The sequence below is a fragment of the Nelusetta ayraudi genome, unplaced genomic scaffold, assembly GCF_046127955.1.
Source record: "Nelusetta ayraudi isolate G7.1 ecotype Tasmania unplaced genomic scaffold, CSIRO-AGI_Nayr_v1 ptg000050l, whole genome shotgun sequence".
NCBI classification, from domain to species: Eukaryota; Metazoa; Chordata; class Actinopteri; order Tetraodontiformes; family Monacanthidae; genus Nelusetta; species Nelusetta ayraudi.
The window spans coordinates 967899-1036624 of NW_027466100.1; the positions used below are offsets into that span (position 1 = coordinate 967899).

The following is a 68726-nucleotide window of genomic DNA, read 5'->3' on the forward strand; positions in this document are numbered from 1 at the left end:
CAAATAGGCACCCAGCGGTATTATACAGAGCTGAGATTCATTATGGGACTGCGTCACACCAATGCATGCGCTCATACCGACCTAAGTATTGAGATTGTGATACTAATGAGAAGGTTATTCAGAGGTGCAATTTGTGAGAGAAGCACGGGGCCAGTATATTACACAGCTTTAAAGGTCACTTCCACAAGTTTGTCGATGACTTTCACACTAGTACATTTATGACCTACTGTATGTGACTCAGCCAGAGCTCCTGAATCTGCTTAGAAAGTGGCATCATACATGAAGTCACTGATACCAGCCATGCTTATGCTGCAGCTTGGCAACGTTACAAAACGGTGTCTTTGACTTAAAGTTGACACGTTTAAATCAAGTTTTTCTTTCTTACAAAAAAAAAAAACAGTGTTGGCAAAGTCAAAATGAACGATATTGTTTCTTCTTTTGTTTTTAACAAATTGCACCTTAAAGTGCATAGACAAGCTAGTGCAGAGAACCATCAAGGACGGTGTGGTGATTTAATACCTAGACTGTGATACTGTGACACGATACCTTTGTATAAAAAAAAAATCCATTGGCCAATAATTTACTTTCAGAACTCATTTAGATTCCCATCCAAGGGAAATCTGTCAAACTAATGGTATCCTATATTTTACAAAATCTTCTTTTAAATAAGGACACCATGACGGAGGTCTTGTGTTACTCAAAGGTCTAAAATCGTCGGGCTAATAGAGAAAACACACACAAGTGACTTGTTTTACCTCTTGTTTAATGATACAAGTTCAAATGAAGAGCACAGTTTTCTTTCATTCTAGCTGATTGGGGCCTCCCAACTGCAAAGCAAAAACGTATAGTTGAGACTCGAAACACACTAGCCACTTATCCTGCCTTCTAAATGTAACCATAGATGATCTTCTGTTGTTTTTTTATTTACATATCTATCAAAGCCTGATAGTATCCTTTTCAAGGAAACATTCTAATTCCTAAAACCCGTACGAGAGCAGCGCTTCAGCAAGTAGCCCCATTCCACATCCCATCAATTGCAAACTGCATCACAGGGTTGGGCTGCATTTTGGATGCCTTTGATGGAGTAAAACACACACATCACAGCATACGGTATCTAGAGAATCAGTATTAGAGCACTGGACAAAATTCAGACCAAGTACAACTTTCAAACAATGTCTATTTTTTCTACGCTCTAAGTGGAATGGACCCCTACCTTGCCTAAGCCATCACTCTTTGTAAAGTACACTGTTTCCAGGGAATCGCGGAAATTAAAAAAAAAAAAAAAAAAGAAATTTGAATGACCTTAGCCAGCTCTTATACAATGTTGTTTGTAGGTCCTGAGGCTGTCTGTTTTGTTTAAAAAAAAAAAAAAGAAAGAAAGAAAAGAAAAAGAAAAAATAATTTTTACCTGTTGACTTTCTATGCTGTCGTTTCTGTATACTTGCTCTATTGTTCGGTGCATGTTGTAACTTGGCGTCGTGACTGGTTGTGATTCACACAGAGCCAGTACTTGTCATGTAAAAAAAAAAAAGAAAAGAAAAGAAAGAAAAGCGAAGTGTCTCAATGTCCCAAGATATTTGTATTTCTTAAGAAAAGCAACATTTCCCTTGAATGACTCAAAATGAAATAAATCCAATCACTTTACATTTTGAATGAGGTTCCCGCCTTTTATTTTGAAGTCCATCCGCTGCATTTGTGCAGAGGAGAAGCTAATTGTTTTTTTGTTTTTACCGATGAGGCTTGTGGTGTGAAGTCTAGTTTTCCTTTATTTTTAGGACCACGTTGTATCTTATCAGCGACACTGGTGCCCGTTTCTGGGGACGATAATGTCTGCAGTTAACAACAACAACAACAACAACGAAGGAACAGCAACAAAAACAAAAACAAAACAGCCTTCAATGCAGCACTGCGGTCTTGGAAAATGGTGTGCTAGATTTTTCTGGCTTGTTTGCAGTCATACATAAATCTGAGTAAATATGTCCAGGAGTGGGATGAACAGAAGTAAGGAGGATGCTAGATGAAGAGAAAGCTGTGGGCCGTTGGGCAGGAACAGGCCTCCAACCTTCCCACGCGCCTCCACATACCCTTGCATCGAGGATTTCCCACCGCCTGCCACCGGAGAGACGGGCTGCAGCGAGGAAGAACGGAGAGACGGAGGACCCGGTTATTTGTCCGAACTGTTGCAAATTGCGAGTGAAGAACAAGGTCGCCATCTAGTGTCTGTGCCTGCTGCCAACAGAGCTGTGCAAATCAGTTAGCAGGGCTTTAAAAAAAATAAATAAATAAAAAAAACTCTTTAAAAGGCCTAATGTGTCACATTCAAATGCATCTAGTATTTGTGTTAAATTCTTTCTTCTTTTTTTTTTTTGCCAATAAGAAGAACATTAACTTATAGAGATGATGTCTTGTACACAGCAGTACTGATCTGCTTGAGGTTTCATGACTTGTTTTCATGAAATGTAGTGGAAGATCGGACAACAGGGATTGTCACTAACATTTTTTTTTTGACATATATTCTTCCCATTCCAATATTCTGTGAATGTTTTGCCTTCAATTCCTTTTCCTCGCTCATGGGGAGCAGGTAGGAAAGGTCTGCCGCACGTGTGCCCCTGAAATGCAATACACTCTCCTACCAACGGTGGCACAGTATCCCCACTTTTCAGTGGCGCTTGAATAAATACACTCAATCACTTTTTAATAATAATATTTTTTTTTAAAAAAAGCCCTTTTCTCCCTCATTTATGCAAAATCTGCTTCTACTGTCTCCCACCTCCCCTCGTCGGTTCCCTCCCAGTCTCCGGCGCAGTGAGTCTGGCCGGCGGCGAGAGCAGGCGACTGGCACTCCACGCACACGTGGTGGCCCTCGCTCAGGTGCTGCATCCAGCGGGTGTGTGGGCCGGAGCTCTGCTGGCACCCCTTGGTCAAAGAGGTCAGCTGAAACTGGACACAATACCTGTCGCACAGACGGATGCACAAACGTCGGGTGGTACACAGAGGCGATGGAAGCAAAGCAACTTCGCATTTTTCTGACGTGAGTTACCCTGGCGCGTCGCTGCTGTCGGGAATGTGCCTCTTCTTCCTGGCGCTGCCGTAGCCACCCGTGGTGATTAACGCTGGGACTGCAGAGAAGAGGATTCAAGACAGGAACATCATTGGGGGGGAGGGGGGGGCTAAGATTACACACCAAACGCCATCTAATTGTTTATATTTAAATTGAATACAGTTTGCGCTGCAAAAACAATGAGTTAAAGTCCACGCAACACAGGGAAATATTGCACTTTTTTTTGCATCAATGACATTCAGCAAGTCAATTCAAGCTGGAAGGTAAATGTATTGTTGGCAGTCTATCATTATTTGTCAGTAGGTGTTATGTATACACCATATATATATATATATATATACATTATTTCAAATATTTCTGCCAATACACATCACTGAGCTCACAACTCTCTGTCTTCTATACCTGCCTCTCTCACACCAACTTAACTTCATGTCTTCTTTCACTGCAGCCATAAATCTTCTCCACTATCTCGCCTCCTGCCTGTCACTTCCAACGTCATCATCCCCTTACTGGTTACATCCCTTGCCCACCTCTGAACGTATCCAAACCACCTCACTGGACCTCGTAGGAAACATTTCAACAGACATTCCTGCAGAGGTGCTTTTGCTATTTCTTGACTCATAAAGATAAACGAGAGACTCACTGAGCGAATTGTGACAGTGGCCTTGCTGAGACCAGTACTCGGCACAGCCGGCCTGTTCCTCCACATGGGGACACGGTTGCGCTGCGTTCAGGGGCTCCTGCAGGACGGTCCTGTGCCGACTTCGGACCGTTGCCTTGCACGGCTCAGCGCAGCCTGACCACTCAGACCACTCACTCATCACACAGGACACAACTGAGGGCACAAACAGACAGCACACCAGTGTGTGTGTGTGTGTGTGTGTGATATGAATTGTGTATTTGTGTATTTATTTGTATTGTTTATCTATTCATCTGTATTATTGATTTATTTATTTATCCATTCATTCATTCATTTAATTAATTAATTAATTAATTTACGGTAGGTTAGGTGTGGATTAGTAGCGGGGACTCGGGAGTGTAAATCTACATGCAAAACAATGCAAACCTGTATATGACTGTGTTTGGGTTTTTTTTTTTTTTTTTTTTTTGCCTTCTTCCCAGTTTTTGTCTGCATCATTCTGCCTGCTTTCCCGTGGACGAGCTAACATTGCATCGGGGTTAAAAATAGACAAAGTTTTTTTTTTGCAGTCGACCAAGACTACGACGGAAGGACGCACGATGGAAACAAAGACAATCGGTCACGGAAAGAGGTGGGAGCTAAATTGGCGGAATGGCGGCGGCAGGGAATCGTAAACTAATTAACCGAAGGTAAAACCACCGACACAAACACACACAGCGGAAAGGAGTCGAGGAGAACAAAATCAAACAGGAAACGCACAATATGGAAATAAAATGCAGACATGACGGTATTAGGTTATTTTATGTATGTATGTATTTATTTATTTATTTCTGTATTTTTGTATTTTTGATGCCAACGCTGCTAAAAGTTACCCGTGCTTTTCTTGGAGCAGCTGTAGATCGTGGCTTGCTTGCAGATGAACAGTTAGTCTGAGTTGGTAAATTGCTAAGAACTATGCCTCACTAACAATTATTTTAGACCGTAGAATTACCTTTTCAACACTAATAACAATTCAATAAGAAAAAGATTGTGTGTTGAACAGAGTATACAGTGTGTTGCACATATAGTGTGCTATACATCACACTGGGTCAGGGGGGTGTTTGCCCGTTTTCCTGATTTATTTCGGTCTTTCTCTCTGTCTGTTGACCCCCTACACACCTCCCTCTTCTGTTTCAGCAGGTGAAACTGGAGAGTGGCTGCCACCTGCTTTGACAGATCTGTAGACAATTTTAAAGGTCCCTGTTTAACAATGTGCGCCCTCTGCTGACAACTTGCTAGAGGCTCCTTGTATGAGCTGCTGATTGAAGTTTGTGGTTGGAGGTTTTGTGCTAAGCTACTCTGCACATTCATGGGCTCAAATAGCTACTTTTTTTTTTTGTATCTTCCACTAGGTTATGTTTTCTTTTTTTCTTTTTGTTAAGACCCTGAGCCACCAGTTGCACAAAGCAGGTTTGTGGAAAACGGTGAGTTTGTTACCCTAGTAACAGCAGAAACTCCAGTATCAGAAAAGTAAATAATTTTGGCTCTGTTGCGACGGTAACAGAGCCTAAGAGCCGCCTTGGTTAACTGAAGGTTTTATCTTAAAAAGCTCGATTTTTTTCGCTCCTCCCTGAAACACCACCGTTACCTCAACCAGTGCTGCATTTAACATGCACTGTTGCTGTGTGTTGTTCACTGTCAGGGGGGAAAAAAATACCATGGTTTGATTGCGACGGACAAGCTGTGTCCTTTTTCTTGGAAAATCACGTCGATGATTCGTTCTGAAATTGTCCTTCGATCGGTCCTGGTTATAAATAACTACTTCATTGAACAATGATGTTTAATTCCTAGTGGATGATGTATCTTAATCTAAATATCAATGCTGAGTCTCTCCTGCAGAATACATTTGAGGCAACCATGGCCAACAAGAGTGTGCTTTGTTAATGTGTGCCTGTGAAATTGTACCAGAAGAGATGATGTTCAGTTTTATTTTCGGTATGATTTGAATTTGTTTTTTCTTACGTGTGTATCTAATTAAAAGCCATCAATGTTTACATTTAGCACATTTAAGTAATTTTATTCCAGGCCAGTTCTCTTTTCTTTACTGCAGCAGTTGGGTTTTTTCCCACTCTACACAATAACTGATTAAATTCACCGTACAAGCATATGAATATTTCTTGTTTAAACATCCTCTTCATGGAATTTGCATTAACGTGGGCTTTGTACCGTCGTGGTGCGTGCACATAACTCTGAATGAACAAACTCAGAATTCATTAACTCTACTCAAGTCAGCTGTGAAGAAACCGGAAACTTTCAGTTTCAGAACGCAGAGAATGTTAAGTAAGAGTTTATGGTCCTTTGTGAAATAGGCCACAGGGTTTTCAACCTTTAGCCCTGTTGTGTTGTATTTATTTCATTTATTTGGTGCAACCACTACTGCCAATTCCATTTATAGAAAGAAGAAAACCAACAAAAAGACCCAATTATAAAAATAAATAATGGAATGGAATTCACATGACTGTCAGTGCTGCTCCTTCAGTCACACCTATGAATGAACGGAGTAACCACAGAATGATGCAGTGAGATTATTACAGTTGCATGCGTCATCCTTGAGTTCTTTGGAGGTCAATTTTCTTTTTTCTTTTTTTAGTGCAGCTGCAGCAAATCATTGATACTATCAAAGTTGACTTCATGGCGCGCACAGGCTTACCTGGGCAGGCCGTCTCATAGTCGTGGCAGCAGTCCAGCGTGGACACGCAGGCCTGGTCGCAGTAGCAGGTGCCATAGGAGTGGTCGGGCTTCCATCCTTTGCTGACGCAGGACACGTTGCGGCCGCTGCAGCACAGACCCGCTTCCTGGCAGCCTGGGTGACCCGGAGCGGCCAGGAGGAACACAGATAGGGCCAGATAAACCAAAGGGAAGGGATTTCCGATGCTGCTGCTGTGTCTGCTGCCCTGCAGGGTCATCCTGAAGGAAGGAGGCAGCAAAACAACTCAACGGGTCCAGTCACTTCACTCTTCCACGATGGGGAGTGAGGGGTGTGGGAGTGTCCTGGTCACCTGTCAACAAGTTAGACAGAATCAGGAGTGAGGCTGATGACTGAGTTCCATGGAAGTCATTCATGTGTCAACTGTCTCTCTCTTAAAGGGACAGTTCCCCCCTGTGGAGCAGCAAAAACATTATAACGGACCTGAATGACATAAACACACTATTTTGTGCAGTATTTAAATGATTATAATCAAACATTTTCAAGTCTTGATGATTACGCCCCCTATTGTTTCCTAAGACATTAAAGAGTAATAAAGACAAACCATATAGATGCACTCTTGATAAGTTTTGATGGAAGTTTCACCAGATCTCAGGTCCCCCTTTGGCCTCAGATGCTCTGTGCAGGCATGCAAAACAGTGAGCTAATCCCGCGCTAAGACAGTAAAATAAACTGTGAAAAAAACAGTTTTTCTTTTAACAATAACAGCAACAAAAATTCTTTTGCTAAGTCTCTTGCAATCTGCTGGTGAAGCCGCCGCGCAGCTTCCCAGGCCTCATGTGTGCCTCCACATGTGAAAAGAGTGGATTATTGAGACTCTGCGACTGAGGTTATTCATGCAAAAAGAACAACAGCCGCGGACCGCGGCGGCCTCGCGAGCGAGCGTGCGCGCACACCAAGACTCCCAGTGTCCTTCGACTGCGTCCGCCGCGCGGCAGCTGGTTGGGCCGAGGCCAAAGGCGACAATGAAAAAACAGCCGCAAGTTCGGTAGACACAGCAACAAAATTATTACCAAGCAGTCGTGATTCCATTTCTGCGCGTTTGACCCTGTTTTTCAAGGCAGTCAAACCTGTGTTTGATGATAATAATAATGATAAAGGAAGCTTAGGCAGCTTAGGCAGGCTTTGTGCTGCGACTGTCAGATTGCGAAATAACAGCTATTGCCCAAGGTTGGCTGGCTGCGCACTGGCTCCCAGTCACATTGTGACTGGGAAAGGGGAATGGGGGAAGCAGCCTGGCAGTTCATAAGCCGCTCTGGATCCACACCAGTTGGTCTGTGCCAGTGCTCGTGTGCGCCGTGGTGAACGATGCAGTGCACCATTATTATTATTTTTTTTTTTGATGTGATGTCAGCTGCTGTTTCCAAGTGGCAGAACCTTTTTTTTCAGCGTTTTTTTTCCTCCCCCTTTCAGAAAGAGCGATGTTTATCTGTGTGCCACAGCGTAGTGACATTTCGCACTTCTATCTCCAACCTGGGAGACTCTGCTGGGGCTACATTGCTTGTGGCCCCCGCTCCAAAAGCAGCTCCATTAAAGCTTATGATCTGCGCTATAATGAACGGCTCAGAAATATGCAAATTCACAGCTCCTGGTTCACCAAATACGGCTCACGTGCCAAGACGGAGAGCAAACAAGGCTGGCAGTGTTCACCTTGAACAACAGGAACGTGATACAGAAACATGCAGCCCTCTTGGGAAATAAGTTTTTTAAAAAAATGCAGAGATTTACAGTCCGTATGTATAATCACCTTAGGTTTTCTAATTGTGACTGCTTGACACGGCCGGCGGAGTGAAAGACGCTGCTGCTGCTGCTGCTGCTGCTGCTGCTGCTGCTGCTGCTGCTGCTTGGACAGCTACCAGTCCGTCATCGATGCAAATATGTTGCGATAATGTGTCTATGCATGGAGGCGTGCAGTATTTAAATTCAGATCCTTTACAGTGCAAAGCTGAGGGCAGGACAATGTTTTTGTGTGTGATGGGCATGTTTGTTTGTTTTTTAGATGAATGAATGTATGATGGGATGTTTGCTGCTGCAACACTGGAGTTGCCAAAGTGTTTATATAAAAACAGTACATTTCTATTCTATTCTTCTGTTCAAATTAGAGAAATACATAAAGACACTGTGATGTCTTGCAATAAAATATATATATTCAAAGTTATGAAATTGTGTGAATTCTGCTTTCAGGGCTGATATTTTTCATAAAAGAAAGCTGTATTATTGTATTATTAAATACTATTAAATACCCCCCCCCCCCCCCCCCTGCCAACCCCCCTTCTAATCACAGTTTAACAGGTTGATTCGGTGTGCTTTAAACTTTGCACAATGTAGCATGTTAAGCGTGATGTGGCACTATCGGTCGTAAAAAAAAAAAAAAAATAGCTCACCATTCACAGCTTCCAACAAAAGTGGATTTATGAAAACCGTAAGGTATTTGCCCTAATCCGGCAGCAGAGTGTTTAAAAGGCCCGTGGCTGGAGGCCGAGTTGAACAGGAAGAGGGTCGGAAGCGTCCAGCTTGGCTGTCTGCTGCGTCCACAGCTCAACGGTTTCTCCACACAGACTGACTGAAGAAGCTGCAGTCGCTCTGTCACTTCTGTCAGCGAGCGGCAAACCGACCAACAGCAGTCCGCCGCCATGATTTTCCTGATGGACCTGCAGATGATGCTCCTGGACGTCATCTACTTCATCCTCCGCAACTCGGTGCGCGTGGTGCTGCGGCCCCGCACCAAGCCCATCGACGACGAGCTGGTGCTGATCACGGGGGCCGGCGGCGGCCTGGGCCGCCTCTTCGCCCAGGAGTTCACCAAGCACGGCTCCGAGGTGGTGCTGTGGGACATCAACAGCCAGTGCAACGAGCAGACAGCCAAGCTGGTGCGCGAGATGGGGGGCAAGGCGCACACGTACACGGTGGACGTGACCAACAGGGAGGAAGTGTACAGGTGCGCCGACCTGGTGAGGAAGGACCTGGGCCGCGACGTCACCATGCTGGTGAACAACGCCGGCGTGGTGGCCGGGAGGCGGCTGCTGGACTGTCCTGACGAGCTGATGGAGAGGACCATGAAGGTCAACTGCCACGCTCTGTTCTGGGTGAGATGAAAGAGCAGAGAGCGAGGACTAATAATAATAATAATAATAACAAAAAGATTATTATTATCATATTATTATTATTATTATTATTATCATTAATAACATTATTATTATTATTATTATGAATTTGAAGTTCCCTGCATCACACAATGTTCTTCTCACGCAACAACGATCCTGTCATTGAACTAACCAGAAAAGGAGAGAAAAAAGTCCACCTTGCTCAAGAAAGTGTGTCCCGTAAACCAACAATTCTGGAGCTCAGCATCAGCATGATGTCACAAAGGGCACTGGCAACTTTCCCAAACTAGCGACAGCACTTCCACGTAGCCAGTGTCTCTTCCTCCCCTTGTTATCGCCTTATTTTTTTGTCCCTTTTAAAACATGTGGAAGTTCCAAAAAAAAAAAAAAGCATCAAGTTTTTTTGCTGGAAGCTGTAAACAGCAGGCTAAGTATCTGAAAGTGCAGATAATATTGGTCTTTTAAAAATGAATTCAATTGTTTAACATTAGAGCAGAATTCATTGACCTTTTCACCTCATAGAATAGAATCTGAATAGAATTTAGCAAAGAGGAAAACAAAATTGGATAAAATGTCAGAAACTTTGATTATTTTTATATACTAAACATTATTTTCAGGTGTTTAAAGTCAAACAAACAGGGGCCAACCTGCTGTGAGGGCTGAGATTGTGAAATACACGGCAGATGAGGGAAGTCGGGCACAAATGACGCCGGCAGGCTGGCGGAGTCCCCAACTCCACCAGCCTGCCAGCCCTAGCTGCAGCACAGAGCGGGTTATTGTGCGCAGTGTGACGCGTGGCGCGTAAAAATATGAACCGCGCTAATATGTTTGATCCTCTTCACACTGCGGCCCGTAAGGAATCCTGCCAAAATCCTCTTATTGCTTGTGCAACGTAAGCTCCCTGCACAATGTGCAGCCTTTAAGTCCCCAAAGAGTTTGTTGCCTCACTAATCTGAAGCCTCTGTGTGTGTGTGTGTGTGTGTGTGTGTGTGTGTGTGTGTCCCAGACAGTGAAGGCCTTCCTCCCTCAGATGAAGGCCAACAATCACGGACACATCATAACCATCGCCAGTGTCCTCGGTCTCTTCAGCACCGCTTGTGTGGAGGTGACCCTGCGAGAGGACGGCAGCTTTATCTATTCATTTATTATTCGTATCATCTTTGGTTGCTTGTTCCAGTGGTCATTTGATACTTAAAATCCGCAGGGTGAATGAATGACTGTTGATTTTTTTTTTTTTTTTAATGGGCCAGGATTACTGCGCCAGTAAGTTTGCGGCGGTGGGCTTCCACGAGTCCCTGGCCCACGAGCTGCTGGCTGAGGAGGTGGAGGGAGTGAAGACCACCCTCGTGTGTCCCTACATTGTGGACACGGGCATGTTTGAAGGCTGCAAAATCCGGTACGTCCGGGGGGGGGGGGGAGCAAAACTCAGTACTTGAAATTTTACCTCAACTCCAACAGCACAAACATCTGGTAACTCGTCCAAGAAGGGTTTATCTGAAAAAGGGAAAAAAATCAATTGAAATCAGAAGCCAACATGGTGTAATTTTGTAGTTTTTGTTATTTTTATTTCAACACATTTGTCGACTTTGTTTTGCCCACCCCTCAAAATTGCAAGAAACATGAGTAGCAGAATTCACAAGAATCATTATAAGTGTGCAGTTAAAAACAAAAACAAAACAAAACAAAAACACAAAGCAGTTCTTTTGTCCTCTACCTCCGCCAACAGGGAGGAAGTGGAACTGATCCTGCCCCCTCTGGAGCCTCAGTACTGTGTTGAACAGGCCATGAACGCCATCCTGATCGACCAGCCGCTGGTGTGCATCCCCCGCATCACCTACCTGCCTGTCCTGTCCCGAGCGTGAGTGGAGAGACTACTTATCTTCATATGTGTAGGAGTAGACTTCACTCGGGTAAAAGTAACTCACTTTTGTTTCACTGGACCGCTGATGATGATTGAGGAGTTTGATGATGGTAATGACGATGAAATGACAGTGCAGGTGGGTAAAAAGCAGCGGATCCATTTTAATCAGCAATTTAACGCTGAGATTCGTCTTACAACCCAGCTGTAAAACATGTTAAAAGTGATATATCTGATGTAGTATTGATCAATAACAATCTAGAATATAGAATAACTTGTTAGAATACACTATTTGGTTTCCTGTCAGTCCATAATATCCTCACCAAGTTCATTGGCTCTCAGCAATTTTATTTTCAAAAAATTCCGTCATTTCTCACAATTCTCCATCTAAATGCGGTGTTTGTGTGTTTGCAAATTATCAGTGCTGATAATTGATCATCATCATCAACATTAGGGTTTATTTCAGACCGATGGCCTTTCTACGCAAGAACATTAACTGTTCCTGCCTAAAAAAAAAACTGTTGGAAACCGTTAAGATTTAATAAACAAACAAACACATAAATAAATGCCACGGTAAAGTTGCTGCATTAACGTGTCGCACGTGTTCTCTTTCAGGCTGCTGCCGTGGGAATCCAACGTGGTCACTTATCGGTTCATGGGTTCTGACAAGTGCATGTACCCCTTCATTGAAACAATGACTAAACAGACGAGCCCCGTTGAGGTCGCATAATACGGACAGAGTCCGCAGCGACAGACTAGACTACGTAAACGTCGTCCCAAAGAATTTACAACAGATCGGGCATAAACTGGGGGAGTTCGGGGGAAAGGATGCGTTTTGTCAGCTGCAGTCGGGGTTCAATGAAAAGAAAGAACAGGAGACACGCGGCGGCTAAAATAGAGGCCTTTAGATGTTCAGCCTGATCATTCAGGAGCGTGCGTCGGATGGTGACTCAGCCAAGTCATCATCGACACAGAAATAACTTCTGGAATGTTCAGATGGAGTCTAAGACGCTGTCGTGCTGTTTATTCCTTCGCAACTGTTTGTGGGACAAAGTTCGCTCCAGATCAAAAACACTTCAGGAGCGCAAATAAGACTCAGCAAAATAAATAAGTAAATAAATAAAAGTTGCAGTTTGTGTAAAGACACATTACTGACTTTTCTGTGGAGTCTTTGAGTATCTTCAGCACTGAGCCTACCTGCAGGGGTATTTTTTGAAAAACTACATGGACGGACGGATTCAGTCTCACGTCGGCAGTGAACAGTCCCACAAACGGCGATTGAACCCTCGGCTGGCGTAAAGGGGACGGACTCTATCACCTGTCGTTGTGTATCCTGGGTTTTTGTGCTGTTTTGTCTTTACATAAAATAAACTACTTGAAACGTGGCGAATGTAAAAAAACAAACAAACAAACAAACAAACACTTGAACGACTCCGTTTATTTGGACACTTTTTTAAGGTTTAGTGGCATCTAGTGGTGAGAAAACAAACTACAAACAGATGGATACCTGATCACGGGTAGTTTATAGCGGCCTGGCCATGCTGTCACGACTGCTGTGGCAATCAAATAATAATAATAAATCACAACCACGTTAGAGGTTCTGAATCATAGGAGGCGAGAGTGTTCAGTGTTTCTCTCATCATAAATTCCATCTGGGAACGATTCAACGTGACGCTCAGCTCCGTTGTCTGATATCGCATGTTTCACACTTGTGTTGTATCGGGAATCGTTTCAGGGTGATATCAGGAAGGCCTGTGGAGATCCATGTTAGCATTAATATGGCTGGCTGCTTACGCGCGGACGCACTTTTTATGTAAATGTAAGCGGCAGCAAAAGAAAATCAATACTCCCAATTTATTTTTAGTGGCTTTATGTAACTAAAGCACATACATATGCATTTTCCGAATCCGTTTTCTGCCAATCGACTAAAGGTTTTCACACCGGGCCAAATACTCCCGAATCAATCGAATAATAATGAATAACACTCACCGCTAAGGATATAAATCTCTCTCTTAAACCTACCGTGTACTGTGATCGATTTACTATATATTTAGTTTGCCTTATATGTACTGCACTCACTTTAGATACACGTCACCTTTCCATCCACTGTTTGTCGCCCACTACGGACGGCTAAAAGAGAGACAAGAGAACAGGAGTGTTTGTTTTGTGCACGTTGGCACTGAAATTTAATTACCATGGGGGCGGGGGAGGGGAGGGGGAGCAGTGAGGGAAAGGAGGCTGAACATGTGGTTGGAGGAGGAGAAACCGAGGCAACGGGGACTGGAGCACGCCCCCTGCTGCACGCTGCAGACACAACATCACATTACATCACACGCTACATTTAGTCAGAAAGTCTTCCCGGCCCTACATGGTAATGTTGGTAACACTGGTTGTTGATGTCAAGCACTGCAGGAAAGTCGGAAGTTCTCGTGCTGCATCCTAGAAGGTGAGACCCAAACTACGAGCTCAGCAGGAGGGCAGAGGGTTTTGGATGAGAAAGAAAAATAATAATACGGAAGAACAAGAGTTAGAACATCTCGAGGAGAGGAAAGCAAGCTCTATGCAAAAAAAAAAAAAACACAGTTCACAGTTAATTTGCTTTATTCCCCCCCCCTTGTGTTAATGCTCCAGTCGCGATACAGGATGCAGCGAAGAATTTTCTTTGACTAAAACGCAAAAAAAATAAATAATGGCTACAATTAAACAACATCAAGGGGAAGAAAGCGATCCTTTTCCTATCAATCTTGTTTAACTGTCGATGTTATGGAACAATGAATAAAAACAGTGAAGCTTGTCCAAAACTTCCTGTTGCCTTCTAAAAAGAAACAAAACGACATTACGAATGCGGAGTCTGGGTTTTCTCTAGTGCTTCTTATGGACAACACAACCTTCAGCATCTAAACAGTGCCATCCAGGGTCTGTGCCAATGTGCTTGAGTTAGCCGGTTTGAGGTGCAAATCCCCCTCCATCTCCTGCTTGCCGCACCTGGAGGGAAACACAAGTCACGCGTGAAGCCGGTTCCGCCTCAGCCGACCTCAACCCGTCCTGCCGGCGGGCTGCTGTAAAATTAGAAGCGCTGTAATGGAGCCCAGAGACAAGCGGAAGACAATATAGGGGCTAAATGGAGATGTTTAAGTGAATCTAGAACATTGTGCGGTAGAAAATGGAAGACTACAGACGGGAAGGAAGCTGGATGGATGCAGGGCGGATAGGATTTCACAGATCAAAAATAGAAACTGTTGGAAAAGGTGTTGGCTTGAACTGGAGCAATGCAAGCGCAACTACTGTGAGCAGAGCCTGAGAGGCCTGAAGTAAAGATCGAGCAGAATAATGCAATTAGTCAACCTTGACTGCAATATTTAATTCAAATAATTTTCCTTCTCTTTGCGCTGTATATGCTGCTGTAATTATGCACACTTCCACAACGTGGGATACATACAGACATTCTATTCTATGCTATTGTTCAAGTGTTTTCTTTTTTTAAAAATGATTTTTTTAAAGGTATCATAGTGAAAACAACTAGCATGCAGGATATTAGTGTACAAATAGTAGAAGTTCGCACGAGTCAAGCTTATTAACATCATGCAGCGACGGGTTTTTGTTATTGTAGTAAACAAGACTGCAAAGGTTCTTTCTTACCGCGACGCTGGTCCATTTCCAATCCTTTCGTTCGACTGCTGGTCGAACTCCGCCAACAGCTTCAATACATTAAGAGCAGCCTGAGGGCGAAAAGACACAAGGGAGAAGCATAAAATCATCGTGCATCACCTGAGCATCAGGTAGGGCAGAGTTAGATGGCATTTGCATTGACAATGGAAAACAAAGATAATACATATATCTCTCACCATATCATGGCATGATTCTACATCTTTTCCGATGCCATGACTGATGAGCGGCGGCTGGGATGAGCAGTTGATCAGCGACACAAACTCGTTCTTGTTGTTTTTGGGAAAATCTTTGTATTCAACCTGCGGGGGAACAAAACATGACTTCCTGCTTTGATGCAATTAAACGCCTACTTGCGGAAAATAATTGAAAGAAAAATAAAGAGAAAGTGGCTGTGCTACCTGCAGCCCCTGCACGGCTGCCAGGTAGCCGAGCTGCTCCGAGGGCCTGGAGAGGGGCCCCAGGGGCAGCTGGTTCATGGGGCCCTTGCTCTTCAGGACGGCCTCGGCCGTGAGCGACGAGCCGGCGTACAGCAGCTCGTTGGCGATCATGGCAGTCGTGGTGGTCTTGCCCGGGTTGGGCATCGCTCGGCCGTAGTCCTTGGCCTGGGGCCCCTGGCAGACCCCCACTGCCTGAGCCACCTCGGGGACCATGGGGAGGATCCCTGCAGGCAGCTGCTGGTGGCTCAGGTAAGGCAGGCGGTAGTCCTCCTCCTTGGGGCCTTGGAGGGAAAAGTACATTTCTGTGAGACGAGCATGATGAGACGGCACGAGGCGACTAAACCGAAGATGTTTCACAACATTAAACACGGGCCGGGCAGCCCCGCGGACTCTTACCAGCGGCCACGTCCTCCACAGAGCCAGGTTCAAAGAAGGTCACTTTGCGGCCGTCGCTAGGCTTTTTGACCGGGGTCTAAAAATGTCAAAAAAGAGACAAGCTTAGATAAAAGTCAGAATTAGTCTCCAGAGTTTGAGTGGCAGCTGGATCGCTCCAATTTCAATTCTGAAACCACCCAGCAGCCAAAAACGTCAGTGGTCGAGTTTCCCAGATCAAGCCCTGCTTAAGGATTTATTATACCCTTAAGTTTGCTCTGAACGTCTAAATCACTAATCATAAGTCACTAATAATTAATTCTCTGAGATTAAGAAGGGACAACCAACCGGTGAGTCAGTTAGATTTTGCAGCTTTCTTCGTGAAAGAGCAAATCTGTGTTTTTCTTTCAAATGCTTCTAAAGGGGGTTCAAAAGAAGCTCTTAGCGCCAGGAGCTTCTTAACTGATCTGGGAAACACGGCCATTATCTGTCTTCACAACTAGCCAGGCTCCATCTCAGTTGTGAGCCAAGTGCCGTGACACAGGAAGCAACTCGGACCACAAACATTTTCATGCAAAGGAACAAAAAACGACAATGGGGACTTTCCGATGCCAACGAGACGGGTTTGCTTTACATCCCGACTGGTTTGGGCAGCAGTTGAAACACTGTGGTGCTTCACAGCTGAGCTAGCAAATTTGTTTTTCAGTCAAATTTAATGCCGCGTGTGACAGTGTCTCGTCTTGTGAGTTGGTTCGGATATGCGAGCTGGTGTGTCTACTGTGCGTCACCTTAAATGGTCCGGTACGACGCTGCAGTGCAGTCGCACATTTAAATGTGTGAATCGATTCATAATCGGCAATGTCATAATCGCTATTAATCTAAGAATCGATTTCCCCCCCCCCCCCCCCCGACCTCCAGAAAACAAGGTTCATCCAAATGTTTACCTGTCCACCTGTCACCGTACCTTCTCATCGGTTTTGAGCGCCGGTTTGGGAGGCTGAGGCTGAGGCACTTTGTATCCCAGGAGATCCAGCATCTTCTCGGCCGCGTTCCTCTTGGCCACCTTCTTGCTGGGGCCCATCCCCTCCGCGGACTGGCCGCTCACCGTCACCTGCGTGGGGCCCGACAGCGGGGGGTGAGGGGTGTCGGGCAACGGCACGGAGGCAACCCTAGAGGGCGCTTCCTTACCTGCATGACGAACTCCCGTCGGCGGGGCAGCCCCCTCTCCGTCACCATGCTGTACTCCGGCTCCTTCTCCTTCTTGGCCTGCTGGATCTGCGCCAGTCGGCTGATGGGATTCATCCCCTGGCCGTACTCTGGGCTCGTCTGGAGCTGTCGGCGGCACACAAACGAGGAAAACTGAAGTCTCTCGTTCTCGTGTCGGGAGGGGGGGTGGGGGGGTGGGGTTACCTTGATGATGGATTTGGTTTTCTTTTTGATGCGAGGCAGCGTCTTCTCCACGCTGGGGATGTGAGGCAGCTGCCGCAGCTCCGCCAGCGCGGCGGCGGCCGCCAGCTTCTTGGCGATCTTCTTGCTCTTCCCTTCGCCCTGGCCGGAAAATTCCCCCACGGTCACGCACACCACGAAGCTCTTCATGTGCGGAGGGCCGTCTTCTTTCAAAACCTTGGAACGAGTGGAGGGGGGTGGGGGGGATGGGGGGCGTTACCCGAGCCGGAGAAGTAGGAGAGATGGGAAACGACTGACGGACGGAGGCGCGGCTCACCTCGAAGTTGACGGGTAAGTTGCGTTTGAGTGCAATTTCAAACACTTGACTGATTTCTGATTTGTTGAGGTTCTCCTCCTCGGGCTCTCCGTTCATCTGTCAAGAGGGTGAAGGTGACTCAGACTGAACAAAGGTGATTAAGGACATTAAGTTTAAGGTCACGGGGTGTCAGTAGAATCAAAGTACAGAAAGACAGCAGACCATAATAAGTGATCAGGTTGAGCCCTGTTTTCTAACATCTGATATTAGGTGCAATGTGAGCACTACGCAGATCTTTCCTGTGGGCAACTGCAGATATGTTGCTGCGCCATACAGCTGTGGACCCACTGTTCATAGAAACCATAAACACTAAGTATGAAAACCTGACAATGGAAACATTCAGCATCTCCCATTTCATGTCACGCTAACACACTCCTTTCAGCACTACAGTACTACACACTGGGCCATTAGAACTACAGTACTACACACTGGGCCATTAGAACTACAGTTCTACACACTGGGCCATTAGTACTACAGTTCTACACACTGGGCCTTCAGCACCACAGTACTACACACTGGGCCTTCAACACTACAGTTCTACACACTGGGCCATTAGAACTACAGTACTACACACTGGGCCTTCAACACTACAGTACTACACACTAGGCCTTCAGCACTACACACTGGGCCTTCAGCACCACAGTACTACACACTGGGCCATTAGTACTACAGTTCTACACACTGGGCCATTAGCACTACAGTACTACACACTGGGCCATTAGTACTACAGTTCTACACACTGGGCCTTCAGCACCACAGTACTACACACTGGGCCTTCAGCACCACAGTACTACACACTGGGCCTTCAACACTACAGTTCTACACACTGGGCCATTAGAACTACAGTACTACACACTGGGCCTTCAGCACTACAGTTCTACACACTGGGCCTTCAGCACCACAGTACTACACACTGGGCCTTCAACACTACAGTTCTACACACTGGGCCATTAGAACTACAGTACTACACACTGGGCCTTCAACACTACAGTTCTACACACTGGGCCATTAGAACTACAGTACTACACACTGGGCCTTCAACACTACAGTTCTACACACTGGGCCATTAGAACTACAGTACTACACACTGGGCCTTCAACACTACAGTTCTACACACTGGGCCATTAGAACTACAGTTCTACACACTGGGCCTTCAACACTACAGTACTACACACTGGGCCATTAGAACTACAGTACTACACACTGGGCCTTCAACACTACAGTTCTACACACTGGGCCATTAGAACTACAGTACTACACACTGGGCCTTCAACACTACAGTTCTACACACTGGGCCATTAGAACTACAGTACTACACACTGGGCCTTCAACACTACAGTACTACACACTAGGCCTTCAGCACTACACACTGGGCCTTCAACACTACAGTTCTACACACTGGGCCATTAGAACTACAGCACTACACACTGGGCCTTCAACACTACAGTACTACACACTGGGCCTTCCAACACTACAGTTCTACACACTGGGCCATTAGAACTACAGTACTACACACTGGGCCTTCCAACACTACAGTACTACACACTGAGACATTAGAACTACAGTTCTACACACTGGGCCTTCAACACTACAGTACTACACACTGGGCCATTAGAACTACAGTACTACACACTGGGCCTTCAACACTACAGTTCTACACACTGGGCCTTCCAACACTACAGTTCTACACACTGGGCCATTAGAACTACAGTACTACACACTGGGCCTTCCAACACTACAGTTCTACACACTGGGCCATTAGAACTACAGTACTACACACTGGGCCTTCAACACTACAGTACTACACACTGGGCCATTAGAACTACAGTACTACACACTGGGCCTTCAACACTACAGTTCTACACACTGGGCCATTAGAACTACAGTACTACACACTGGGCCTTCCAACACTACAGTACTACACACTGAGACATTAGAACTACAGTACTACACACTGGGCCTTCAACACTACAGTACTACACACTGGGCCATTAGAACTACAGTACTACACACTGGGCCTTCCAACACTACAGTTCTACACACTGGGCCATTAGAACTACAGTTCTACACACTGGGCCTTCAACACTACAGTACTACACACTGGGCCTTCAGCACCACAGTTCTACACACTGGGCCATTAGAACTACAGCACTACACACTGGGCCTTCCAACACTACAGTTCTACACACTGGGCCATTAGAACTACAGTACTACACACTGGGCCTTCAACACTACAGTACTACACACTGGGCCTTCAGCACTACACACTGGGCCTTCAACACTACAGTTCTACACACTGGGCCTTCAACACTACAGTACTACACACTGGGCCTTCAACACTACAGTTCTACACACTGGGCCATTAGAACTACAGTACTACACACTGGGCCTTCAACACTACAGTTCTACACACTGGGCCTTTGAGTGATGAGTCTCTCACCATTGGCAACTGTTGCAACATGGGCTCCTTGTGCAGCACTTTCAGAGCCTTGGCAGCGGCGTCGTGTTTGGCTACCTGCCTGGTGCGCCCCCTACCGATAAACTGCTGGCCTCCGACGGAGAGCTCCATGTGATATAGCATTGGTCCCATTGGAGGAAATGGGTAGTAGAACCTGGCGTAAAAAATGAAATAAATAATAGGGATATTAAAGATTCTTCAGTGGATAAATAACAAGAAGAAAACAAAGGAAAAGGTCAGAAGCGAGGAGTCTCACTGTTGCATAGAGCGCTGGTAGGGGCCCGGGGCCCGAACGTTGTAGTTGAAGTTTGGTGGTCTCATCCCTGGGTACGGGTCGAGCGGTTTATACAAAGGCTTTTTACCGATCTTCATACATAGTGCATTTAGTTCCATTGTGTGCGTCATGCCATCGGCTGTGGAGAAAGGCAAGAGAACGGCGTCCCGGTGAACAACGAGGCGTCGCAGCAGCGTGCAAGTAGGCATCGGGGGGGCGACGGCAGTCAGCGTGAGTGGGAGGCGCCCACCTGGGTTCTTGCCTGTGTTGCGCGGCGTCCTCATGGTGGGTTTGGGAAGAGTCGTCTCAGCGAGGGCGGCTGCAGCCGCCGAATGCTGGGCTTTCTTGATGCTGGTCCCCTCAGCTTCCCACTGCTGGTCTCCCAGCGTGAGTCTCACCGAGAAGATCTTGGAGAACGAGATGGGGGGGCAAGAGAGGGAGGAGCGGTGATTCTGGGATGCCGGCAAGAGAAGAGAAAAGCGTACTGTAGAGAGTTCCGCCAGAGCGACTGGATCACCTTGGAGTGAGCTGGGCCTTGCTCAGACAGCAGCTTGTATTCAGGTTGGACCTTGTTGAAACGGGCTAACTCATTCACCAAACACATGGGGGTCTTCTCTTTAGGGTTTGCCATGTTACACGCTGGGGGAGAAAGCCGGATAAGAAAGTGAAAAATTTCCTCACGGCGGAACAATTTATCGGCGCGATTTCAAGGCGGAGCTGCTGCGTGTTGCTGACAGCTGGAAGGCAGAGTGTCAAATAAAGAGAGGCACTGGACAAGCAGCGTGATGAAGAGGGGACTTTTTAAAACAATGCGCACTTTGAGGAGGGAAACACAAATAGCATGCATTTGTACAGCGCTTTTCTCTTATTCACACACGCGCGCGCGCGCGCACACACACACACACACACACACACACACACACACACACACACACACACACACACACACACACACACACACACACACACACACACACACACACACACACCATTCAATGGGCTGCTGCCATGCTATGTGTCGCCAGGCCCATTGGGAGCAGCTCAGAGTCTCTCAGGAGGACATTTCAAGATGTGGACAGTTGGGAGGTGGGATTCGAACCAACAACCGTGGGGTCATTGGATGAGCCGCTCTAGAAACTGAGTCTTTCCAATTCCACCTAAGACTGCTAACAGTCAACTGCACTAAGTTACAACAGGACTATAACAGGTGTTTGTTAGTATTAAAGCTGTCTGGGGAAATAGTTAAACTGTAGATGCAGAGAGGGTTGTGACCTCTAATCATAGGGGACTCAATAAGTGACTTTGAAATGAGCTACAAGAGAAGCTTGACTCTATTGGTCCTTGCAGCCAAGCAAATTGAATTAAATTGAATTCCTTTATTATCATTATACAATTAAGTAGAACAAAATTTAATACTGCCTTCCTTTGGTGCATACATTAAATGAAATGAATGAACAATAAATACTAGTAAAACAATAACAAATAGAGCCATAGTGAAAAAAGACACATACCACACAACACACATCCCACATTCATCCTCATCCTCATCCTCATCATCACATTCTGTGCTTATGAGAGATGAGACCAAACAGCTGACGGGTGTCGCCAGCTTGAAACAAGCACTCGCTAACCCGAGCACCAAGCTTACCTGTGGTGGGGATGTAGGGCGTGGCGGAGCCCGCCGGCAGAGCGGAGCTCCTGATTGGCTGACTGGCACTCTCGGAGGGCAGGGTGCTGGAGGCACAGGGAATGCTGTAGCCAGGCTGCGGCTGCCCCAGCTGCAGGGGGGCGGGGGCAGCCGGCAGCGGGCTGGCGGGGCAATGAAACTGTAGCTGCGACATACTGGCTGGTTCCTGGTGGGGTCGGGGTCGGGTCGGGGCCACGAGCTCTGCAGCGTGGTGGGTTTTCTTGAGCAGGCGAGAACGTGAGCCGCAGCACCTGGAAGAGCGGAGGCGTGGGGGCCGTTTCATTCACTGACCAACCAACCAACCAGAGAGGGTCGTCATCCGACTCCCGTCCAGGACCCACCGAGCAGTCGGGCGGCTCTACCTGCACATACCGGCACTGCGATCCAGCACGGATTCAACATAAGTGCTGGCGTTCAACCAATGAGCCTGACAGGCAGCCAACGCTGACATCGTCATCATGATCATCATGACATAACGAGCCTCTCACGGTATCAAACTGAAGATAAGGTTTGCAACAATGGGGGCACCTTTCTGAACTGCTCTGAGTGCCAGTGATGAAAGCAGCTCTTCAGACCAGGTGTTTGAAATGATCGGAACGTATCACGCAATCAATCATAGGTCTCCGGATCAATGTTTTACAACCGTTTTTGAGCCACGGCACATTTTCTACATAAAAAAAAAAAAAAACCATGGCACATCACCAACTAAAAACATGGACCTGGTTAGATGCACACAAAGCTGATATTCTGGGAGGAAAGTCGGCTTGAAATCCATTTGAAGCAAAACTTGACAATGGAATGCTTGTTTGTTTTTTTTAGACCAATTAAGTGAAATGTGATCATTTTCATGGCACACCTGACATTATATCACAGTACACTAGCGTGTCGTTGCGCACTGGTTGATCTGGGGGAAACTTTTACCTGAGAATAACAGCAGGTCTTATTTGCATGAGAGGGGGTGATGCAAACTCACTCTCATCACTTGATATTCACTACAGCCATTCCACTACTACACAATAACGAACAATGTCACACTTAAACATCACACTTTTATAGACGTTTTGCAAAACAATAACCCCCCACATACATTTAATGTGTACAATTAACAACAAAGAAAGTCGTGCGTTTCCTTTATCAAACGAACTGGCCACACGTGAGGTTTCACCGTCCTCTCCAATGTTTCTGCACCAGTTTTAAAGAAAAAGAATCAAACGGGCGGCTCCCGGGTTCAGGTGCACGGCCACAAGGAGGAGCCTTTATTTCTGCCCCAGTCGTGCTTTGCGGCTCTTGCTCAAAACAACAAAAGCATAACAAAAACGCCCAAATTCGTGCTGACATTTACGCGTGCAGCAAATGACCAAATCTCGCATGCACACTGTTGCAGAATTTGGCACAATGAATGAATGTAGGTGTGTCCCAAGTTTTGCAGCGTTACTTGGTAAGCTAGCGTTGTGAGGAGCTCATACATGCATAGTTTCCCCTGCTTGCAAAAGTGTTTGAACGGGAATGTCTCCCACATTGCTGTAGCCGGCTTTCTTAAACGTGTGCCAGTCTCCGCAGACGGAGACACAATTCTTCCGAAAGTTAATGAATTAGTTGAAAATTGCGCAGCGAAAACAGCAGATTCCCACCCACCCCTTCCAGCTCCACGTTAACGCTAGCAAAGCAGCTATAGCAGCTGGGCTCTATGGAAAGGAGCTGTCCATTTGAAAACAAGACAAACTTCTTTTTTTAAATTAAAATTCTTGCCTCGAGGGAGCGAGAGAGGGAGACATCCCGTAGGTTGTTATCAGTTCCTGACAAAAGTTTATTCGGCGAATACACGTCTTGCGTTCATGCTAATTGCCGACGAGCCTGAGAGCAGCCGGTGAAAACGCGAGCTAGCTAACGTCACCCTCGCCTGTGTCTCAAAACAAACCTCACCTTGTCCTTCCTTTATAAACTTTAATTATTCCATTTTACACGTTGGCGGCACTGTCGTTTGCTGAGCCAACAGCCAGCGGAAGGGGTCAATTGAAGTTGTTTCTTAAATCAAAAATATTGCCGGTGAGGTGATGGGAGATTGGCATAACAAGGCAAACACTAAAGAGAATGGCCCGATGTTGAATCTCTCTTCCGGACGTGACGTTGCCGCACCGGAAGTACTTACAAATTAAGGATGGAAAAAGGATGGAGAGGCTGCTGCTGATGCAGTTCTAACCCCATCACACATCCGCATTCCACCAAACTTAAAATAATTTCAACAACAACATCCACATGACACTTGATTTTTATTTTGGTCATACCCATCAGCAAAAAAAAAAAAAAATCACTTTTTATGCAGCACAATTATTCTGGTCAGTAAAAAAAAGAAAGAACATTTACACACAAATATCAATTAAGTGGATAATATTAGCTAATAAATATAAAAAACATGGTAACAGGTGACTATAAAATATTGCTTCTATGGTCTAGACTCTTTCCTAAAACTCCTTGGATCGAACATAAGAGCAGTGAGTGAGCTGGTCATAGTGGTTAGAGTCCATGAGGTCACAGGTTGTGCGCCTGACAGATGTTCAGCGAGTCTCGCAGCATCAGATCGCGCAGGCGCCACAAGGCATCTGCCATGGTGGTGTGGGCTCCTTTGCTTTTCAGCCAGTGAACCGGCAGCCTGCTCTCCTGCTCTTTGGTGAGGTGAGTGTCACGCCTTTGAGCTGCAGGCCAAGACAAAATATTTGATGGCACACATTATAACATAGGTTGCAGTACAACAAAACACTGGCCATTGAACAAATATTCTAACATCCCCAGAATTCCTTGCCAACACATTTTCCAGAACCTAGTAATCGGAGTTCAAAAAGCTCCCACCTTTGAGCGTTTCGTCCCACTTGCTGACAGTTGGAGAATCGGCATTCAAGCCCTCGATGTACTTCAGATAGGCCTCCGAGTGCAGCACCCTCTGGGTCTTTGGCGGCGGGGCGACAAACATGGGGGTGCTGGGCTGCAGGTGTGATGGCTGGCCGGGGTACGGCGGAGGAGCGTGTGATCCGGGGCTATACATGCCAGGCTAAAAATAAGGTAGGAGGTAGACATGCAGAAACGATGCATTAAAGAAAGCCATTATGCACTGAACAACCCTGGGCTCGTTCTTAGTTTCAGCTGTAGGAGCTACTAGATATGGTTCAATGTTTTAGACTAATTTACACCAAGTGCAAAAAATAATAAAAAACATGTGATTAATTGTGCCGAGGGACTCACCTGATGCATATAGTTGCCATGTCCAGGACTTCCTAGCATGCCGTTCATTCCGAGGCCCATTACACCTGTTAAAGACAATAGTTTGTTCCTGTACTTTTCACACAATTGACAAGTCGGAAGTTTGTCCCTTTTTAAAGGAGCCATGTACATGATAATTACACTCAGACGTCATGATTGTGCAACTGCACATGGATCAAAACCTGAATACCAGCAGGTCCTCGGTGGCCTGAACCTCCACTGAGCAAACAAGGATGTAACGGCATCATCACTGCTTGGTTGACAACATCTTTACTCTGAATGCATGAATTATTATGTATGCTTTTTTGTTGTCATTGCCGCAACAGTTGGGTAAGACTGAGAAAAAGAGATATATGGACATCATATTGATGAAGTTGATGGCATTTACCAGCAAGTGGGGGTCAGGACACACACACAGACGGCTTGTGAGGTCACTTTCGACTCAACGGTTTCTTGCGCCACGAGTTCTGTACATTGCAAATCCCATCCTTCCTCAAATCTAACGGGCTGAATTTTGTGCATAGCTCCTTTAAAACACATAACTAAAAGTAGAGTTCCAACATGTGGCTGTTTCTGTCAGTTTTGCCTTCGTTATAGCATGCATTAAAGGGATAGTTCACTTTTTGGCTAATTTTCAAGTCCACTTGGGCTCATGTGAACGCCGCAGACTGCAGGGTTCAAATTGCTTGCCTTATTATTTAAAAACCAACGGGGACGTCCTCTCATTCCCATAGACACCCAATCAACTTCAAATGTCACGTTGGACTCACTTATAAAACACGACACGTCCATGCGCCGCGCTGACAGATGAAGTCCTTTCGGTGCCTGAGGGACCCCTCGTTTGTTCAAATGTTATTTTATTACTACTACCACTATTTATCAAACAAGTCACCGGTGCCGACATGCTTGGTTCTGCTAGCTTGCGCTGAGGACGTGTCACACGTAACCGACCGGGACTGCTTCCTAGAACACTACCAAATACACTATACATGCATACATTAACAAAATGAAACAATCTAATGAAAAAAGCGACGGACCTCTCGGGCATTAGACGCAATTTGGTCTGTGAAGAGAAGCATGGATGCGTTTTAAAAGTGAGTTGAACATGAAGTTTGAAATTGAGCGGATAATGATCGATCACGAGGGATGAGGGGAACCTAAAGAAAGAAAGAAAGAAAGGAAGAAAGAAAAACGAAAGAAAAAAAGAAAAAAGAAAGAAAGAAAGAAAGAAACTTCTAATATCTAAATACAAAAGAAAGCAATTTGAAAACTTTCAGGAGTGTTCACGAGCCCAAGTTGACGCGGCAATTAGCTCATTTGAAGGAGAAATATCCCTTTAAGTCTGTAAGTGACGAGGGCCGATAATACGTACAGTGAAGGATGTGGCTTGTGAGAACATTGTTTGTTTGTTTTTTTTCGGAGAGCTTTGACCGCTCTGAGAAGACTAGATACGGCTGCGCAAACCCCGTGGACCAGGTAGACCCCCCTCCAGCAGGAGAGTCAGGACAGGACGTGGCTGGGACAGCGGCCCCTTACCCTGATGAAGCATGCCAGGGTACCCGGGCATGCCTTGCCCGAGGTGGTGAGGTGGGAGATGAGGGCCCCCTGCGGGGTGAGGCGACATTGGGGCCACGCTCAACAAGCCCTCATGGCTACCCTGCATGGGCATGTAAGGTGGGCCATAAGCTCCCATCATGCCTTTTGGGGAGGGGGAAATAAAGGCGAGGAGAGGACAACAAACACATCCATGCATAAGTGACATGCAGCTGAACAACATGCACTACTACGTCACACAGCGGCCCCCTTTTCACACATGCGCCGTCAGTTGCTGCAACCTCTCTTGTCCTGTGTCAATTATCTGCTTAAAAAGGTAGAAAATGTGTCTGAATTTACTATGAAAACAATGTGTGTGTGTGTGTGTGTGTGTGCTATTTCATTCATGAAGATATATTTCACCTCTAACTGTGCTGGTGAATTAAACAGAAGAGCAACAGTCTTCCTTGAATTATGTGTAACTGTATGAGAAACTAACATGTGAACATTAAAAGTCCTTGTGAGCTGCTAACAAAAGGTTCATTGTGTGAAAAGGGGAAGGCAAAAGACAAATGAGTCTAAAAAAAGAAAAAAAAAAGGTTAGCTGGTGAAACAAGTTAAGTGAACTTGAAAATGAAAGATTCATGGATGTAAAATAAAATAAATAATAAAACAAGTCATGCAGTCAATGTCATGCATTTTTTTTAAAAATGTAAGCCTAGTGGTAACAAAACGCTACACAAAAAGTGAACCCAAAGGGAAAATGGCAGCGAAAGGAAGGAAATAATGTTGTCTGGTCTGGGCATTCCTGAGGTGAATACGTTAGAGGATTACGCTGCTGTCAACAGTCCAGCCTCATTTCCCTGCTGCCTTGCTGCCAAACACTGGTGCTGCTACTGAGAGGGGTTACCTGACACAGGTGACATGGTCTGGCTTATCATTCCCATAGTGCTAGGCGAAGGCACCACCCCCATCAGTGACCCTAGGGGGGTACCTGCTCTCGGGGATCCCTGCCTCTGGGCCGGCCTGTCGCGCTCCTGCTGCTCCACTATTTTGGCTGCACGCTCTGGGAAAAAAAAAAAAAAATAGAGGGAAAAAGAAAAATAAAAAAATCCACCGTTTCTCACTGAGAACCACAAGAAGAAGCTACGGTCAAAGGGACGAGCGAGCGTCCAGAACGGTTCTGACCCTCGTATTCCGTTTTCTTGGCGGCCTCCAGGTTCCTCCACTCTGTGCCCACCAGCCGACTCAGCTCCCCGAAGGAGAAGTCCGGGTGCCGGGCTTTGATCACCGCTCGCATCTCGCTGCTGAACAGGATGTAGCCGCTCATGTTCATCTTCCTCTTGGCCCCCTCCTTCTTCGACATGCCCTTGATCTTCGAGGAGGACTTCAGCCAAGAAGACACGTGTTAAAGATTAAGTGCATACTATTTGGAGATTCTTGACGAAGAAACAGCGACCTCAGGTAGTTACATTTTTGATTGCAGCAATCTTTCGAGTAATTCCCCTTGGGAACTCCTGACTCTCCCTCTCCTGAGCTCGCCAGTGAACTACGGTGGGCTACGAGCCCAAACCTGGATACCTCGTGCGCAGTGTGCGAAAAACCAGTCAATAATTTGAGAGGGTGCCTGATTGGTACACACAGGACCGGTTGGCTCTGCTTGGCAACAAAAATTAAAAATATTTTTATATTAATAATAATATATTTAAAAACCGACCTCCCTGGACAGGCCTGTATTTCACACGCTGCTCGTCCAACTTGTCCTTCTAAGGTTTATTTGAGGAAGCGAGCATTCACCCCAATTACAAAACGCGCTCTCGTGCGGCCTGGATTGTCCCTCCTAGGCTTCCTTAGAAACATGGCAGTGCAAGACGGCAGCTAGCTGGGAGCAAGACCCTTGCTATATGTGTACTCTCATATACATATAAGAACCATCAAACGGGTAGGAATACCAAATCACTTTTACTGTGAATATATACTTGTATTAATGTATTTAAGACCTTTAAACTGGTAACTGAGGAGGAGGCATGTTGGGTGACGGTGTGCATGTGTTGGGCAGGTACCTGTGAGGGTGTGTAAGGCATGTCCATGTCACTGGCCAGTGGGGTTTGCATCTGAGGCGTGGAGGGCGTCTCCGACACCTCCTCCTCTTCATCCATCTCCTCCATCTCCTCGCCGTCGCCCTCCTCCATGTCGGCCAGCTTCAGCTCGAGCTCCTCGATCTTCTTATCCAAGAAGGGGGAGGCCTCTTTCTGGGGCACCACCAATTTTCTGCGCGGGGTCAAGCCGCAAGCGTCAGTCTGCGCGACAACATTCTACACACACGCGAACCAGGCGGCGCCGAGCCACAAACCTGAAGTAGTAAATCTCATCCTCCACCACTTTGGAGGAGAAGGAGAAGCGTTTCAGGCCCTTGAACTTCTTCATCTGCTTCTCCGAGTCGATGTAGCGGCTCTCGCACAGCAGGATGTCCTTCTCGGGGACCTCGGTGGGCCTGCACGAGAGGTATTCCCTGAAGGAGGACACCATGCATTTGCCTGAAGGGAAGACGGAAGAAGAGGGCAGGAAAATAATTTGATGGCCTCTGCAGCATTAATCAGAGCGAGAGCAGCCAAAACAGTGAGGAAACATTCACACGAAGAACGATAAATGCTTTAACTTTATTTAAAGAGACTAATAAAATATCTAACTACCAATCCATCCATTGAAATTATTAGCATCTGGAAATACGGCGAGTTTTTCTAGCTCTTGGAACGCATCACGGGCAGGTAGTGGGTGCAGTACCGATGATGCAGGTCATGGGTAAGGTCTCCTCCAGTTGGCTCATGAACACCTCTCTCTTGTAGAACATCTTGGTGGGCTCGTGTTCCGTTTCCTCGGGATGAATGAAGATCGGTCCGAAGAAGTAGGTGACCCCGTTCTGCACCCACAGCTTCTCCACCCTGCAGGAGAAGCGGGACCGCGGTGGCCCAAAGTCAATGGCCGCGCTAAAATTTGCGAGAGCCGTCGTCGCGCGAAGCGCACGTGCGCGTCTGCCCACCTGGCGGCGCGCGGCTTGGACAGGCCGTGAGACTGGATGTAAACACAGTCTCCCACTTTGTACCACACGTTGTTGTAGCGCAGCTGCTCGTAGTGCTGACAGTCGGGCTCGGCGCCGCTCATCTCCACGGGGACGTCCTCTCGCTCCTGCATGAATGAGTTTGTGCACAAAGGGGAATTTCTATTGTGACGAACCCACAAGCATTTTATTTGCTGCTCAGCAAAGCCCTGTTTAAACTGCCCAGCTGGCACAGATTAGACATAGCATAGTTTTGCTGCCTCTTGGCCAGGACTCCCTTGGAAAAGTGATTTTTAATCTAAATGGGACTTTCCTGGTAAAATAAAGGTTAAATAAAAACATATCATATATTTGACCCTTGACTTCACATAAAATGGTGTGTTCTTGTTTTTTTGTCCATGTCCTCAGTTATTCCCACCAAGATACCGACAGTAAAAAAATAAAAAAAAAACAAAGTAAACTTGAATTGTTATTTTTGCACTTTAAAAACATATGTTTTTATTAGTTTTATGGAGGTTATTTTTCAGGCTCTAATTTATTGTTGATTTATTTAATTAAATTCTAGAAAATTATAAATAATAATAATAATAATAATAATAATAATTAAAAAAATCAATGAGCCAGTTTTTTCAAACCCACTGTTGCAGACAGTTTGAGCGATATCACTTCATCGTGGCTTTTCTAACATTTCACACAACAAAAACAGTGTTAAAAGTAACACGTATGACTGGTGCTGGTATCATTATGGGATAGATATCAATATCGGCCAATACGCAACCCAGCAATGTCGAGGACACGCAATTTTTTAGAGTGAACTGTTACCATTGCTGAGGTTAAAGCAGCGTTCAGGCCATTTAGAGTCTTATTTATGTCTGAAAAGACAGAAATGCAAAGCTGCGCAGAAAAAAAAAACAAAAACCTGGTGTGACCGTACCTTTTCCACAAACCCTGTCCCTTGGGTGTATGACATGGTGAGTTTGTCCGGGTCCGGCTTGGCGAACATGGAGGCGACGCGGACGACTGGCAGCGGCACGTCCCGGGTCAGCAGCTTGACGCTGCTGGCCGGCATGGACCACACCTTGATCTTCTTGAACGCCTTGTTTTTGGCAGTGTAGCGGGATTCGCACACGTACACGTCGTCGGCTGCAAATCCCTCCGGCTGCATTTTGAAATAATCCTACCAAAGAAAAAAAAACAAGCTTCAGTCGCAGCCAGAGAGATTTCCCACGTGGATGGTGCATTGTTTTCAGTGGGAGCTCCTACCTTGACAAACATGACCAGGCACTTGCCCAGAACCTTACTGATGGCCACTTTGTTGTAGTAGTCGCTCTTGAAAACCTCCTTCTCCAGGAACTTGCGCGTGGCCAAGTGGAAGGTTTCCGTGGGACGGTAGAACCAGCAGCCGTAGAGCCACTTCTCACCTGCACACACACAAGTCAGGCACATTAAGCCGTATTCTATGTAGCCCTGTCACGATCAGACGTTTTGCTGTCCCAGACATTAAGGGATAAACGACATTCCGGTCAACGTCAGTTGGAGACTGACTTCTCCACTAATTCACTATGATTATGCTTATGCTATCATAATAATATGGAATTAGCATTTAAGGACACCCATTCAAAAAACACAAAGCTGCTTGAGAATATTTAGCAGTGGAATTCAAATCTATAGAAAAAAATGTGTACATCCGAAATAAACAAAAATAGAAAAAAATTGGACCCATGGTGTCTGTTAATGGAAAAAAAACACACTGTAATAAAACAGAAGCAATAAATAAATTATACATACTGTACACTATCTATGTACACTGTATGGCAGACAGACATTTTATTGATCTCCAGGAGAGATTTGTGAATGGGAACACCCCAGATGGGACTCAAACTAATCAACATCTCTCAAAATGCAACTCTTCAGCTGCACTGGAGGGCTGCAACCCGCTGGCAACGTGGCAAACTACACTGTCTGCAACGCACACCATTTAGCCTCCCAGCTAGCGTGTTCACCTCGCTCGTGTTTGGCAAAACTACAGTTTTCCCATACTGAAAGTAACATGGATGCTTCTGTAAATGTGCATGTTTGTGTTTCTCGATCTCCAGTCTTCAGTGAGTGGATGACTGACATCAATCAATTGATTTATTGATGACGGTGACAGGCCGAATTCTACATAAACACACATCTCGTGTTTGTTGTTAGCTTGTGTGTGTTTTTTTTAGCGTCAACTCTGTAAAGTGTCTTACCTTCTTCATCCTCCCACAGGCGCTCAATACAGACGATGTGAGGCTTCAAGTTGGGCTCCGACGGCTCCACGTAGACAAACTCCCCGACGTGGTACGTGTGGTTTTCGTAGCTGCAGTCCTGCTTGTAGTCTCGCTCCGTCTCCATGTCTTGCGGCAGGCTTTTGGCTTTCTCGCCGTCTTCAGGCAGCAAAACAAAGAAATAAATTTAACATCACAGACACCTGAACCAGTTCGGCACATTGTGGGGGAAAAAAAACTCACCTTTGCCGCCCTTCTCCTCCTCCGTCTTTTGCTTGTCCTCCTCGATCTCCTTGGGGATCTTCTCCCTCTTCTCCTGCTCCACGTCGCTGTTGAGGTGCTTCAGGGTGTAGTTGAGGGAGGAGGAGAGCAGGATCTCTCCGTTTTTGCAAAGCTCATCCCTGATCTTAATGAAAAACTGCTGCAGTTCCACGGCGTCTTCGAATATCTCCGAGTCGGTCCTGATAAAGAGACGGGAAAGGAAATGAATCAGTAGGACAACAGCATCTTTGTTAAAAGTATCTGTTAAAGAAAAGGTGCGCATCATTTATATTTCACTGAACTCAAAGAAAGCAAGACGTAAGTTTGTCATTGTTTAAACACACAGTGTTTCATAAAATGACACGATCTGGGGTTGAATTTAATTTCAACCTGGGAGAATAAAAATAAAACTTTGCAGCTACAGGTGCAATAATAAATGCAATCAGGCTAAATTTAATTGAATGCGACTTTCCACTCAATCATTTTGCACAGAACCTTGATTCGTATTCGTAGTAAGCAATCCAACTATTTCTATTAACACAAAAAAAAAAGAAAAAAAGAGTGGGAATAAAAAAATTAACAAGTATAGAAAAGAAATTGTAAAAATCCCCTCGGCAGCCGCACCTGTTGAGCTTCCTGGCCTTCTCCAGCACTTCGAAGATGTGCTCCTGGAAGACGTCCAGCCTCCGGTAGCGGCCACGCTCCACGTTGGCCCGGATGATGTCGAAGTTGAGCGGCGGGCGCTCGGGGGCGCCCGGGTCCACGGCGGGGATCTCGGCCAGCGAGTCGCTGTAGCAGCGGCCCTCCTCGTCCTGGTGGCCCAGCATGGACATGTAGAGGTTCCTGACCAGCTCCCGCACCAGAGGCCCCACGGCGGGCGGCTGCAGGTCCTCGCCGCCCTCCTGCCGCTTGCGGGTCTCCAGCAGCACGCGGTGCAGCATCAGGGCGTCGCGGTAGATCAGCGACTCGGGCTCGTTGTAGATGCACGCGTTGTTGAACATGAGGGCAAAGTCCTCCACCAGCGCCTCCACGTCCTGGTAGCGGCCGCCCGCCATGTGGCTCCGCACGCGCTCCATGTCGATGGGTCGCTTGATGGTGGCGTAGTAGTCGGGCAGCTCGGTGCGGGACGGCAGGCGGAGGAAGATGGTGCTCAGGCGCCGCCCGCGGCCGTCGGTGAAGTTGCGCACGGCGTCGTACAGCTCGTTCAGCTTCTGCTGCAGCGGGGTGATGTATTTGGTCTTCTTGGGAGAAACGCCGCTCTTCCCTGCATCGGAGGAGAGACGTTTTTAGTCGCGACTTGGAGTGCACATGAAATGAACACACAGGATTATAAAATAAAATAAAATAAAAAAATTTAAATGGTTGAAGGTTTCCAGACAATTTCCATCTGCCAGATGAAATAATGATTATAATTTATAATAATTTAGGAATAATAATTAATGAAATAATGATCTTGAATGCTCTGCGATCATTATGATTGCACGGACACCAGTCAATATGTGCTCAACTAACAACTAACAGAATGTATATGTAAAGTATATATTTTGAGTCTTTAATGAAAACGACTGTATTTTCGATGTCTAATCAACAGCGAATGAGAAACAATTTTTTTAGATTTTCTTTCTGAGCGAGTGTGAAGCATTCAACTTCTGTAATGATGGCAATGAATCCAACAATTGGCTGAACGGTTGGGGAAGCCTAAAATGTAGAATTATGTTCAAAATAATGCGCAGAAGCTGAGCCCTTTTTAAACAAAGTCAGAAAACAAAACCTTAGCTTGACCAAACATACTTAGTTTAAGTTTAGGTGAGCCAACGGTCTCCTCGGGTGAAGGGCCCAACTCCTTGCGTTTGTCCTTGAGTATCTTCTCCAGGACGTCAGCATCATTATATACCTACATTTAAGGGGAAATAATATTTACTTGTAGGAGGGTAGCAAAAATATTAAATGGGAGGAGAAAAAATGTATTCAGCCAAAGCACACCGAACACACGCCTACCTGAGAGCCCTCCTCATTGTAATGCCGGGCGTTACGGAACATCAGCCTCATGTCGTCCATCATGGCCTCTTCCGTCGTGTACTGCTCGATTTTGATGTTGTGCTCGATTGTTTTCAGGTCCACCGGCTCCAGAATGACTTTGTAGTAGTCGGGGTAGTCCTTCTTGGACGGTTTGACCATAAACAGCTCACAGAGGCGTCGATTGGTGCCGGCCTCCCGAGCTTCAATCACTGCGGCGTACAACGCTTTCATCCGGTTCTTCTTGACGTTTTTCTTGTGGCTTGGAAAAAAAAAGAAGGAGATGCATGGTAAGTATAAACAGATAAACACACAAGGTCAATTTTCCAATCAAACATTGTGATCACAAAAAGAGCTGATAAAAATACGTCAAGGCAAAAATCATGTACCTCTTTTTCTTGACGCTCCCCGTGTCAGACGACAGAATGCTGTCACCATCCTCCTCGGTGCTTCTCACCAGTTCCCTCTTCTTAGCCTATAAAAGCAAATGAATTGATCAGATCAGTGAAACTTTCTTTCCCTAAAGGACATTTGCTTGAGGCGAGTAGTTGGATAACTGGATGCAAATAAATAAATAAATAACAAAATAAATAACAAAATAAAACAAAAACAAAAACTGCTTCCACAACGCCGCTAATTAAGCACAAACAACAATTTTTATTCCGGTGGGAGAAACAAAGCAGACGATGTTACCTGCATGATCTGCTGAAGCCTGAATGCTCGCTTGTAAATGCTTGAGGTGGGCATGTTGTACCGCTTTGCATTCTCAAACATCAGGTTGAGATCAGAATCAATCTGCTCCACACTTTCGTACTCCCCGTTCTTCATCTTTGCCCTTGACACAAACACAAAGCGTCCATCGTGGTCAATGGATTTCCTTTAGAACTCCTCTGTGGCCAGTGGGAGTCTTGCCATCCTGCCCAGGTTCCCATTGCGATTTAACAAAACAATCGATCTGCATCATACCTGATCTGCTGCAGGCAGATGGGCTGTTTGATCTGCTGATAGTAGTCGGGATACTCCCTGCGGGAGGGGAGCTGCTGGAAGGGATCGGAGAAGATCTGGCCCTGGCTGTTCCTGGCGCCTCGGACGGCCTCGAACAACTGGAAGACCGGGTTGCTCACGCCCACGTTCGAACTCTCAGCTTCTGACTCGCCTTCTTCAAAGGACACGGAGCCTGGAAGGATAAATGTGACGGTCATTTCCTCCAAAGCAAACGCAGAGCTGTGGCTCTCTTCCACCTGAAGCGATATTCCTCACCAGACATGATGGGATCGTCCTCACTCTCCGAACCATAATGAAGGGTCACGCTGACCCCAGACAGTCGATCCCCCTGGCCAGACCTCCGATTTCTAAATGGTCAAGAAAAAAAAGAAGGATATCCATCATCTTTTAATAATTTTTTCTTTCTCTAACTGAAAGCACTTTGCATTTTCGTTGCAATAGGTTCACTGTGGTACCTGATGCGAAGGCTCGATTTGGTGGGTTCAGCATGTTCAAGTTCAGTTTTCCGCTGGATAAAGACTTTCTTTATAGTATTTGCATCCTAAAAAGGAAAGCAAATGTTACATTTTGGAAGTTCTGAGAGACATCAACGTTTTTATTATTAAAATAATTATTGTCATCGTCACCACGAGATCTTACTTTGAAAACCTGAGATCCTGGTTCATTGTATGTTTTGGCATTTTTTGCCAACAGGTCAACGTCCTTCGCCATAGCATTAACATTTTTATAGGATCCACTCTATGAAAGAAAAACGCAAATGCTGGTCAGCTTTCTGTAACTTTAAGAAGATGTGAACAAACACAGAGAACAGACACAACAGAATGGACACACCTGTATTCTTTGAGCGATCGTTCGGAGATCTATTGGCTCCTTTATAATGGCATAGTAGTCTGGATAATGCTGTGGGTTGAAAAGGAGACAGGACTGTAAATTTCAACAGCTGCCAACATTTTCAGGTGTGCAATTTTGAGTTCACACGCGACTCAAGGCCCTACCACTTTGGAAGGCAATTTCTGGAACAGTTCACTGACTGGACGTCCTGAGGGATCTGCGTGTGACACCACAGCCTCCAAGAGTTGCTCCAACACCTCTTTTAAGCTGCTGGTTGAGGTCTAAAAAAAACAAACAAACAAACAAAAAATGCTTAATGGCAGGTTAAAAATATTCACAAAGTATAGTTGAAATGAGATTTCAAGTTATTTAAGAACTGCACTTTGTTGCAATGCAATCTACCTCCTCTTCAGCTGACATTCCTGAATTGTCAACAATGTCTTCGCCATCTTCCTCTTCATCATCTCCATCCCCAGGTTGCACAAACTCAGTCCGTGTTTGCAAATACACCTGCCAAAGCCTGCAGGCAGCCTGATACTCCTCACTGTCACTCTTTATTTTGGCAAACAAACAAAAACATTAAAAAAAAAAAATTAGAAAAGAATCAGGCAAAACATTTCGTCATTTGTGACTTGCGACATTATTTTGCTCACTTTGTAGAACGTTTTGGCGTTGTTGAACATGAGCTGGAAGTCTGCGGTTAGTTGTTCCAAGTCACTGTAATCTTCTGACTTCAGTTTATACTGAATTTTTGTCATATCAATCGGCTGGGAAACCACCTCATAGTAATCTGGCTGGTTCCTGGAAACATGCAAATAAGAGCCAAGTATGAGATGAGCGTTTATCAACAACGTTGCAATTGCAGTTTGTTTGACGCTGTTAATTGCTACTTTACCGTCTCTTTGGTACTCTTAGGAAACCTTCACTAGGTTGCCTTCCTTGTTCATCCTTGTAATCCCTTACAGCGTTGAACAACTCATGACACACAGCAATCTGGAAGGGATATGCATTGAATTTCTCGCAGGCTGCGAAGTAAAAAAAAATAAAGCACGGCAGGAAACAAGACACGAGACGCTTACCGTGTCTACCGGAAGGACATTGGAAACTCTTTTTCTTTTTCTGCCACTTGCAGGACCAGCGGAGATGTCATCGAGGTCGCCTCCTCCACTCACACTGCTGCTGGGAGAAGTGGCTCTTCTTCTTTTGGAACTCGAAGACATCGCTCGTTAGTTCCCCGGCTAGCCCGCTAGCTACAAAACGAAAACAACTTATGTTACACTGTACTTTGTTGTGGGGTTTAATCAAAAATAGTCCAGAACCCAATAACCTAAGTATATATTTTCAATAATAAACTTCTTTCTTTGGAATGAGCAAATGGCAAACTCAAACACAGTTAGCATTAGCGCAGCTTAATGGGCGAAACAAAGCGAACGGAAGAGCGGTTAGCATGCTACACGTCTGATCGTTATCTTCCCACTTTCCAACCAAAGACGCGGAGCCCAGGGCTTGGATGCAAAATGCGAACATGCACGCTAAGTTCGATGCAAAACACAATGACCCTAGAAACAAATCTCACCCCAAACTCAGCCTAAATTTGCCGAAGGTTCCCTGAGCAAAAACGTTGAACTCCTAGCCGGCTAGCTAGTTTTGTTTGAAAACTCCAGCCCGGAAGTTGAGATTGTATCGCGATGAGCGACGATTGGCCAGGCGGTGCTACCCTCCTCAGGCTTTGAAGAGTACTGCACCGCAACGATTTAGAATTTTTGTCTCAGGAGCATGCTTTGTACGACACATCCTTTAGGCTGTTTTTACAGGTGACCACATCAATAACTTACACGATAACAACAACAACCTCAACAACCCTTTAATTCTAAACAATGTTATACAGTATATTGGAAAATAATAGTGTTGAATATGGTACAGTGAATATGCAATAACAAGGAAAACATAGCTTATGAGTAACAATCTGTCTGATGGAACTGAAAACACACTTTGCATTGTAATAATAATAATAATAATAATAATAATAATAATAAAGCGACACACACACACACACACACACACACACCACACACACACACACACACATACACAACCTTCTGCAAACAATGAATATCACCCACTGACATGTAAAATATTGAAAAACATATTGTGATGAGATTGAAAACGGGCCATTTTATTAGTTTTGACTGTCTAAATACAAAGTTCGAAAGTTTCAAACTAAATCCTCTACCAATGTTGTATGCCTTTCATATTTTTGCTTTCGTCCAGTATATACCCTGGTTGTGTACTACTATCATAGAGAACAGTCTTTTTTTCAACATTGACATTGACTGATGTTATTGTAGAGATTGATAAAAGCGATATTAAAGATTGAAATGATGTCCTATCATACATTATTATCACGTCAGGTGCGTGATTCTACCTTATAGAAAAATACAGAGGGCAACCCTTTCACCTTGTAGAAAACATTAATCCTGAAGAGAGCAAATCATAAAGTTAATTTTTTAGAGCATATGAGCCTTTACTATTCCTCATTAATTACACATAGAAATGAAGATTCTCATGACGTTCGCACGGTTTTCCAGTGAGCTGGGCCTCGGTGTTTATGTTGAGAGCGCCCCGCCCCTCTACACAGCCCGTGATGCAGAGGACCCAGGTGGATTCCGAGGAGGCTCTCATCCATCCAGAGAAAAAGCGCGGCGGGGCGTTGCCTCCAGGAGTGCGTGCATGACTTCTCAGTGGTGAGGATGGTGCGACCCCAAAGACTTCCATCATGTTCTGCGCTGTCTGTCGGGCCTATGCGCGCCGCGGTCGGTGCCGCGCGATAAATTATTCACGACACACACCTCGCGTCCCCTTTTCTTGAAGAGGGGGGGAAGGGGGATTAAAAAAAAAAACAAAACCTCAGCAACCTGTTCTGCGTGTGTCGTGCGGGAGCGTTGCCAGCGCGCACCGCAGGAGCCCCCGTAGCAACCCCCCCCCCCCCCCCAAAAAAAAACCACACACACAAAAAAAAAAACACACAACAACAACAACAACAACCAAAACAAGCAGATGTGGCGAAACGCTGCTCGCATGCACGGGTGGCTGCCGGAGTCACGTTGTCAGAGAGAGCAGCGAGTGATTTTTCCTCCTCCTCCTCCTCCTCCTCCTCCTGCTCCTCCTCTTCCTCCTCCTCCTCCTCCTCCTCCTCCTCTCTTCCCAACCCTCTGCTGCCGCTGCCGCACTTTACGTCCACACAGGCGGTCTGCTCTGCTCTCCGTGACGTCAGGAGGAGAAGTCTGAGCGGACTCGGCGCACAAGCCCCGGCCAGCAGCGCAGCGCATCGCATCGCATCGCTCCCGGAGTGGAAGCAGAGCGAGGGAGAGAGAGAGAGAGGGAGAGAGAGACAGAGACACATACACAGGGAGAGAGAAAGAGAGAGAGAGAGAGAGAGAGAGAGCGAGCACGCCGCAGCCACACGTCGCCATTTAGGTACCGTCTCGCTGCCACGCCTGCACCTTTGAACTCCGCGTCGATCTGAGTATGATGATTTATTTATTTATTTATTTATTTATTTATTTTGCTTTGTTGCACGCGAAAGTTGGAAAGCGCGGTCCTTGTCGCATGTCTGCAGCCTTGCGCGACTCGAGCCGGAGATGCTCGCCTCCTCCCTCCCCCACACCCCCCTTTGACTGCCGCGTACCCTTGAGCGCTGCACACCCACACTGCATCTTCCCGCGCTGCATCCTGCACGGCAAGGGCAACTCACGTTCTGAAAGCACGCGGCAAAATAGTGTTATCATTGCTAATATTGTTATCTGAGTCTCGATTTGCATGCAGCTTCCCGCGTCATTCACGCCCTTTCTGCACAGCGGCGTGAGAATTGTTTCATTCGTGCGCGATCCGAGCTCCCGCGTGTGACACGTTTCTGTCGTCCGCGCCCCCCCCTGTAATCTTTAGATGTTAAATGTGATGCACGTCGCCCACAGCTCCCGTTTGCTTGCACGGAGCGTTTTGTTTTTGGCCCTTTCCTCGCGACCCTCTCTGCTGCACTGTTTGCCCTACTTTCCAGCTCTTTGTCACTGTTTATGGCAGCCTGGCCGCTTCCATTCCCCCCCCCCCCCCCCCATTTTTTATTTTGCCTAACATCACCATTTGTTCTTTCTTCCAGGTTTTCCTGTTACTTCTTTCAATCGCTATTTGAACTTTGGATCTTTGGATTTGAAACTTTAAAAGGTCCCCCTACAATTCCTACAATTCGATTTTTTTTTATTTTTTTTTATTTTTTTTTAACAATAATCATCTCTTAGCCTGGATTCCTCAGAAATGAGGACAGACTTGTCATTTAATTCTTATGCTTGCTCCACTTTTCAGAAAAGTGTGTGCTACAACACCCAGCTTTTTGCACTGATAGCTCAGCAAAGCCTCCCCCAAGTTAGTGGCAACGCCTTCGTCCAGGTGTTTCCTCCTTCATCTGAGACCGCTCGGCTGCTCTGCTGCGTTTCGTTGAAGGTCCAACAATGCACTGAGCAGGAAGCTAAAACGCAGTGTGGTTTTTTTTTCATGGGAGATTGCAATAGAGGGCTAAACGTGCTGTTTAAAGATGCTGTTTCTTGAGATGCTTGTGTTTTGAGGCTCCAGTGAAACCGGAAAACTTGAGACCAGAAAACGAATATACTGCAACAGTGGACAGAAGTTTGACAAGCCTGACGAGCAACTTGTGTGTTTTTCTTCTTCTCCCCATTGATCAGTAATTATACACGGCAGGAGTTACCGAGCTGCCTTCTTGTTCAGTCCAATTAAACCACAAGAGAAGATGTAGGCATTCACTCTGCCAAACTGTCACGGCACGACACTACTGAGTTAAGGCAGTCAGAAAGGTGTCACCCACTCTTTCATTTTGGTACCCACAGATTAGGCTCTAACAAAAATAAATAAGCAAGAACCATTTTTAGCCTTCTTTTAACCCCAAACAAGCCTTGGTGTGGATATGAAAGTCACAATGAAAACAATTGTATGACTATTCTTTAATTCTTTTCTTTTTTTTCCCCCTCCCCTTGTCATAGCTGTAGTGTGGCAAATCAGATCAGCATTGTAGAATGCCACTAGGAGAGGATGGAAATGGATGGAAGAAGAAGACATCGGACATCAAGGAACATTATGACTTCAAGGAAGTGCTGGGGACGTAAGTTCTGCTGAAAATTGCCATTCATTTAATTTGTATTCGCATTGACGGCCTTCCACTATCAGTAGGATCTGTAGGGTTTACAGCCAGTGCTACAGCTCAAGGGCAGTGTACCATGTCATCTCCACGCATGTTTTTTTTTTTTTTTTTTTACCAAGCAGTTAAATCACCCATATCTCGTCTCCACATATCTGTCTATATTCCATTAGTGCTGCAGCATATCAGCCATTACACAAACTCATCTGACATTTCAGATTTGTGTCCCTCGAGACATTTTTCATTCAAACTTGTCTTGGTCTTTGCCACAGCTCTATGCTGACTTAAAAAGAGAAAAACAACTGCCTGTGAAGGTTCTCAGCTGTCCAGGTTATCATCGTCTTTAAGGTTGGGTTTAGGCAACTGCACCGTCGGACCGTCCGATTTGACTTGATATCCAAGAGTTACAAAATATGAGCATGATCGCAGTTCTATATGTTAAGTGAGAGTGAACTGTTAATATGAAATTGAATCAGTTAATCTGAAAGGCTTTCACCTTTGACCCCAATGTTGTGCCTATGTTGTGCATGTTATGTTTTATTTGGATGTTAGCTTGCAAGGGTCCTGGCAATGCACATGTGGATTTTGGTTCCATAGATATTTTAATATGTTGACTACATGGCCCTCTTGAGCTGTTTGCTCCTACAACTCCAAGGCCTGAGTTCAAGAGGACATAAGATATTATTAATCTGAGAGCGGTTTTGTAACCTGAAAGACAAGGTGCAACATTTCCAAAAAAAACATTGGATTTTGTTCACATGTCCATGTCACATGAGCTTATTGATGAAGGTGTGAAAAATTAGGAATTTGAATATTAACAACAACAGGAATAACATTACATTTTTAGAATGACCGACAAGGACCAGCTAGAATGACCAAAAACCTGAACAACATGAGGCACACGGCTGTGATTGGCAAAGGATGGTTTCAGTTCTGTTACAAATGCATGGACACTATATGAAGCAAATGCTTCTGTGAAAATGAATATTGTATGAGGCTGTGCCAGTCTGGGACAAACCCTTTGCTTGTCACATGTAAAGCAGGCCAATAGGGTTCAATGGTGAAACTAAATGTCCGTCAGTGAACTGTCCTCAGCGAGCTGTGATGTAGATGTATGGAAGAAGAACCTGGTGCCGTTAGTTCCGTTTTATTTAAACTAAAAATCTTGTCCACTTATATTGATAAAGCTAACATCACTGTAGCTGCTATTGTCCCAAGCTAGCGGTTGGTTGCCGTCTCTGTCAAAACTAAAACTTGGCTGCAAGTCCCACCCTTTTGGCAATAATTGCCTCATCTATGTTCTACTCAGCTCAAATGATTTTGATTGGAGCTTCTCATTGCATCTATGTTGAACGTGCGCACGCAAGGAGAATCACACACTAAATTCCTCAATTTGTTCAAGAAACAAAAGTCTCTGCTTTCCTCTCCCCCAAACTTCTTGTCTCGTGGAACTCCCAAATGGATGCTTTTTGAATTAAGACTCTAAATGAAGCTTCCGGTCATGTGGTGAGGGGTTGCCTCGCAGCTATCGGTGATGGGAGGGGGTCGGGGGACTCCAAAGACCTAATACTCGGACTCTGGAGTGGGGAAGACGGGACAGGGGTCCAGATGGCGCCGCGACACCTTTCCACCCCCACAAAGTGTCTACAAGTGACCTCGCGCACGTCCGACCGCGATGACACGAGTGCACCATATGGAGTGTAGTTGTTTCCGTCTACCAGGACTCACACCTGCTCCCCAAGAGAAGCTGTGTAGTCAGATACTAATGACGGTGCCATTCTGGTTCCTATCCAAAAAAAAAAAAAAAAAAAAATGAACCAGCAGTGGGAAGATGATGAGGCTTCCTGATTATCACGGTCAGCAAATAAAACGGCCATCAGTCCGTGTCAGGGGTGCGCACCCTGTGGGGGATTCTCTTCCAGGGGACGACCGCGAGAATGAAGTGTTGAAGTGAAGTGTTGATGACTTGCGTACGGATGCCACCAAGACTCACATCCAAGCAAAAAAAAAGAAAAGGAAAGAAAAATATTGTAATTTGTAGTCCGATGTTAAAAGTTACGTAATGAGGATTGAAAGAGTACGTGGCAAGGATGGCGTGTCCCCATATTTCAAAGAGAAACAGTGGAAGAGCTGTGCTAATATTCTTTCCTCCTTGTCATCCTTGCCGGACCTGGCAGAGGGCAGAATTAATGTGTTGACGGAAAGCTCCTTATACTCGCAGAGAAGATTACAGAGGCGTTTTATCCAGGAGTTTAGCGGCCGAAGTTAATTGATTTGTGTTGAAATATTATATTGGGATCCAGCTAATCCCCCTCAGTTGTACCTCTGTATGGATTCCACTCCAGGACAAGCAGCTGTCAAAATAGATGAGAGGCAAGACTTCCCCCGCTGTTTGTATTCTCTGGACGAGGCCATATGCATTGATGTTGTTTTTCTTCTGTATGACCCACCTTTATTCTTTATTGCCACTGGTCATTGGCCCACCCATAAATACAAAACAGGTTCATTGTTGACTTGTAATGTTTGATTTGTTGCCTGATTAAAACCGAACTGGCAATATCAGTGGAAAGATGCCTCTGGAAAATAACTGTTTGCTTCGTTCGTCCCCTAAAAAGTCACTTCATCAATATGGAGTCTTTTTCCAGTCAAATGAAGGCAGACCATATGATGAGATTCATTACACCCTGATCTAGAGGCTTTGGGATCATCCTGGAGTCAGATGAAGACTTGATAATGAATAAACTCTCCTTTGCTTCAGGAAACATTGGTGCATAGTTTAATGATATGTTCTTTGGTTATAAAACCGTCAATTTCTCTTTACGTTACCAAGTAGGATTGCGATTGGTCCAGTCTAATTCTGACCGACAAACTACAAACGATTCAAGACGGGCCTGCAAGACTCTTTCCTCCTAAAACCTTTTTTAAATTTCCAGACAAAATAGTCATGCACAATTTATAATCTCTGAAATATGTGCAGCAGTCATATATTAGTAGTAAAGGTGCCACGATGCATCAAGTACGCAGGACAGAAAAATGTAAATTAGAGAGCATTGATATATAAACTGAAACTACAGATTTTAAAGGTAGTTTGCTAAACTAAGGAAACAAGTTCTTGCCCATTAATTCAGTTTTTTTCCCCCCCACATGCCACCAGGTGGCTCTTTTGCGGACCTCCTCACCTCATTTCACTTTCGTATTCGGAGACTATAGTTGAAATCCTCTTAATTATGTGTTAGCTTCAGTGACATTTCAAGGCGGGTGACTCCTGTGCCACTGATTGATGTGTTTATGTGTGAGTAAAACCATTCCTGGGCCAGACTGAGAGGCTGAGCGAGTGGATTGTGATGTTGATGCATGAACGAGTGACTAATCTGAGCAAAGTGAAAAGCATGGAGCCAGTCGCAAAATATTTTTAGACCGCAGCACAGCAGTGAGACGAGTCCTAACATCCAGAGCACAGTGGTCACTCCTTTCTGAGCCCCATGACATTGACATATTATTTACCAAATAAAAACCTACATAAATTGGCTGCTTTACTGTACTACGACCTCGCTAGCACTGGGTACATATGTTTATATACATACACTGCTTCAAGGCTAGAGGAGGAGGAACATTCTGACCTCTGAACCCTGACAAGACTGACAAGACTTTTCTTTCACACAGCTGCCGCTCACAGGATATTTTCTCTTTTTGCTGCCATTCTCTGTGAACCCTAGAGATGTTTGTGCCAGTGTCCCAGTCGATCAGCAGTTAGTGAAATACTCCATACTGGCACCAGCAACCATGCCGCTTACATCGTCACTGAAATCTTCTTTCTTCCCTATTTTGACGATTGCTGTGAATTTTTTCTTTAATTTTTAACCTTTAACATGTAACGACACGATTTTTTAAGCATTTTGTGCTTTATCCAGAAATGACACAGAAGTTGGAGGGAGTAAAATAGACCCAACAAGAGAGCCATAAGAATAATTCACAAGATAAACACTGGGACTGCAGGACTAAACACTGGGGGAAATATGCACTGAGGCTCATTTGTTTACAGACAAGTTTTGAGAAATTATCAGGCATGACTTCAGTGCGGCCATGAGAAATAAAGTGTTACACGAACACCCCAATTTTTCGTTGATGTAGGTCTTTTTTTTTTAATCTTTACAATACCACCACAAAGAAAGGTGCGGTGCACTGTGATGTCTATTCCCATCCTCTATGGTTCGGATCAGGGAGAAAAGAGGAAGCTTTTTTCGGACTTGTGGGCATGTTGGCCTCAGAGGCGCTGCTGGCTTCAGTGGCGATCAAAAGACTGATGGATGTTGGAAGCTGTCTGTAACGGGTCCACGGTGCCTGACACCATCTGACTGATACTGCCCCTTCACGGAAAAAAAAAAAAAAAAAAAAAACACAACAAAAGACAAAGAACACTGTGAGCAATGTTCTCCGTTGCAGTGCCCGTCTTTCATTCCGAGTGTGATGGACACCTTCCCCTTGTGTTTTTTTTTAGGCTACATGGGTGGCGATTTTCTGTTGCTAAATTCCGGCTCTCCAGCGCCGCGTACTGCACGATGCACCAGCACTCGCGGACGGCACTGGCAGAAGCCGGCAGTGAGATACTTTGTTGCTAACTGGATTCCACGTGTTCAGTCAGAGGCAGCGTCTAATGAAGACAGAAGCAGGCCGCCTAACTTTATGTAAGCCCTGTGCTTCATTAAACAAGGACAAAGACATTAGACAAAGCTCCGGCCCCAGACACTTCTTCAAACTTGTGGCCTTATGGACGGGAAAAAAACAAAAACAAACGCTCTTTTGTCCTGTCTACAACAGTGAACGCCAACTGTCGCTACGGCGACACTGATTAACCATGACTTTGCAAAGCGTGGGCTGCTCACTGGGGCCGTGTCGGCGGGGAAAGAGCTATTGATGGTTGATTGGGTCAAATCGATGTTGATGACCTGGTAATGCACAGTGTGAGGAGGGAAAATCTTCTCGCCATTCGATGCGGCGGGCGTTTTGAAACGGCAGCGTGTTTGTTTGGTTTCTTTCCCACCGCGTCTCCCACGTCGTGACATGAGCGATGCGTCGAATGTCACTCGCCGTTCATTTTGGATGGATCTCTCGCCGAACTGGTGAATCCAATATCCATTAAACCCCGTCTGAGATTGATCCCAGCAACGCAGCTCACACCACTATCAGTGTCACTTTTGAGTGCGGACGGCCCTTTTGTAGTTGAGACGAGAGCCCCCAGTGCTGCCTCGGCCCCTCTGTCATTTCATCTGGAGCGCTAAACTGTAATCATCCCTCGTTCGCTCCACGGTTGCTCCAAATTTATTTCACTGTCCTCGTCCTTTAAGTTGCACATCAGTGTGTGATGGGTTCTGTTAACAGTCCCAGCGACTCCGGCGCCTCCTCTTTCTTTCCTCTCCGTCTGCTGCGTTCATTTGCTCACCCCACACTTCCCCCACCCCACCCCCAGAGAGCCTACTGCAGCGTCTCCAAGCAGAAATTAGCAACTGGCTGCTTAATTACAACGTGTCTCACAGCGAGAGTGGAAAAGTCAGAGTGGAAGCATGATTTTTTATTTGTTTTGTTTTTTTTAAATATATATATTTTAAGGAAGAAGCAGTAATTTGCGGTAGGTCAAAGCGATGCCTGTTTATTATTCCTTCATGAGTATACGTCTTTTAAAAAGATAATCAGTTCAGGAATTTTGAATAGAACAGGAAATATTGCTCATCTTCCAAAAGCCCCACTGAGAAGATGTGTTATTATAGGGAAGACATAATATTGCACACTATGGTAATGTTAATCTCTGTTCTCTGATATTGATCTCACCTTAACAAACAGAAGTTTCTTAAGTGACTTTAGCTGACTAATAATTGTCAGTATATATAATTATAAAATATGGATAATTAATTAGTAATATATAACTCCATTCATCCATTGGGTACAGGAGATTAATGTATCAATTAGTCAATTCATATTTTTGCCTTTTTAAATCCATTTGATTCCAATGGACCTTCTCAAATGTTACTCATAAAGCCTTTAAAGTAGCAATGTTTTTGTGAATCCGTGATGAACTGGAGACTGGGATTGGCTCCAGCAGACCCTAACAAACCTGAGTGCAGGAGGAAGCAGGTATAGAATGGATGGATGGATGGGTGGATGAATGTTTTGTGTGTGAGTTCAAATTATTCATTCATTCATCTTCTATACCCGCTTATTCCTATTCAGGGTCACGGGGGTCTGCTGGAGTCTATCCCAGCTGTCTTAGGGCGAAGGCAGGGTGACACCCTGGACAAGTCGCCAGTTCATCACAGGGCCACATAGAAACAGACAACCATTCACACTCACATGCACACCTATGGACAATTTAGAGTCTTCAATTGACCTCACATGCATGTTTTTGGAGTGTGGGAGGAAGCCGGAGAACCCGGAGAGAACCCACGCAGACACAGGGAGAACATGCAAACTCCACACAGAAAGGTCCCAGGTCCGAGCGAGTTTGAATTACTTAAGGAATATTCATGCCAGTAACATCCTGGTGCCTTTGGCAGAAAAAAAACCAAAAACCTTTTCAATGGATTCACATGTCCAGTAAATTTAGTATTCTACGATCAGGCTGCCCATCTTGGCTCACCGACCACTTCTATTTTAAACAGGCAATAAACCTAAATAGATTATTATTCACCGAGAATAGGAGTTTAACACCGCCGGAGCCTCGGAGGAAAACCCAGGCTGCGGACGCTGCACAACCTAAACTTATTAAAAAGCTTTTTATAGATCGATGACGAACGGAGCTTTATGTGATTTCGCTTGCAGATGATCTTGCTTCCTATGTACACGTAGACCGGCCCGGCGCACATTGGCCATGTCGGAAAGCCATTTCAGGGATTTGCACGGATCAGCGCCGAGCGTGTGCTGTAACGCAATGCTGGGAAGAACGTCCAAAACTGGAAGACGGCATTCATTTGCACCCCAACTCTCCCTTCGTTTGGACGATGAGAATCTCCTCATGCGCTCCGGTGAAGCAGATGGCACGCGGACTATGGGAATATTTGCTCGAGCGGCAAACACTGACGGAGCTTCCGCTGTGTATTGCATGACGGCGGCGTTTCGCCCTCATGTAAAGGATCCCTGTGGCTGCTCGCTGCGTTCGTGCAGCGATCAGGCCTCCTCCCGGGCTTCCTCCCACGCTCCTGTGGGGAGACTGTGTAAATACACATTACTCTCTCTCTCTCTCTGACACACGCACGCACGCACGCGCGCACACGCACGTCATTGTAATCTTCAACGCCGTCTCGTCTCCCCCTCGGAAACGGCCACATAATTTCACTATCTATTATTGAATGGTTTAAAAATAGGGAGACCCTTTTAAGAGACGCTCTCGAAAACGCCTGGTTGTGACTGTTGCTTCACCTCGCCTCCGGAGCCCCAAACCTCTCCATAACTTTGAATTATTCATCCGCAAAACACGCTTTAGAACACACTGAGATGGTCAGACGGAGGGCTGTTTTTTTTCTTCTTTTTTCTTTTTTTTTTTTTTTAAGCTTGTTTACTTTCCATAACTGATCTTGATTCCTGAGGGGGGCAAACAAAAGATAGCATTTCACAAAGATGTGACTGGAACAGTGTTTTTTCCCCTTCAAATACTTGTGTCTGTTCTGTCCATCCGTCAAGAACGGGAGGTGAGGAAGAAGAATCCCGACGTTGCCTGCTTGGCTCCCTCGTGTTCGCCCCACGGCCGCCCCCCCCCTAACATGCATGTGTGTTATTGTGCTCTATAGGGGAGCATTCTCAGAGGTGGTTCTAGCCGAGGAGAAGAGGACCCAGAGGCTGGTGGCCATCAAGTGCATCCCGAAGAAAGCGTTGGAGGGCAAGGAGAACAACATCGAGAATGAGATCGCAGTGCTTCACAGGTGAGGTCAAGGCCTTCCACCGGCCGCCTGTCCGACCCCGGGGGACGGGATGGGAGGGTTGCGGCCACACAAGCGGGGAACGTATGCACGGGAGGGGGTCAATTGAACGTGTGACTAAACGCATGGTGTCAGTAGAAACAGTAGGATTCTGCGCCGGAAATGTCAGGAGTAAAGAAGATAGGGCCTATTTTTAGTGTCCCTGTTGCCAGGGCAACAGCACACAGAGGCTGAGATGGTGCGGAGTTCCCCGCAGCAGTTTATTGAAGAAAAGAAAAAGAGACACGGAGGGTTGGAGGAAAAGGGGGGGGGGGGTGCAGGCTGTATGGGAAAAAAGGCAGGGATAAAAGGGGCGGAGTTGGTAGCTAAAATGCGTAGCGAGATAGATACGTTTTTTTTTTTTTAAAGTAAAGTTTCTTATAAATTTAACCCCGGGCGCTAAGTGCAGCTAGTGTGTGTTGGTCCATCTGAAAGCTAAGAGAGAGATGCTAAAGTGTTTGTTGGCTGAGTCAAAGAAAACTAAATAAATCAATCAAAATGAATGAGTCCACGGCTTACATTTTCTGAGTGTAACTATTATACTGTCTATTATACTATCTAACTATTATAACTATTATATCTAACTATTTCTTTGACTCGAGCTTCCTGCACGTGAAGGCTCCCTTTGTTTCGCCATGATTTGTTTCCCGCTTCACTTCCAGAACCCCCCCCCCCCCCCACAACCCCCCCCCTCAAAAGGGGGGGAAAACAGATGGCTCTGCCATTGAGCTGCGCAGCAATAATGCCATCTGGTGACCAAGAGACAGTACACATTATTTAAGACTTGAGGAGCGAACCCGTCTGACTGCTGCTCTCCATCCACTTATCTTCCCCAGAATTAAGCACCCCAACATTGTTTCGCTGGAGGACATCTTTGAGAGCACATCCCATCTTTATCTCGTCATGCAGCTGTGAGTCCCACTTCCTTATTGTCCTGAGCGTATATCACCGACGGAGACAAAAGAGCGATTAACCCCCACATGTTGACTCGCAGAGAAGTTAGCGTTGTGAATGGAAAACACGGGGAGAGGGTGGGGTTGCTGCTGTTGGGCTGGTAAAACGCAAACTTTTCCCACATCTTTTTCACCTTTGGTATATGTGCACGTTATCAACATATCCAAATCGCACTTTATCATACACATTGCATATAGATTAAAATAATAATAATAATAATAATAATAATAATAATAATAATAATAATAATAATAATAATAATGATGTAATAAAAAAAAACATGACTTAAAAAATCAGGCAGCTTTTGTTTTGAACAGACTTGTATAGGAGGCGATGCTTTTCTTTTCACTTCCATCTGTCTTATCTGGTCAGATCTTCGCTTCAAGCCGTTGCCGCGTCCCTGAGAAGCGATGCTGCGTGCACAGATTGCGGGCGCCTGCGTCCCGCATGTGGCTACTGCCTCCATCTTGTGGCCTTTGCAGCTTATTGCGTGGGCTGACATGTTAAAGCGGCCCTCCCCAATACAATAAATAAAGCAGGGCACTAATAATAACTATTGGATGCGATTGGTAATATGGAGCAACTAAATAGTTGACGAGGCAGGATATTTGTGTGAAGTTATAGTCTCAGGAAGGCCAGTTGGTGCTTAATGAAAGCCTTTCACACTGAGAGCCGTGCTGAGCGGATGGCGGCTGTCTGTCAATCCAGAGTGCTCAACAGAACACGGAAACATCAGCATTCAGCCAGAAGTTTCTAGTGATGTTTTTAGACTGCAGAAACCCTCCTTATGAGTTTGTTTTTGGGGGCAGCTAATATTTGATCATACTGTCTCAGCCCCAGGTCATTTTCCACAAGGCTCTCATCCTGAAGCATGGCTGTTAAATCACTACTCGTGTTTTTCAATCTGTGTAATTGCCTCAAGTGTTTTTTTTTTTTTTTTTTTAAAGTTCTCTGACCTGCATCACTTTATTGGATAGTAAAGTAAATACGACTCAAGTTGATCAAAAAACAACCCATGACTCCTGAAGGCAACATTATTAAGGAAGGTCCTGAGTTTTCGGGGCTCATGGCTTCATTTTCCAGAACACCCCTTCCCAAAAAAGAATTGATTTGTCTGTGAAAAAAGAATTGAATTTAAATGAATAAAAACAAAATGCATAAGATATGAACTGTAAGGTTGTAGATATAAAATCCGAATTTGCAGCGTTTCAATGTACTTCAGGTCTGAAAATATGTAACTTAGACAATGAAAATATAGGAGTTAATCTAAAAAAATATGCTTTCATTCATTGTTCAAGTTGTTTTTAAATCATGATGTGAAATCTGGCATACAGTTATTCAAACCCAAATAGTACTTGGAGTTGCTCATTCTGTGTTATCATAACTGCACTGTTGCCCGTGCAGTTGAAATCATTCTTTTTCAGACACAATCCTCAGATTATTCCAGTCACTGGTTATATCATGTGCCACAATAGCCCAGACCAGGCATTTTTAGCGGTACTGTGAGAGACAGAAGAAGTATTTTACTCCAACTGTTTGAGCAACAATATATTTTAAGCCGCCTTTACCATTCTATAGAGTGACTGTCGTTTTAAACATTCCTTTTTGTTATTTTTGTTCCAATCTCGCATTTGTTTCAGTCATAGCTAGTGCCTGAAATTAATTACACCCCATGAGGACAAAAAAAAAAAAAAAAGAAGAAGCTGCGGGGCTATTTTACCCGATTCCGTGTCTCTGCCTTCCTTGGCAGCGTGTCTGGCGGCGAGCTGTTCGACAGGATCGTGGAGAAGGGCTTCTACACGGAGAGAGACGCCAGCCAGCTCATCCACCAGATTTTGGATGCGGTGAAGTACCTCCATGACATGGGGATCGTCCACAGGGACCTGAAGGTACGGCTCCCTTGAAAGAAGAGCGCTCTGTCATCTCTGTGTGCCAACGTTTGTCATCATTTTGTTTTTGTTTCTCCCCCCCCCCCCCCCCCACCTTTGTTTCGGCAGCCAGAAAATTTATTGTACTACAGCATGGACGAAGACTCTAAAATTATGATCAGTGACTTTGGCCTGTCGAAGATAGAGGGGGCGGGCAGTGTTATGTCCACCGCCTGCGGGACTCCTGGATACGTGGGTAAGGCTTGTTTTCCCTCTCAGGGCTCTCTGCTACGGGAGCCCAGCGCTCACCGTTTGGGCTCCCGTATCACTCCTCTTTATTCGCCGTGCTGTAAGAGGCTCTTTCAGCCTCTACCGAGCCAGTTGCGAGTGTTTCACAAGGGCTCTCGATCGCTCTAATGTGACCCACCACATCTCGTCGTGCCACCCAAAGGTCAAGATCACTTGAGTTTAGCCTCTCCGCTGCTCCGCAACATACTTGTGCCTCTCCTATTTGATGTGCGTGCGTGCGTGTGTGCGATTCGCAGCTCCGGAGGTTCTCGCTCAGAAGCCATACAGCAAAGCGGTGGACTGCTGGTCCATAGGAGTTATTTCCTATATCCTGTAAGTCCCAGCTTATCACCGCTGTATGTAAAGGGATCGCCGTCGCCCTCTAAATCCGCCCCCTATCGCCCTCCAGATTGTGCGGATATCCGCCGTTCTACGACGAGAACGACGCCAAGTTATTTGAGCAGATTCTCAAAGCCGAGTACGAATTCGACTCCCCGTACTGGGACGACATCTCAGATTCAGGTAGGAACGCTCAATGGAAAATACAACAGCGGCTGACATGTCAGAGTGGATTAACGGCCGCTTGACCTTTTTTTTTTTTTTTTATATATGCGTTCACAGCCAAAGACTTCATCTGCCACCTGATGGAGAAGGAGCCCATGAAGAGATATACGTGTGAACTGGCCCTTCAGCACCCTTGGTAATGGGGCAAATGCACTTGTTGTGTGAAAGGAACATTTAAGTACAAAACTGTCTACAAGTCCTACAAGATTTACCAAATCCCTTTAATCCTGGACTCCAGTGGTGCAGACTGACCTGGCCAATAAAACCAAATCACACCAAATGAACAATAAGCTCTCAAATCAACCATACATCTTTGGAAAACAACAACATTTTAAGCCCTCTTTTTTACAGACTCCAAAAATGCGCTAGTTTAGCTTTCTGCTAAAACTCTGTTGTACCTCCCACATGTTTGGAGGGAGACGAAAGCAAGGTGGTGTAATGGGTGGCTCTTGCTTTCAGAGAAGCAGTCAGTCAAAAAGATGAAAGTGGAATATTTCATTTCTCTTACTGTCAAGACTTAGACACTTTTTTTTCTCAAAATAAAACAGCAGTAGAGTGTATTTTTGCACAGTATGGGGGCTTTAAGACGTCGCTCAAGTATGAGAGAAAAAATATGTATTTACTCATGTACAAATGTTCATATTTGTTGTTGTACGTTAAACATATGCTGATAAAAAGCAATCTAGGATTTAAAAAGCCCAAACATGACTCCAACTTCAGAGGATAAAGAGGCCCCCACATAGTGGAGTCGGTTGTGGAGACAGGAAGGAAGTGAGACTAGACCTGATGAAATAGACAAGATAAGACAAGGACATAGTTTATAGGTTTTGTGTTCCTTTCTGATCTTTTGGGCTTGGTTGTAGCAAAATGAGTTTAGAAAGTGAACACACGGTATATTACAGTATGTACTTGGTATAATAGCACTTTCCATTGTGGAACGGAGCACCAGTGGATGGAAAGCAGCCATGTGAGGAGAACGAGGTGAGCAAATAACAAAACAGAGGAGGAGATGATTGGCCGGGCCAGGTTGAGAAAGGGGCGGGGCTAATGTTGAGGTTAATGAAGGCCAGGTGCGCCCAACCAAAATCATTCATTCGTTCATCTGCTAAAAAGCGAAAAAATCTTAGCGGAATTTCCACTTTCATGTAACAATCTTGAAAAACACAAACAGCTCATGACTGTCAGGTGTCATGAATGTGGGTGAAAAACAGTGGCGCTCATTTCAGACTTGACAGCCCGGTGCCTTTTCTTTTTTTCTTTTTTTTTTTTTTTTAAACCAAGCTTCACCAAGTTTTTACAGATATTGATTGTGAGCTGTCTAAAATTCTGATGCCTGATGACTCTGCAGGATCTCAGGAGACACGGCTCTGGACAAGAATATCCATGAATCTGTCAGCGCTCAGATCAAGAAGAACTTTGCCAAGAGTAAATGGAAGGTCAGTGTCTTGGCAGAATGAGAGCGAAAGCTGCTGAAAGAGCAGAAAAGGGAACTGGCAGCGGCTGGAGCTCATTTTGTAGCCCTTTGCTGTTTTTCCCCTCCCCTCTCTCTCTCTCTCTCTCTCTCTCTCTCTCTCCCTCTCGCTCACGGGCTTTTTGTTTCTCCCCCTGTTTCTCTCCTCCTTGCCCTCGCAGCAAGCGTTCAACGCCACAGCGGTGGTTCGCCACATGCGGAAGCTGCAGCTGGGCACCAGTCTCGAGGGACCCAGTCAGATCACACCCACCAGCCCCTGCCGCGGACATCTGCCGCCGGAGGAGGAGGAAGAGGAGGAGGAGGAAGAGGACGACGACGACTTGGGCAACGGGGAGGAGGAGAGCCGTAAGTTCCGGGGCTAAACAGACTGTAGCGGCTCTCTGGCGGTAAAGCAGCGTGCAGTTTCACATGAATTAGGTCAGAGTCCAGTTCTAAAATGCGACGCTTCCCACCAGGAAGGAAGAGAAGCGACTTGAAGTGTTTGCCGGTTCTGATTCTTTCGGTCCGAATGATCCATTTTTGGAAGGTGAGACAAAGTCCTTCCATTCCCTCAAGATGGGGAGTCCTGTCACAGCGCTTGGCCACCACGGCGGCATTAATCAAGCGTCGCGTGGTCACGCCACATTGCCGTCAACCTGCAGCTTCGCCCTTGGAGCAGAGAGAACAAACACGGCGCTGTTGAGTTGGTTCCAGCGCCCCCGGAACTCCACTCTCTCTCTCCCTGCGTTGTTAGAGAGGCGCCTCAATCCAGCCTGCTGTTTGTTTCTAACAGTAGGACTCTAAATCCCGCCACACGTTTGGTTCGGAAACACTTTCCAATATATTACGGCTCTCCGTCGACATAACAACATCAGAAGCCGCAAAAGGAAAGAAAGCAGAGGGGAGGTTTTGAGGCAATTCCAGTTCTTGAATAAACACAGAGTCTTGGAGAAGAGGCAGTTGGGCCAAGAGAACTCAGCTTGTTGCCCCTTAACTTTTCTGCCTTGTCTTGACTTTTCTTCTTGACTGTATCTCCTTTCTTCTTTCACTGAGCAACCACAGTTCGACAGTACAGCACAAGCAGACACAATAAGAGGAGATTAGAACATGAATGCTTCAAATAAAAGAAGCAAAAGGTCCACCTAGACATCAATAATTGCATGTTTTTTATAATGAATGTGTATTTGTTCTAAGTGGTTAACTCATTTAGCAAACGTTGCTGTTTAATTGAGTTAACTTGGCTGCTTCAGGTTCTTTTTTTCTTGTATCATCTTGAGGCCCGATATAATGAAAAATTCACATTACAAGTGTTTTGAAGTCTGGCCAAAAATGAGAAAAGAAATTCTTTTCAAATCTTTTTTTTTTTTTTTTTTTGCTTAATCCACTTTTCAGAGAATACGTGCTACAATTTTCTACAAATGTGGGATGTCAGAACGGGCATCAGTAGAAGAATCAACAAAGCATCTGTTTTATCAGGATGCTAAAACTGAGTGCTTTTGATGGAAGTCCAGATCATTTTCTGTATAAGCAGTCATACAGTCTGAATGAATGAATTTATTTCGAACTAGTATATTAAAAAAAAGTAACTATCTGCTCATTCAAAAGAAGGAAACAACACATGATAAAGCAAATAACAAAAATAAAGAAAAAGTGGAAAAACAACAACATTGAACATAGTTTGAAAAAGGAGTAGGAAGAAGTAGAAAACTTATTATTAGTGGGAGTCTGGATCTCTCAAGAAAGTAGCAAATTCTTCAATTTGGTTTCACTTTTTTTTTAATTAATCGTGAACTGAACACTCAGAAAGGTCTTTTCTGGCTAATATTGCCACCTAGTGGACAGGATTACCGTGATTGCCTTTGCATGGATCTGGAGTGAGATAAAAATGCTGAAACGTCAGAATGCTCCCGTGCCTTCATCCTGCTGCGTGTCTCTCCGGCAACCTGCAGTGTCCCACTACGAGGACGGCCGACGTGGGAGCACCGAGGGCAGCGCCGACCGCGACAGCTTGCGAAGCTGCACTTACTGCTGCAGGCCTGCCAGTCGCGTCTGAGTCCCCAAAACTCCCTCGCATCGCCCCGGCAACCCTCACTCGCCCAGTCTGGCCAGGAATGCAGAGTAGTGATCAGGCAGCATTATTAGCACATCCACAGTGAGCAGGTTGCAGGCGTGAGCTCTCGTACTGTCAGTCTTTGTCCAGGCAAGCAAGAAGAAGAAGAGACGCGGTTCATTAAAAGTCTCAGGACCGAGTGCACGGCACAGCGATTTTTTCCCCCCACATGTTTCCCCTTCGCAGTCGCAACCGAGTCAAGCCGAAATCAAATCAGGCGCTGGAGTTTGAGGGCTGAAACGCCTGAGGTCAGCCACCAGGGCGGCGACAGAGAGTCAGACGACGGCGTAGAGCTTCTGTTCCTCTTTAACATCCGAACCGTTGCCAGATTCGGACTTACCGTGTCCGCGTGAGATGTGAACGTTGGCCTCTAGGAGGGAATCAAGCCCGTCTTAAGCTAGTTCTTCACACCAAATGAGGCGCTGCCAGGCCTGGGAAGTTGAGCCCAGACGCCGCCTCAGAGGCGGCTACAGCAACCAGGAATTGCAATACGCTAAATTCAGGGGCAGCGTCCTTGGAGGAGATGCTTTTTGTAGGCCACATCTCAGCCCGTCCCACTTGGAAGAGTCCTTCAGATGTACCAGATTAAGGCGGCGCTCGCTTCTCCAAAAACCGAGAGTCTTGCGGCGCCAGATGGACCATTGGTGGCCGGGCGAAATCCCTAAACGCCCCCCGATGCACAATTAATGACGGACCTCTTTCGAAAAGGCTTAGACCGCCTCGTTTCGCCGCTTCCCCGCGTCTGCGAAGGACACGTATTGCGGCCTTGGTGGGGCTGCAGAACCGCCCCGAATTGGGAAACGCAGCGGCAGATGAACATCAAATGGCGCCTTTTAATTCGCAGCGCCGCATTTGGTGTGAACGGAGTCCTGATCCAAAAAAAAAAAGGGGGGGGGGGCAGTAGCCAAAAAAAAACAAAAACGCTCTTCCCCGTTACTTTTCTTCTCATATTATCTATTGCATCTACCTCTAACCGCCGGCGCTCTCCGTCTCGCAGCGCCCTCGTTTCATCACAGACAGCTTTGTCAAAACTGGCCAGATGGGACGCGGAGGAAAATTTGGAACGCGTCCTGGACGGGGGAGGGGGTGTGGTTGGACCCGTGCATGTCTTTATTGTCTCTGCCCGTCCGTGTGACGCCGTCCAGTCCGGTCACGGCGCCAAAGTGAGTTGCTGTTTTCAGAGGTCATGTCTCCAGGTACGACGACGACGACGACGACGACGATGATGACGATGATGATGATGATGATGATGATGGTGTTTGTTGCGTTCTCTCGCTTTATCACTCCGTCCTCTTCTAAGTGTGTGCTGCTTTTCCTTTGAATTCCCCCTTCTTTTTTTGTTTACCCCTCTTTGAACTGAGGGGAGTGCAGGGCCAGTCTAGACGCTGTCGACTCACTATATTCTTGCTCAGACTGGGGTCTTGTGAAGAGCGGTTCTCACCTGGAGTGTCTGCATGCTGCTGTCGGGGGTTGGGGTTTGGGGGTGGGGTTTGGGGGTGGGGGTGGGGCCATCGAAATGTATGAATATCAAAAGGACTTTCTTTCTTTTATGACTGTTCTGTTTGCCAGAGGCTCAAACTGAGATCCCCCCCCTACCTTCTTCTCGCCCCCCCGTTAAGTCTTTAACACATCAACCTCACCTTCCGCCGTCGTCTTCGGAGGGGTTCTCCGAAAAGGTGCGACGGCGCCGAAGGAAGATGGAAGGAAACGATTAGACTCAAAGCGCGCTCACCCCCCTCCACCGCCGAGTCAGCGGCGGGATCTCAGTCTGGGCGCTCTGTCTGCTCTGTGCCGTGCACCTCTAGTGGAAGAAGTTTTGGTCTACTGTTTATTTGCATGACCTGGTTAACTATGTTTACATGAATGATGATCAATTAGTATAAAACACACATGATTATTATTATTATTATTACTCTGTTGTATTGACGAAAAAAAAAATATGATGATGTAATACTGTAATTTTGAGCTATATAATGTGAAGTGAGTACCACCAGAAGTAACGTCGTTGACAAAGTACAACACAGCACAGTGGACTTATCATTTGCGTTGACCGCGACTGGTCAAATCTCGTTGAAGGAAAACTCTGCAAGCTTTTTGTTTGTTTGTTCCCCTTTCGTTCCCCCAACAAAAAAAAAAAAAAAACGAGTTTGTTGTTCAGTGAAATCTCTCTTTAAGTCACAAATCCCTCCCTTAATACCCAGGCACAATCAAAAAAGAAAAAAGAAAAGAAGAAAAGGAAAAGTCCATGTATCTTGATTTTACCTCCGGTGTGACCTGGACGAAGCCTGCAGCACCTTATTTGTGCTCCTGAGTAGAAAGACTACAGCCATACAGTAACGTGTGTGTGTGTGTGTGTGTGTGTGTGGTGGGGGTGTTTACTGCAGTACGACACGCTGCGCCTCTGTTAATGTGAAGCTTAGATGCAGGATGATGAAGGCCACGTTTTTTGGTTTTGAAGAAGGAAAAAAAAAGAACGAGATTATTCTCCGCACGACCGGCTGGCTGAAGCTTTTCATGCCTCTATCAGCCTCGCAGGTGTTCAGTTCCAGCCGGCCGTGATGTTATTTATCGTTATTGTTATTAGTTAGCGGTAGAATAAATACGCCAACCTGGTTAAATTGTGTTCCCGGCTCCACGACTGCTCCTTTTAGGTCTGTAGTTTTAGCACAAAACGAGGCAATCACTCTGGATTTACACGACTGTAATTGTGGAAAATATGCAAAACCGTGTGTGAAGGGCTTCATGTTAACTGTAAGACAGCCAGCGGTGACTGCGACAGACAGCCCGGCTGCTCTTTGTTTGGTAACGAGCTTTCGTTGAACCCCACCCAGGGATCCGTTTCCACTCGGCTGTGTGTGTGTGTGTTTTTTTTTTTTAACACTTATTTTACCCATTTCCAACACATCTAAAAATGCATAAAGAAACACCTGTATATTATATAAATATAAATATAAGTATATATTGTATATCCTTTTTTGTAAAAGCTGTTTTGAGCTACAAATGTATGGATGCAATGCATCATGGGTTATTGAACAAGATGTACAACGATAAAATGATTTGTACCCCACAGAGATATGACTGCAGGAAATTAAATAAACCTTCCTTGTCTATGCATTGTGCATTCTGTCGTCGTGTGTCCAGGTCGGCCTGCAGGACCTGCTGCTTCTAGGAAATGGAAGGCAGAGATCTCATGTTGATGAGACCACAGTCACACGTGACTTTACGCTGGCACTGGCAGAGAAGCGGACCCCGCCAAGCACAAATCCTCAGCTAATGCAGTGAGACTCTAAAGTGTTTGCATCCAGCTGCTGCTTAACAATGCTACTTAATCTATACGCACACTTTGATTCCTGTCCGACTGGAGCAATATTGATCCAAAGTGCAGAAAAAGCTCCCTGTGTACCCGTTGTGCCTTTAGGCAGTTAATCATTACAACGACTTGCTGCCAGCTGACTTACTTTAGCTTATTCAACCTACTTAACTGATAACGGGACAATGCTGAGCTACTTCCATGGGAGACGACCGCTGAAATCCACACACAGCGTTTGTATTCCTCGCGAGATCGCTGACAGATGAGGAAAATATTTGGAAATGAGGGAAACGATATTTGAAGTGCATTGCATATATACCAATGTGGCCTGATAACCTGAGCCCCCCGCCCCAGATGAACAGTGTTTATTGTCCACAGCTGAACATGCCTGAATGTCCCGAGCAGGCGGTTTAATTTCAATTTTCGATCGTGAATTGGACAGGAAATACCTCAATATCTCCTTCCTCGGCTGAAATCACCAGGATAATTGTCCTCGGTCAGGAGCTCCACTCTCTCAGTTTGCACCCCCCCGCCCCCATTTATCTCCAGCTATGACAGAAATAAGTATCAAATAAAGATTTCAAATAAAAGGAAACCCTGCTACTTGCTAAAAGTTCCTGACAAAATGTTGAGGTTGCTGAAACCATCTGCCCTCACAGTGTCAGGAAAAAAAAGTTAATCATCTTTGATTGGCTGAGATTTTTTTTTTCCATCAAAACACAACCAGGGCCCGCTGGCTGCTGTAACTGCTAAAACAATATCCACACTGCCCTCTAGCGGCCAGATAAAGAACATGATTAATGACAAAGCCCGGCCAAAAGCAATCCTCTGTATGCAACAAAAGCGAATATGGATGATCCAATCATGTAGGTGGAATAAATATTTTGATTTCACGTCAACTGCTGTGACAAATTACTTTGTCGATTATTGCTGTTTGCTTTGTTACATCTGCAGTGCTGAAGAGGGAAAAGAGGAAAAAAACCCAGAGGGCGTGAGCACAGTTTTATTCATCTGATGAGGAGGCTCATCAGATATAGCGTTGTTATTTTTACATAAACTTTAAAGACTTTGGCTTTATAAAAGATAATTACAATATAGTGGATCTCTCTCTCTCTCTCTCTCTCTCTCTCTCTCTCTCTCTCTCTCTCTCTCTCTCTCTCTGTGTGGTGTAAATATATGTGTATATATTATATGTATATATATGCATGTGTATATCTATCTATCTAGATATAGACAGATAGATAGATAGATAGATAGATAGATAGATAGATAGATAGATAGATAGATATACAGTATATAGATAGATACAGCTATATATATATATATACTGTATATAGATAGATAGATGCTGTACACGTTTACCACAAATTGAAAGTCTTCGGTCTTTCTGGTCACACCTAACTGGCTTCTAAAGGTGGACATACTTCAATAACAACTGTGTATCTATCTATCTATCTATCTATCGATCTGATAGATCTATCTATCGATCAGATCGATAGATAGATTGATCTATCAGATAGATAGATAGATAGATAGTTAGATAGATAGATAGATCAGATCGATAGATAGATTGATCTATCAGATAGATAGATAGATAGATAGATAGATCAGATCGATAGATAGATTGATCTATCAGATAGATAGATAGATAGATGGATAGAAAGTCTTCAGTCTTTTTGTTCACACCTAACCGGCCTCTGAAGGTGGTGGACATCCTTCAACAACAACTGGTCATTGAACCATTTAAACTGACTTGAAGTGCGACAAAGTGTCCAGCAATGCATCGGGTCAGTTTTGGTTTCCTGCGCTAGTGTATTTCAGGCAGTCTTTGCAGGCTGAGTCAGAGCATCATCAGAACCAATTTGTCCTGCTGACACAGACCTTCAGTCACCTAAAGAATCTATAGGTAAACGTGAAATGTTGACGCAGACGCTGCCACAGTAACGACCGCGGAGACAACAGCCGGGCGCCGCTGCCGACGGGCAGCGACGCCCAGCACCGCGAGAGTCGGAACGGAGCCGAGCACTTTCTCTCTCCCTCTCGCTCCCTCTCTCTGTTTGTTTACAGGTTCATCAATTCACTTGTTAAAAGCCAGATTGTTATTCTTCTATTCTTCTAAGTGACCCAAAAACGTCTGAAACGCATTTTACAGACTTGAGCGCTGAATGTCACTAGGCAAATGGTTTATCGACAGCCACGTAATAGTTCATTGACTTAAATTATGACTCAGCTTGTTACTTTTTTTTTTTTTCTCCCCTCCGCACCGTTTTTAAGTAACAGTTGGAATCAATACGCATTCTTCTGCGGCGAACGCCGCTCTCCTGTTCCCAGAACGCACCTCCTTCTGTTTTATTCCATCCACCGCTCGCCTCGGCCTGGCCCTCCTCTCTAATGATCGTGACGGCGAGAGTGAACTTCATGCCAAACTGCGTCAGGGGCACTGTTTGGCCTCAGAGCAAGAGGTTCCTCGCAGGCACGGCATGAATATATACACCGCTGTTGCAGCGGCAACAAGCAATTGGATTTGAGTTTTACTTTGAATGTAGGCAAAAAAAAAAAAAAACCACAGCGTAAAGGCTGCAAAGCAAAGCCTTAAGCGGCTCGAATAATTACCATTCAATGTTCAGAGAGGGCGTAGGATGGGGAACAAGAACGTCTCCAGCCCAACTCCTCTTTAAAAACACGCTATCAGTCAGATTATTCATGAGCCACAGGCATCAGGGGCGAAATGAGAGAAAACAGACAGTCATCACAGAGACAATAACAACACAGGTCAATTCTTTATTGACCCCTCTAATCCTGTGCCAAATCACATTATTTCAGTTTTTCTATCCATTGTCTGTTTAATATTTTGTTTTTTTGAGAAAATCTTTTAGGATTTTTTTTTTTTTAATTTGAGTTCTACAGCTTTTACAAGGCCGTCTCTGGTGTCATGAAAAGCACTGCTGTCCTCACTGAAGATACCTTCTTAAGAGATCATGGGTGGATGCTATTTGGTAACTAACAGCTGACAGCTTCTTTGCTACATCACACATGGACAAAGTCAAGGTCCAACATTTACACAGCCCACAAGAGCCTGAAGGATGTATGATGGGCACAAAATGTTCAGTACTGCGATCAAGATATCTCACACACCTCACATCTGGCATTTCCACATAAGCAGAGACTTCTAGAAGGAGTTGGGGGTGGGGTGCACATTAATAATGTCTGTGCGATAATATGATTTAATTATTGAGTGTCTTGAAGTTGAACACTGGTGCAGGATTCTCAACCAGAAAAAAAAAAAGAAAGAATATGTGACATTATAGTGTTGAGCTATTTGTTCACAATGTATTTTACATGGTAGCAAATGCATTCACAATACTAGTATATTGAATAACTTATATTTAATCTAGAGACAGTGAGTGAGCTGTACAGGAAACGCAGCTACAGTCATGATCAGCAATTTGAGGGCAACCATAATGATGTTATGGCCATAAGTGAATGAGTTCTGAAAGTTTGAGAATAACCATCCATCCATCCATCCCTCCCTCCATCCAACCATCCATCCCTCCCTCCCTCCCTCCCTCCATCCAACCAACCATCCATCCCTCCCTCCATCCAACCATCCCTCCATCCATCCCTCCCTCCTTCCAACCATCCATCCATCCATCCCTCCCTCCATCCAACCATCCATCCCTCCCTCCCTCCCTCCCTCCATCCCTCCATCCAACCATCCCTCCCTCCCTCCATCCAACCATCCATCCATCCATCCCTCCCTCCCTCCATCCACCCCTCCCTCCATCCAACCAACCATCCATCCCTCCCTCCCTCCATCCAACCATCCATCCATCCCTCCCTCCCTCCATCCATCCATCCAACCCTCCATCGCTCTATCCATCCCTCCCTCCCTCTATCCAACCAACCATCCATCCCTCCCTCCCTCCATCCATCCAACCATCCATCCATCCCTCCCTCCCTCCCTCCCTCCATCCATCCCTCCCACCCTCCATCCATCCATCCATCCATCCATCCCTCCATCCCTCCATCTTCTGTAACGCTTTCTCCTGCACTCACAGTTGCAAGGGGCTGCTGGATCTTATCCTAGTTGTCATAGGGCCAAGGCAGGTTACACCCTGGACAAGTCGCTAGTTCATCACAGGGCCACATTGAAAGACAAACAACCACTCACACTCACTCACGCACACACCTACAGACAATTTAGTGTCCGCTTTGCCTCCCAAAAATGTTTTTGCTTCATGGGAGGAAGTCGGAGTTGAGCGTAACCAGCTCTTCAAACGTTAATCTCTGCAGTGTGGCAAAGAGTGCTTCCACTGGCTCTGAGGAAGTGAACGTTTCTGGTTCTCCAGGGCAAAGTGTGACGAATAAAAACGTACCAGAGGCAAGTACTGGGCGATGACAAGGAGTGGACAACATCAAATAAAGATGCATCTCACGCGCCCACAAGGCATCACAAGACCTTGTCTCTCGATCGGAAGTCGGGCCTCTTCATGTTCGCACAACTACGCGGCATACCAATGCAATGGCGCTGTCACCAATGTTCCAAACTTAGTGATTTCTCGGTATATTTAAAGGGTTCCAACTTATTTTCACTGGCAAAATCTCTAAACTTTTCCACAACCTTACCACAAATTATAAGTACAGAATTGTAATTGTACTTAATTGTACTTAAAAGACGTGAACCTTTGCCCATTGCTTTACGGTACAATGATCTTAAAATAATAATAAAAAAAGGATTAAAAGGATAAAAAAGCTTAGACTAAATTAGATAGGCAGAGCTTGTCAGCTAGGCTTATTCTGTTCACGGAGATGTAGCATTGTTTATAGTTTGTTAGTTTGAGAGGGGCACAGTTAAGTTCCACGACTTTTCCAGGCGTGGAAAATGTGTTTTGCAAACTCCATGATTGACTGTGTATTCAGTGCCTTCGAGCCTTTTTTTTTTTTTTATCCCATAAACGTGAATAACAACAAATCTAGTGACTTTTTCTGCTGCTGATGGAGCCTTTTGGCAACTTGGATGTGAAACCATGTATAGTTCTCCTGACCTGCTAACGAATCGTCCAAGCTAGTGCCTTGTACGGTCTGAAAATGAAGTGTGCATGCGCGAGTCGCACAAAAAAAATAGTGCAGTAGACTGGTTTATGTTTCAAATGTTATGGTTAAAATGGTTATTTTATCATATTATCTGATCTTATTCACAATGGCGGCGGTTACATGTGTGGTGCTTTGACTTGTCACTTACAGAAGGCTTCTCCGTGGACCATAAAGTCAATTGAAAAACCAAAGCAGTCACTCTGCCAGTGTGTTTCCTTTCTCTCGGTGCAAAGTTAATTTGTCGTTTTAAACATAGTAAACATATTTATTTGTCCCTCCCACAATGCTATCCCCTCTCATTCAGCACCTACAGTGCCCATTGCAATTACATGCGGATGACTAAGTGACGTCATTAAGCGACTTTTAGGACTTACTGGGGAGTTGGCAACAGCTGTCACGGCGCTCCGGCGCGGCGGAAGTAGCGGCGACAAGGGAGGGTGGAGAGGGATAAACAAAACAGCGACGGGAGACACATGATGGTGCTCCGAGCACATAAAAACCTGTCCCTCCCGTTGAGGCCTCCAGTGCCTGCCGACTCACGCAAGTGGCAGCGGCAACGGAGATGGCCGGCGGATGAAGGAGCGGAGCGGAGTGTCAGCGCCTGTCCACACACGCCCGGGTGAAGTGAGCGGCCGCGGCGTCGAGGTGAAGGCCCACCGCCTCATTAATGACAACATCAAACCGAAGGCGCCTCATCCCTTCATCCCTCCCCCTCCCGTCGCCACTCCTCCACTCCTCCTCCTCCTCCTCCTCCTCCCGCTGAGCTGCACCACGTCTGACGGATCCCGAGCGGGCTCAGAAAGCCGAGACAGTCGCTCCCTGGTGGGGATTCACGTCGAAAACATGTCTGAACAAAGAAGCTCCGTCTTTTTTGCTGGTTTGATGATATATTTGTAGAACGTCTAAATGCGGAAACAACTCTTTTTCTTCCTCTTCTTCCTCTTCTTCCTCTTCCTCCTCCTCTTCTTCTTCTTCTTCCTCTTCTTCTTCTTCTTCTTCTTCCTCTTCTTCTTCTTCTTCTTCTTCTGGATAGTTATCAATTCATGTAAAACGCAACACACTGCGGCTGCTCCGAGCCTGAGGGCTGACACACATAGGGAGACACACACATTCATCATTGTTGTATGCGGTGGCGTTCAAAAGCCTCGCAGAGATACAGTGGCATTGAAACAACATGGCAGCAAATGAGGAAGACGGCAGCAACAACAACAACAAAAGCAAAAGGGAGAGAGGGGGAGACGTGGAATCTAATTGAGGCGTTTTAATGACAACTCTGCTTGTGCCGTTTGGTTGATGAGGGGAGAGTCATGCTGTTCGGCTAAATCGCCCACAGTGGGTAGTGTGTGCAGAAGAATTAATAGGACATGACGGGATAAACACTCTCCCAGGCCCTCTCCCCGGCTCCGGCGAAAGCTCTTGTTACTGGACAAAGCCCCACATTCGCGGCATGGAATTAGCAGTCTTCCGGAAATAAAAGCGAGAGAACCCGGAGAAAAGGAGTTTTCTTTTTTATGTGATAAAGAACACGCAATTAGTACAGATTTAGCATTTATTACGGCTGTGCCGCTCCTCCGCACGAGCTGCGGTAACAGGGGAGAATTCTCTCTCCCCGCTCGGCTGCCTCTCTGCCGCAGAATTAGATTGACGGGGAGAGGCGACACATGAAGGAAGTAAAGGAAAGAACTTACCGTCTCTGGGTTTTTTTTTCTCTCTCTCTCTCTCTCTCTCTCTCTCTCCTCTCCATTAGAGACATCTTTATCCTCGCAGCTGGGATTTTGATTCCTCCTGAGCTCTGGAGGAGACTTTTTCCTCTCCTTCTCTTGTCATTGTTTGAACCATAAATGATGAGGCTCACTGGAGGCAGACGTATCGAGGAGGACGTGCCCCGGACAGCAACATGCTGCTGGAATTTTAAAGCCTTCTGCACTATATGCAGGAGTATTTATTTTACAGTCAAAGCTTCTTCTTTTTTTTTTTTAAAGTCACTGGATTATTTTTGATTCTACTGCTAGCAGACATACAACCTGCTCTTTAGAGAAAAGGTTTAAAGGTACCATGTTGTGAATATTTTCAGATTATTTTTTCCACCCCGGCATCCTAGACTGCAAAGTAGCAGCAATGCATGATTAGGAATCTAGTAGCTAATTTGAAAAAAAGCACGTTAGCCTTCTGCTTGCAGCGTCCCGCTAACATAAAAGCGTTATTGAATCTCCTGCATGTTTGGATTAGGACCAAAACAGTTAAACTAGGGAGGGGACCTGGCTGGGAGCGAAGCCACTAATCTGGTATAAATGCCCTTTGTGACATCATAAAAGGTGTGCAGAACTGCAAACTTTCCGAAAAGTCTGTAACAAGCAAAAGAAGTAAAGGCAAGAAAAGTAAAGCAGCTTTATTGTCAATACACGCATGGAACATACATCTGGGCCACTAACTGTGAGAGGTAGCAGTGCCCCTTGTGACATCACAAATTTCTAAAAATTTCCTTGAAAGTAAATGAAGCAAAAGAAGTTCAAGAGTTCAATAACAGATGCGGGCAAATTTCATTTCACAATAAAAGCATCAGATAGTATGTTGAGACGAATTGTTTAGAACTTTTTCTCCCTGCTAGTATTCAGAGGGGTCATTGAACTAGAGGACAAGAACAATAAATACCTGTGTAAAAAAAAGTTCAAAGCTACATGCTGGTTTAAAAAAAAGGAGGGCCGCAAACAATGCAGTCAGGCAAAAGAAAGAGGAAAGCGCGTGTGTCAAAGGCTAACGTGAGAAAGACGATACTGAAAAGGGCACCGAGCAGAAGCTGAGGTGACCTGCTTTTCGCTGAAAGGTAAATAATAAATGATGCTCCACCTGCGGGAGTCTGAGAGAGAGAGAGAAAAAAAAACACAGCACATCGCGCCCAGAGGGACAAACTACTGTAATATTTAAGTAGTCAAGTGTTGTTGGCTTTATTTATGCAGCCTGTAATTACGGCGGAAACCTTTTGCTCTTGTCAGTGGAAAGAGCCCTCAGAGGTCTGCGCCCATCAGCTGAGGGCCAACGGGAAGCAGCCACCCACCTCCACCAGCGCCGGCCAGCCTTCGTACACGTTGGTTTCCTCATCGTTAGCGGCTCTCTGACAGGTGAGCGGTGACGAGAGGGAACATTTGTTTACCGTTAATTATCTTTCTCTTGCCGCCGCGTGTTTCATTTTCCGCTCACTGACCTTCTCAAACTGGCTCCTGCGCTGCGTCCCCGCCCTCCCGGCAAACACCCAGCTGTCTCGGGCCTTCACAGACCCGATCAAAGCGCTTCCCATGGCGGCGAGAAGGTCCACCGTTTCTCCTGTCAGCCTGCCACCGAGCAAAGGGAAGAAGAGTTGACGCCGCCGCCAACGCCACCGCCGCCGCCGCTGCCGGTCACAAAGTTTGTTCCCGGTCGCTAAAATCCAGGTTGAAGCTTTAACTCACTTTGGTGTGACATCGTCGAATGAAGCCATCAAAACAATCCTTCCCGGTTTAATCCCCTTCAGGTACGACAGCGTGTCCTCTGGGTCTTCGGGAGGAGTCGTAAAAGAAATACAAAATATGTTTTTTTTTTTTTTTAGGTTACAAAAACTGTTGGAGCAGCGAGAGGGAAATAAAACAGAACCTGGGAGGATGAAAGCAAAACTCACTT

General features: G+C 45.6%; 6 protein-coding genes across 8 annotated transcripts in view; 2 read left to right on the top strand and 4 right to left on the bottom strand.

Annotated features, from left to right (window-relative positions):
- Window positions 1-1854: 1854 nt before the first annotated feature.
- Window positions 1855-6646, bottom strand: LOC142895822 (somatomedin-B and thrombospondin type-1 domain-containing protein). The gene is made up of 5 exons (XM_076037124.1): window positions 6391-6646; window positions 3705-3896; window positions 3041-3119; window positions 2771-2953; window positions 1855-2128 (listed from the first exon to the last, which is right to left on the bottom strand). Exons 1-5 carry the CDS (start codon window positions 6644-6646, stop codon window positions 2014-2016), a joined length of 825 nt encoding a protein of 274 aa, XP_075893239.1. The 3' UTR covers window positions 1855-2013.
- A 2327-nt stretch (window positions 6647-8973) lies between these two features.
- Window positions 8974-12481, top strand: rdh20 (retinol dehydrogenase 20). Its single transcript, XM_076037111.1, has 5 exons — window positions 8974-9533; window positions 10558-10656; window positions 10802-10947; window positions 11278-11409; window positions 12025-12481. Exons 1-5 carry the CDS (start codon window positions 9081-9083, stop codon window positions 12137-12139), a joined length of 945 nt encoding a protein of 314 aa, XP_075893226.1. The 5' UTR covers window positions 8974-9080; the 3' UTR covers window positions 12140-12481.
- A 1085-nt stretch (window positions 12482-13566) lies between these two features.
- On the bottom strand, window positions 13567-24180 carry stau1 (staufen double-stranded RNA binding protein 1). Its single transcript, XM_076037087.1, has 15 exons — window positions 23992-24180; window positions 22030-22319; window positions 20899-21020; window positions 20632-20788; window positions 20364-20520; window positions 20090-20261; window positions 17611-17706; window positions 17298-17510; window positions 17076-17219; window positions 16852-16998; window positions 15912-15987; window positions 15477-15796; window positions 15255-15377; window positions 15049-15128; window positions 13567-14394 (listed from the first exon to the last, which is right to left on the bottom strand). Exons 2-15 carry the CDS (start codon window positions 22220-22222, stop codon window positions 14307-14309), a joined length of 2088 nt encoding a protein of 695 aa, XP_075893202.1. The 5' UTR covers window positions 22223-22319; window positions 23992-24180; the 3' UTR covers window positions 13567-14306.
- Window positions 24181-24321: 141 nt separating this feature from the next.
- On the bottom strand, window positions 24322-37701 carry pbrm1l (polybromo 1, like). Of its 2 annotated transcripts, none has more exons than XM_076037437.1 (29): window positions 37362-37701; window positions 37178-37275; window positions 36936-37083; window positions 36685-36834; window positions 36447-36563; window positions 36283-36351; window positions 36091-36189; window positions 35907-35992; window positions 35707-35798; window positions 35413-35623; window positions 35140-35281; window positions 34836-34921; window positions 34429-34708; window positions 34222-34324; window positions 33055-33694; window positions 32413-32630; window positions 32152-32328; window positions 31178-31335; window positions 30849-31091; window positions 29897-30042; window positions 29641-29798; window positions 29210-29393; window positions 28920-29127; window positions 28045-28243; window positions 27767-27922; window positions 26860-27021; window positions 25306-25370; window positions 24916-25114; window positions 24322-24761 (listed from the first exon to the last, which is right to left on the bottom strand). In XM_076037437.1, exons 1-29 carry the CDS (start codon window positions 37500-37502, stop codon window positions 24598-24600), a joined length of 4899 nt encoding a protein of 1632 aa, XP_075893552.1. In that variant the 5' UTR covers window positions 37503-37701; the 3' UTR covers window positions 24322-24597. The 2 variants fall into 2 exon arrangements, with proteins under 2 accessions (XP_075893552.1, XP_075893553.1); XM_076037438.1 differs by having other exon boundaries at window positions 27851-27922; window positions 37362-37700.
- A 1879-nt stretch (window positions 37702-39580) lies between these two features.
- camk1a (calcium/calmodulin-dependent protein kinase Ia) lies at window positions 39581-59780 on the top strand. 2 transcript variants are annotated; one of them, XM_076037439.1, is made up of 12 exons: window positions 39581-39808; window positions 41334-41452; window positions 49267-49398; window positions 50271-50345; window positions 52139-52277; window positions 52386-52512; window positions 52802-52877; window positions 52954-53066; window positions 53166-53244; window positions 54457-54544; window positions 54741-54924; window positions 56508-59780. In XM_076037439.1, exons 2-12 carry the CDS (start codon window positions 41367-41369, stop codon window positions 56609-56611), a joined length of 1203 nt encoding a protein of 400 aa, XP_075893554.1. In that variant the 5' UTR covers window positions 39581-39808; window positions 41334-41366; the 3' UTR covers window positions 56612-59780. The 2 variants fall into 2 exon arrangements, with proteins under 2 accessions (XP_075893554.1, XP_075893555.1); XM_076037440.1 differs by having other exon boundaries at window positions 39581-39759.
- A 7666-nt stretch (window positions 59781-67446) lies between these two features.
- Window positions 67447-68726, bottom strand: part of LOC142895825 (protein FAM3C) — a 3322-nt gene continuing 2042 nt past the window's right edge. Inside the window, exons 6-9 of the mRNA XM_076037128.1 lie at window positions 68725-68726; window positions 68519-68603; window positions 68275-68401; window positions 67447-68184 (exon numbers count right to left, since the gene is read on the bottom strand). The exon at window positions 68725-68726 is cut by the window's right edge and continues 49 nt beyond it. Of these exons, the coding sequence (XP_075893243.1) occupies window positions 68095-68184; window positions 68275-68401; window positions 68519-68603; window positions 68725-68726 (304 nt within the window). The 3' untranslated portion in view covers window positions 67447-68094. The remainder of the gene's footprint in view (window positions 68185-68274; window positions 68402-68518; window positions 68604-68724) is intronic.

What these genes read in the sequence shown, in the direction of transcription:
- stau1 (XM_076037087.1), bottom strand. Translation starts at nt 22,222, where the DNA reads ATGTCGCAGCTACAGTTTCATTGCCCCGCCAGCCCGCTGCCGGCTGCC. An exon ending in GCCCTACATCCCCACCACAG is followed by an intron (nt 21,021 to 22,029) that starts GTAAGCTTGGTG and finishes TTTCTCCCCCAG; the next exon opens with CGTGTAACATGGCAAACCCT. An exon ending in CAACACAGGCAAGAACCCAG is followed by an intron (nt 20,521 to 20,631) that starts GTGGGCGCCTCC and finishes CTTTCTCCACAG; the next exon opens with CCGATGGCATGACGCACACA.
- rdh20 (XM_076037111.1), top strand. Translation starts at nt 9,081, where the DNA reads ATGATTTTCCTGATGGACCTGCAGATGATGCTCCTGGACGTCATCTAC. An exon ending in TTTGAAGGCTGCAAAATCCG is followed by an intron (nt 10,948 to 11,277) that starts GTACGTCCGGGG and finishes CTCCGCCAACAG; the next exon opens with GGAGGAAGTGGAACTGATCC. An exon ending in CTGCCTGTCCTGTCCCGAGC is followed by an intron (nt 11,410 to 12,024) that starts GTGAGTGGAGAG and finishes GTTCTCTTTCAG; the next exon opens with GCTGCTGCCGTGGGAATCCA.
- camk1a (XM_076037439.1), top strand. Translation starts at nt 41,367, where the DNA reads ATGCCACTAGGAGAGGATGGAAATGGATGGAAGAAGAAGACATCGGAC. An exon ending in CTTTATCTCGTCATGCAGCT is followed by an intron (nt 50,346 to 52,138) that starts GTGAGTCCCACT and finishes CTTCCTTGGCAG; the next exon opens with CGTGTCTGGCGGCGAGCTGT. An exon ending in CAACGGGGAGGAGGAGAGCC is followed by an intron (nt 54,925 to 56,507) that starts GTAAGTTCCGGG and finishes GGCAACCTGCAG; the next exon opens with TGTCCCACTACGAGGACGGC.
- LOC142895822 (XM_076037124.1), bottom strand. Translation starts at nt 6,646, where the DNA reads ATGACCCTGCAGGGCAGCAGACACAGCAGCAGCATCGGAAATCCCTTC. An exon ending in CTATGAGACGGCCTGCCCAG is followed by an intron (nt 3,897 to 6,390) that starts GTAAGCCTGTGC and finishes TTGTGCCCTCAG; the next exon opens with TTGTGTCCTGTGTGATGAGT. An exon ending in GACAGCAGCGACGCGCCAGG is followed by an intron (nt 2,954 to 3,040) that starts GTAACTCACGTC and finishes TCTGTGCGACAG; the next exon opens with GTATTGTGTCCAGTTTCAGC.
- pbrm1l (XM_076037437.1), bottom strand. Translation starts at nt 37,502, where the DNA reads ATGTCTTCGAGTTCCAAAAGAAGAAGAGCCACTTCTCCCAGCAGCAGT. An exon ending in CAGGATCTCAGGTTTTCAAA is followed by an intron (nt 35,993 to 36,090) that starts GTAAGATCTCGT and finishes TTTCCTTTTTAG; the next exon opens with GATGCAAATACTATAAAGAA. An exon ending in GGACGATCCCATCATGTCTG is followed by an intron (nt 35,624 to 35,706) that starts GTGAGGAATATC and finishes TTATCCTTCCAG; the next exon opens with GCTCCGTGTCCTTTGAAGAA.